The 72,089-nt window shown below is 43.2% G+C and overlaps 1 protein-coding gene and 1 long non-coding RNA gene across 4 annotated transcripts; one reads left to right on the top strand and one right to left on the bottom strand.

Moving 5' to 3' along the window:
* Positions 1–26,590: 26,590 nt before the first annotated feature.
* On the bottom strand, positions 26,591–30,556 carry LOC131326559 (uncharacterized). 3 transcript variants are annotated; one of them, XM_058359382.1, is made up of 5 exons: positions 30,150–30,556; positions 29,249–29,412; positions 27,336–28,053; positions 27,139–27,230; positions 26,591–26,951 (listed from the first exon to the last, which is right to left on the bottom strand). In XM_058359382.1, exons 1-5 carry the CDS (start codon positions 30,450–30,452, stop codon positions 26,801–26,803), a joined length of 1,428 nt encoding a protein of 475 aa, XP_058215365.1. In that variant the 5' UTR covers positions 30,453–30,556; the 3' UTR covers positions 26,591–26,800. The 3 variants fall into 3 exon arrangements, with proteins under 3 accessions (XP_058215365.1, XP_058215364.1, XP_058215363.1); XM_058359381.1 differs by having other exon boundaries at positions 27,318–28,053; positions 30,150–30,555; XM_058359380.1 differs by having other exon boundaries at positions 27,139–28,053.
* A 1,725-nt stretch (positions 30,557–32,281) lies between these two features.
* On the top strand, positions 32,282–35,669 carry LOC131326558 (uncharacterized). Its single transcript, XR_009200049.1, has 2 exons — positions 32,282–34,051; positions 34,085–35,669. It is a non-coding gene; the product is annotated as an uncharacterized LOC131326558 (long non-coding RNA).
* Positions 35,670–72,089: the final 36,420 nt, after the last annotated feature.

Here is a 72,089-nt window from a genome sequence, read left to right as displayed (position 1 = left end):
TGAAGTCAGTTTTCTCACTCTCTAGCCGAAGAGCACATTTCACGACACCAGTATAGGTGGGAAAGGCTTGAGCTACCACAGCCCTTCTAGCAGTTGTCAGTCCCCACTCAAACCTTCTCGCCTTCTTGTCCTCAGTTGCAACGGCCGTTTGGGCGTAACGAGATAATTCCTCGAATTTGGCAGCATATTGGGTAACGGTCATCGTTCCCTGTTAGATTTAAGAACTCTTGTTCCTTGGCCAGATGAAGGGGTGTGGGAAAATATTTGTCGAGGAACAGAGTCTCGAACTCGGCAAATGTCATGGTGGCTATGGCATGGGTTGCCTCCATCAGATCCCACCAATAGCGGGCTTCTCCCTTCAATTGGTACGTGGCCAAGGCCACGTGATCCCCGTCTTGGGTGATCCCTAAGGTTCTGAGGATCATTTTGACCTCATTTAGCCATGTCTCGACCACGGCGGGATTGGTGTCTTCGTGAAAAGTTGGGGTCGAGCAAGGGGTCCATCGTTATGGTTTTGGTTTTGGCGGTTGGCATTCAAGGCAGCTATGAACGCTTGCATGATTCGGGTTAGGTTAGGGTTAGCGTTACGGGGTTCTCTATTTTCGTATCCTAATCCGCTGCGTCGGTTCACCATCTACGAGGGGAAATCAAAAGGGGGTGTTTTAGTCTACTTAAAACAAATTTTCTTTCTGCAAATGGTGTTTCTTTCAAAAGTCGAAAGTAGTTTATCGAATAGTATGCAACAATACTCCTAATATAAGCAAAATTTTTATAGATAAGCAGAAAGATACAATCATAAGCATAGAGTTCTACTATAATGGCAAGTAGGGACACAAGGATAAACACGTACGTGAATAGCGACTAAGTACTAAATGTATCATACAACGACAAGTAGTAAACGAAATAAGGCTTTTATTAATAACATAGGGATAGTACAGCTTCGGAGATTCTTAAACAGACAGAAGTGATCCTAGTTTCTGACATCCTACACTCCGAAGGATTACAATTGCTCTTAGGTCGGCCTAAGGTATGCCTAATTGGCGTCCTCGGCTTTTGGGGTCTCGTCTTCTTCGAGATTCCCTTCACCTAACAGGTTTTCCTCCTTGGTCACCTCATTGGCGTCCTTATCGCCATCGACTTCTTCTTCCTTAACTCCAACCTCAAAGTCCTCCATCGGGGGTAAGGTACCAAAGAACCCATAGAAGGCATACAGGATTGGGAACATTTCAGGAAACCAAGGGTCCTCCTCCATGGGAATAGGGGTATTCTGCTGCACCCTCATGAAATCTCATTTTTCTGCGAGTATAGCAGCAATGAAGTCGGGGTCCTCCACTAGTTGAGTTGTCATAGCTTCTATGGTGTCCTTGAGTTGGCGAGCTCCAACCAACAGGTCAACTAGGTGGTTCATCTACAAGGAAGAGTTTTAATCCTCAATTAGTAACGTCTTAGGACAAAGGTTTACAATCTTCTAGAAAATTTTCGAGTTTCTAGTTCCACATTCGATTCTTGATTTAAGTCATCATCCAATTGTTCGGGAATTCCTAGCTCGGTAGTACTGCCAATTTCCACACCTTGCTTCAATCCGAGGATTGTTTTGTCAGAATTCCACCCAATTTGGGACGGTAAACTTAAACTCAATTCACGTTTGTGCAACGGCCAAACTATCTCATGGTTCTACCCCATTCTACCCATGTCCGAGGTTTTGAACCTAAAGCTTTGATACCAAGTTGTAATGCCCCCAATTTTGGGTACGTTAATAGACATTTTATTACATAAATAAAGAGAGTCTAGCTCATTATTATATCATAATTCTCACAAGAGTACATTTATTCAACAAGGGAGGGAACTAGGGTTCCTAACTACTGCTCCGCCTGCTCTTCCATCCTAGCAAGCTCTTCGGCTCCGAAGGCCTCCAATGTATACAGCTCACCATGTTCATCTATGAGGTCTGACATATTATACCGGCGTCGCCACCAATATAATATGTCAGGGTCACCAAAAGGTAACACGTGAGCTACAAAAGCTCAATAGAGTAACCCATACCCACTAACCTTTAACTTACAAACATTAAACCATAAAATCAAAGATTTTCACATAGTTCAAACATATTTGATAGACAATGACACAACCGCATTCATTATTCAACTAGCGTTGGTGTCCAAGATTATCTGGGTTTCTCCTACGTGACTCCTCGTAGACTGTGTCAATATTTTCCACATTTCATAACCATATCACATTTTCAAAAATCATTTTTAACACACCCAATCTTGGTTCCGCCGTTTCGGTCTCGCAAGTATCCTCACAATGGTTCCGCCATCTCGGGTTCCCATTAGCACACAATTGCATTGGCTCCTCTCCGCGGATAACCAAGCCATACCTCACCATGGTTCCGCCGTTTCGGGTTCCCATGGGAACGCACACAACCTCACAATGGTTCCGTTGATCCAGATTCCCATTGAAACACACACAACCTCACAATGGTTCCGCTTTTCCGGATTCCCATTGGAACACATACAACCTCACAATGGTTCCGCTTTTTTGGATTCCCATTGGAACACACACAACCTCACAATGGTTCCGCTTTTCCGGATTCCCATTGGAACACACACACAAATTCCCACAATGGGCAAGTCCGACCACATTGGGGTTTCAAAACTTTTTCTCCTTTTCAGAACACGCCTTGTCATTAACACACCCTAGGCATCATGTTTTTAACTTTCTTGATTTCTGTGTCTCGTTTTCACATATAGACTCCGCGGTAGGACCTTTTACGTATACATAAATCATTCATTGAAATCTTGAAACTCAACTAGCAAGATAATCCAATTTTATATTAGTAATCATGCTCATAACCATCCTAAAGATCAAAATACGAATACTTCTATCAACGATAAGTCTTATCTTTCGAAAGCCGTTCTTTCTTCCTTTTTGGAAAGTTCTAAACAACATATGTTTATTAAAGTAAAAGTCAATTATTCAACATGTTCATACCACCATTAGCAAAACGAGTTTGTTAACCATCATGCATTCTAAACATAATCAATGATAGATAACCTTATCTACTTAAAAATACTTCAAGTTATACTTTGAACTAAAGAGTAAAGACATCCTATTTCTCAACATATGGTTCTACACTATACTTGGGTTTAGTGGACGAAGGACTCTACCTTACTTCTTGGCGGTTGGTCGGTTTTGAGAATAGGTCGTCGGTTTTGCGAATCGGCGGCGTAACGGCTCCGAAGTGCTTCGAAAGGAAGAGAGATGGGTTTTCTCTTCCTAGAAACAACTTTACTAACTAAATTAGGCTACTTTAAAGATCTAGGGGTGGTTTTTTTTGGAGGTGGTTTGGTGGTAGCTCTCAAGAACTTCAAGAAATGTAACAGCCCTGATTTTTGGTCGGTAAAAATTTCGTGAAATATTTGAATTTTATTTGAATTACTTATTTTTACTTTCAGTAATCCGTCGTAATTAGATTCTAGTCCTTCGGGGCCAATCGAATTAGATTCCAACCGACTACTTAGAGGAACCGAGCAACCAAACTCACCTAGTTACTAGATGAACATTTTGAACCTTTTGCCTTTACCCATTGGTTAATAGATGTTAGGGTAATCTTTGTCCATTGGACAATAAGCCTCTCATTAAAATATTTTGATAGTACAAAAATATAGTATTTCAATGGTGTATATCCACATGTGCAAAGTACATATATGCATTGTTTATTGGGGATTCTCCAACCCTTCTATTATCCTTTGGTTATTAACCACTAAGAAAACTATTATCCATTGGGTAATAGCCTCAATCTTCCAACAAGGTACAAGGTTTTATTTAAATAAACAAGTATGGATTTTCCATGTGATTTTTTGCACTAAAATATTGGGATATATCTAAACCCTAGATTTTTCAAAGTACTTTATTGAATAAAATAGTACTTGTATTTTATTATTATTTTAATGGGGAGAATCCTAACCTATTATTTAATTGGGGTACTTGGTACCACATCTATATTTAAATATAGGGCATTTTGTACACATGTATCAAAACCCTAGATTTGTTTAGTGCAACATATATTTGTTTAATCAAAACATGTGCCTAATTGTAATTCTTTAATGGGGTATTTGGATTTGAAAATCTTGTACTTTTGTACCTAGCCTTTATTGTATATATATATATATATATATAGTGTACTTGAGAGAGAGAGAGAGATGCCGAGAGAGAGAGTGTGTGTAGCCGAGAGAGAGAGAGAGGGAGGGAGAGAGAGAGAGAGAGAGAGAGAGAGAGAGAGAGAGAGAGAGAGAGGAAGGAGAAAAGAAGGAGATTTGGTTGTACCTTCTATGATCTTCTTCATCCTTTCAAATCCATGGGTAAATATTCTTCCTAGCCAAAATCTACCTCCCAATTGTCCTTCTATTATTGTTTAAAGACCAAATCTTGTACAATTTATCCTTTCTCTCCATCAAATCTTCCAAAATCTTCCATAACCAAATCCTTGGTACAAATCTTAGCTATGCAGGCCTAGGGTTAGGCTTTGATCTTCCAAGATTTCATGACAAGTGTCAATTTTGAGCTATGAAGAGAGAGGGGGGGCCGGCCTTGAAGAGAGGAGAGAGAAAGCCAAGGTTTTGCCTATAAATAGCAAGCCATTCCATGCCATTCAACTCACACCTTTCTATTCTTCAACTTCTCTCTCTAGAAATCCTTTGTTCTTGCTTTGTTCTTCTTGTTCTTGAGTTCTTCTTGTTCTGGAGTTCTTCTTGTGTTCTTCAAGAAACTCATCCAAAGCCGCCACTCGACCACCCTCTCGATCCAAAAGTAGTAGTAGTAATAGCCAAGGTCAAGTTTCGAGAGAAACCTTTCTCTTTCGAAGCTACCGGAAGCTCCCGTAGGAAGTTACTCCGTTCGACCGCCGATTACCGTCCGTAAGCCGTTACTACCGCCTAGAAGAACGGTAAGGAAATCCTTACTTACTTACTTACTTATGTACTTATTCCAAGTAAAACGTATGTTGTTGATCTTCGAGAAAGAACGGTTTTCGAAAGTTAAAACGTTACTATTTGAATCGAAGTATTCGTATTTTGATATTTCAAGGAGTATGAGCTTGCATACATGAATCGATTGTGTTACTTGTGGTATATTATAGAGTTGGATGATCTTGTTAGAATGTTTCATGCTTACTTTTGTCCTACCACGGAGTCTTTGCATGTAAACGAGACACAAGAATCGAGAAAGTAGAAACACCTAGGGTGTGACTAATGAAAAGAAATGTTTTCCGAGGAAGGAAATATTTTTGAAACTACATTATGACCAGTTTTGGCGGCATAATGTGAGTTGGGTGTGTGTGTTCCAATGGGAATCCATAGCAGCGGAACCATTGTGAGGTTGTGTGTGTTCCAATGGGAATCCGGAATAACGGAACCATTGTGAGGTTGTGTGTGTTCCAATGGGAATCCGGAATAATGGAACCATTATGAGGTTGTGTGCGTTCCCATGGAAAATCGGAGCAGCGGAACCATGGTGAGGTATGGCTTGGTTATCCGCGGTACGGAGCCAATGCAAGTTTTGTGTGCCAATGGGAACCCGGTGCGGCGGAACCATTGTGAGGATACTCGGAAACCCGGAACGGCGGAACCGAGGTTGGGTGTGTTCAAAAATGATTTTGGAAATGTTGAACGGTATATGAAAATGATGACACGATCTACGATGAGTCGCGTAGGAGAAACTCAGAAGATCATGACACCAACGCTAAGTAATGAATGTGGATGTGTGATTGTTATTGTGTATTGTATATAAACTTTTGTTTGTAAGTTATGGGTTAGCGGGTATGGGATTGTTCTGCTGAGCCTTTGTAGCTCATGGTGTTACCTTTGGAGACCCGGACATATTATATCGATGGCGACGCTGGTATATTGTGTCAGGCCTTGTAGATGTTCAAGACGAATAGTTCACCGTGGAAGCTTTTGGAGCAGAGGAGCTTGCTAGGATGGAAGAGCAGGCAGAGTAGTATTAGGAACCCTAGTTTCCTTCCTTGTTGAATAAATGTACCCTTTACTATTGATGTATTTATGATGTAATAATGAGCCAGACTCTCTTTATTATGTAATAAATGCCTCATTGACGTACCCAAAATTTGGGGGCGTTACAAGAAAACTCAAGAAACTTAAACTTTGGAACAAAAGAATCTTAGAAATTCTAGAGAGAAGTTGGAGCAAAGAGTGAAGGTGTGAGTTTAAGCTTCGAATGGCTTGGTATTTATAGGCCAAGGCTCTTCCTCCCCTCTCTCATTCGAATTCTCTCTCTCTCTATATATCTTTGATTTTTCTTTCACTTGTCAAGCTTGATTGAAAGATTATGGGGTTGCTTGCACATCTTCTGCCTAGTTCTTAGGCATGCATGGCAAGATTTTGTACTTTGGATTGGATTATGGAAATATTGGTGAATGAAAGGAGGATGGTACAAGGTTTTATATTGGTAATTGTACACATAAGGACAATGAGAGATAGATTTTTGCTTGGAAGAGTATATAACCATAGATTGCAAGCAAGTCAAAGTACAACAGAAGAAATCAAGGCAAGGTACACACCAAATCTCTCTCTCTCTCTCTTTCTCTCCCTCTCCCTCTCTCGGCATTCTCTCTCTCTCTCTTTCTCCCTCTCCCTGTCTCTCGTTTTGGTGTGGGATTATTGTACCGTACCACACCAAAATAGTACAATAGCATACAAGAACATCCATATGGCACCATACCACACCAAAATGGAATAATACAGTACGAGTACATCCGTACAGTACCATACCACACCAAAAAGGTATAATACCGTACGAGTACATCTATATGGTATCATACAAACCAAAACGGTACAATACCATACCATGCCAAAATGGTACAATATCGTACGAGTACATCCATATGGTATAATACCACACCAAAACGGTATAATACCATACGAGAACATCCATATGGTACCATACTACACCAAAACGGTACAATACGGTACGAGAAGATGGATACGGTACCATACCACACAAAAAGAGTACAATACCATACGAGAAGATCCATACGGTACCATTCCACCCCAAAACGGTACAATACCATACGAATAAATCCATACGATACCATACTAAAACAAAACGGTACAATACCGTACGAGTGCATCGATACGGTACCATACTGCACCAAAACAGTACAATACCGTATGAAAAAAACCATATTGTACCATTCCATTCCAAAATGGTACAATACCATTGAGAAGATCGATACGGTACCATTCTACACAAAAATGGTACAATATCGTACAAGTACATCCATACGGTACCGTACCACACCAAAACGATACAATAGCGTACTAGAACATCCATACGGTAACATACCACACCAAAACGGTATAATACCATACGACAACATCATAGGGTACCATACCACACCAAAACTATACAATACCGTACGACAACATCCATACGGTACAATGTCACACCAAAACGGTACAATACCATTTGAGAACATCCATATGGTACTATACCACACCAAAAGGGTACAAGAAGATGGATACAGTACCATACCACGAAAAAAATAGTACAATACCATACGAGAAGATCCATACGGTACCCTTCCACCCCAAAATGGTACAATACCATACGAATACATCCATACGATACCATACTACAATAAAACGGTACAATACCGTACGAGTACATCGATACGGTACCATACTGCACCAAAATAGTAAAATATCGTACAAAAAAATTCATACTGTACCATTCCATGCCAAAATGGTACAATACTGTCGAGAATATCGATACGGAACCATTCTACACAGAAATGGTACAATATCGTACGAGTACATCCATACGGTACCGTACCACACCAAAACGGTACAATAGCATACTAGAACATCCATACGGTAATATACCACACAAAAATGGTACAATACCATACGAAAACATCCATACACTACCATACCACACCAAAACAGTCCAACACTGTACGACAACATCCATACGGTACAATACCACACCAAAACGGTACAATATCGTTCGAGAACATCCATACGGTACCATACCACACCAAAACGGTACAATACGGTACGAGAAGATGGATACGATACCATACAACACAAAACTAGTACAATACCTGAACGAGAAGATCCATATGGTACCATTCCACCCCAAAACGGCAAAATACCGTACGAATACATCCATACGATTCCATACTACAACAAAATGGTACAATACCATACGAGTACATCGATACGGTACATACCACACCAAAACAGTACAATACCGTACGAGAAAATCCATACCGTACCATTCCACGCCAAAACGGCACAATACCATACGACAAGATCGATACGGTACCATTCAACACAAAAATGATAAATATCGTACGAGTACATCCATACGTTACCGTACCACACTAAAACGGTACAACAGCGTACTAGAACATCCATACGGTAACATACCGCTCCAAAACGATACAATATCGTATGACAACATCCATACGGTACCATACCACACCAAAACAGTACAATATCGTACGAGAAGATCCATACGGTACCATTCCACCTCAAAACAATACAACACCATCCGAGAAGATTTATACGGTACCATACAACACCAAAACGGTAGAAAACAGTACAACAAGATCCATACGGTACGATACCACACAAAAATGGTACAAATACCGTAGGACAACATCCATACGGTACCATACCACACCCAAACGGTACAAATACCGTACAAGTTCATCCATACAGTACCATACCACACCCAAATGGTACAATACCGTACGAGTACATCCATACAGTACCATACAACACCAAAACGGTACTATACCGTACGAGTAAATCCATACGGAAGCATACGAAACTAAAACGGTACAATACCGTAAGAAAATATCCATACGGTACCATACCACACCAAAACGGTACAATACTATACGACAATATCGAAATGAAACCATACCACACCAAAACAGTATAATACCGTACGAGAAAATCCATACTGTACCATTCCACACCAAAAAAGTACAATACCGTACGAGTAGATTCATACGGTACCATTCCAGACTAAAACGGTACCACATCGTATGATACATCCATATGGTACAATACCACAACAAAACGGTATAATACCGTACAAGTACATTGATATGGTACCATACCACACTAAAACAGTATAATACCGCATGAGAAGATCCATACTATACCATTCCACCCTTAAACGGTGCAATACCGTATGAGAAGATTCATACGGTACCATTTCACACAAAACGGTACAATATCATACGAATACATCCATACGGTACCGTACCACGCAAAAATGGTACAATAACATACTAGAACATCCATACAGCATCATACCACTCCAAAATGGAACAATACCGTACGACAACATCCGTACGGTACCATACCAAACCAAAATAGTACAATACTGTACGAGAACATCCATACGGTACCGTACCACACCAAAACGGTACAATACTATACGAATACATTCATACGGTACCATGCCACACCAAAATTGTACAATACCGTACGAGTCCATCCATACGGTACCATACAAACAAAAACGATATAGTACCATATCACGCCAAAATGGTACAATACCGTACGAATATATCCATACGGTACAATACCATACGAGAATATCCATATGGTACCATACCACATCTAAACGGTACAATTCGGTACGAGAAGATGGATACGGTATCATACCACACAAAAATAGTACAATACCGTACGACAAGATCCATACGGCACCAATCCACCCTAAAACGGTACAATACTGTACGAATACATCCATATGAAATCATACTACAACAAAACAGTACAATACCATACGAGTACATCAATACAGTACCATACCACACCAAAATAGTACAATACTATACAAGAAAATCCATACAGTCCCATACCACACCTAAATAGTACAATACCGCACGAGAAGATCCATATGGTTCCATTCCACACCAAAATGGTACAATACCATAGGAGTACATCCATACGGTACCATAGAACACCAAAATGGTACAATACCGTAGAGTACATCCATACGGTATCGTACCACACCAAAATGAAACGGTACCGTACTACAACGTCCGTACGGTACCTACAACACCAAAATGGTACAATGCCGTACAACAATATCCATATAGTACCATACCACATCAAAACGGTGCAATACTGTACAAGAATATCCATACAGTACTAAACCACACCAGAACGGTACAATACCATACAAGAAGATGCATATGGTACCATACCACCCAAAAATGGTATAATACCGTACGAGAAGATCCACACGGTACCAAACCACATAAAAACGGTACAAAAACGTACGACAACATCCATACGGTACCATTCCACACAAAAATGGTACAATACCGTATGACAACATCCATATGGTACCATACCACACCCAAACGGTACAATACCATACGAGTACATCCATACGGTCCCATACCACACCCAAATAGAGCAATACCGTACGAGTAGATCCATATGGTACCATACAACACCGAAACGGTACAATACCGTACAAGTACATCCATAAAGAACTATACCACACCAAAATGGTACAATCCGTAAGAGAATCTCCATACGGTACCATACCATACCATAAAGGTAAAATACCGTAAGATGACAATCATAAGGTACCATACCACACCAAAATGGTACAATACTGTACGACAATAACCAAACGGTACCATACTACACCAAAATGAAACAATATCGTACGAGTACATCCATACGGTACCATACCACACCCAAGCAGTGCAATACCGTACGAGTACATCCATACGGTACCATACAACTCCAAAATGGTATAATACCGTACGACTGCATCCATAGAGTACTATACCTTCCCAAAACGGTACAATACTGTAAGAGAATATCCATACGGTACCATACCACACCATAAAGGTAAAATACCGTAAGACGACAATAATAAGGTACCATACCACACCAAAATGGTACAATATTGTACGACAACATCCAAACGTTACCATACCTCAACAAAACGATACAATAATATACAAGTACATCCATACGGTACTGTACCCCAACAAAATAGTACAATACCGTCCGAGTACGTCGATACGGTACCATACCACACCAAAATAGTAAAATACCGTACGAGAATATGCATACTATACCATTCCACACCAAAATGGTACAATACTATAACGGTACAATATCGTACTAGAACATCCATACGGTACCATCCCACACCAAAATGATACAATACCAAACGAGTACATCCATATGGTATCATACCACACTAAAATGGTACAATATCATTCGATTACATCCATACGGTACCATACCACACCAAAACAGTACAAAACCGTACGACAACATTCATACGGTACAATACCACACCAAAATGGTACAATACCATTCGAGTACATCCATCCTACCACAACATACATACGGTACCATCCCAAACCATAATGGTACAGCACCGTAGAAAGACCCCTATATGGTACCAAACCACAACGAAACGGTTCAATACTGTACGAAAATATCTATACAGTGCCATACCACACCTAAACGGCACAATACTGTACCACAACTTCCATATTGTACCATACCGTATTGCTACATCCATATGGTACAATATCGCACCAAATCGGGACAATATCGGACCACAAAATCCATACGGTACCATACCACATCAAAATGGTACAATACCGTACCACTACATCGATTCGGTACCTTACCACAGTAAAACGATAGAATACTGTACCACCACAATCATACGGTACCATAACTCTCAAAAACGACGCAAATCTTGTTGCAAAACCCCCATACGGTACCATACCACACCAAAACGTTACATTACCGTATGATAAAATCCATACGGTGCCGTACCACGCCAAAATGGTACATACCATACAACAATATCCATACCGTGCCATACCTCACCAAAACGGTACAGTACTGAACCATAATTTACATACGGTAACATACCATAACAAAACGGTATAATACCGTAACACAAAATCCATACGGCACCATACCACACCATAACCGTAGAATACCGCACAACTACATTCATACGGTACCGTACCATACCAAAACGATAAAATACTGTGCCACAACATCCAAATCGTACCATACCAAACCAAAACGGTAAAATACTGTACCACAACTACATCCATACGGTACCATATCACACTAAAACGATACAATACCATACCACAACATCCATACGGTATCATACTACACCAAAATGATATAATACTATTGCAAAACCCCCCATACGGTACAAAATCACACCTAAACGGTACAATACCGTACGAAAATATCAATACGGTGCCATACCACACCAAAATGGTAGAATATCGCACCACAACATCCGTATGGTACGATACCACACCAAAACCGAACAATACTATTTCGTTACATCCATACGGTAGCATACCACACCTAAAGGGCACAATACCGTACTTCAATATCCATACGGTACCATACCACACCAAAATGAAACAACATCGTACCACTACATCCATACGGTTACATATCACACTAAAATGGTGTAATACCGCACCACTGCATCCATACAGTACCATACTACAGCAAAATGTTAAAATACCGTACCACAACATACATACAGTACTATCTCACACCAAAATAGTACAATACGGTTGCAAAACACCTATACAGTACCAAACCACACCGAATCGGTACAATATCGTACGAAAATATCCATACGGTGCCAAACAACACCAAAACGGTACAATACCGTGTCACGATATCCATACGGTACCATACCACTCCAAAACGATACAAGACCATTCCACAACGTCCATACCGTACCATAACACCCCAAAATGGTACAATACCGTTGCAAAACCCCCATACCGTACCATACTGTACAAAAATGGTACAATACCATATGACAATATCTATACAGTGCCATACAATACCAAAAGGGAACATTACTGTACTACAATATCCATACGGTACCATACGACACCAAAACTGTACAAATACCTTACCACAAAATCCATATGGTACCACACCATACCAAAAGGGTACAATACCGAACCACAACATCCATATGGTACCATACCACATCAAAATGGTACAGTACCGTACCACTACATCCATACGGTACCATACCACAACAAAACGGTACAATACTGTACCACAACATCCATATGGTACCATATCACACCAAAACGGTACAATACTACTGCAAAACCCCCCTACAGTACCAAACCACATCGAAACGGAACAATACCGTACGAAAATATCTCTACGGTGTCATACCACACAAAAATGGTACAATACCGTTCCACAACATTCATACGGTACCATACCACATCAAAACGGTACCATACCGTGCCGCTACAACAATACAACACGATACCAGATAAAAATAATATAATACTGTCCCACAACATTCTTACGGTACCATACCACAAGAAAATGGTACATTACCATTGCAAAACCCCCATACGGTACCATACCACACCAAAACGGTGCAATACCGTACGATAATATCCCTACAGTGCAATACCACACCAAAACGGTAAAAATACCGTACGACAATATCCATACGGTGGCATACCACGTCAAAAGGGTACAATACCAAACCACATTATCCATACGGTACCATTTCTCACCAAAATGGTACAATACCGTAACACTAAATCCAAACGGTACCATACCACACCAAAGCAGTACAATACCATACCACTACATACATACGAAACCATACCACACCAAAATGGTACAATACTGTACCACAACATCCATACGATACCATATCAAAATCAAAATGGTTCAATACCATACCACTACATACATACGGTACCTTACCACAGCGAAACGGTACAATATCGTACCATAACATCCATATGGTGCCATACCACACCAAAACGGTACAATACCATTGCAAACCCACATACGGTACCAAACCACACCGAAACGGTACAAAATCATACGAAAATATCAATACGGTGACATACCAATCCAAAACGATACAATACCGTACCACAAAATCCATACGGTACCATACTACACCAAAATGGTATAATACCGAACGACAATATCCATATAGTGCCATAACAAACCAAAACGGCGCAATACCATATGACAATATCCATAAGGTGCCATACCACACTAAAAAGGTACAATACTGTACGACAATATCTGTACGGTGCCATTCCACACAAAAACGGTATAATACCGTACCACACTACACAAAAACGGTGTAACACCGTACCACTACATCCATAAGGTACCATACCACACAAAAATGATACAATACCGTCCCACAACATCCGTACAGTACCATACCACAAAAAAACGGTACAATACCATTGCAACACCCACTCGGTACCATACCGCGGCAAAACGGTGCAATACTATACGACATTATCATATGGTGCCAAACAACACCAAAACGGTACAATATCGTACGACAATATCTATACGGTGTCATACCACACCAAAACAGAACAATACCATACCACATTTATACAGTACCATAACACACCAAAACGGTACAATATTGTATGAATATATCTATATGGTGCCGTACCACATCAAAACAATACAATACCATACCATAACATCGATACGTTACCACACGACACCAAAACGGTACAATACCATTGCAAAACCCCCACACAGTACAATACCACACCTAAATGGTACAAAACCATACAACAACATTCATACGGGGCCATACCACATCGAAATGGTATAATAGTGTACGACAATATCCAATCGATGCCATACCAGACAAAAATGGTACAATACCATACCACAAAATCCACACGGTATCACACCACACCAAAATGGTACAATACCATTGCAAAACCCCCATACGGTACAATAGCCCACCAAAACGGTACGATACCAGTGCAAAACCCCCATACGGTATCATACCGCATCAAAACGGTACAATACCATACGACAATATCCATACGGTGCTATACCATACCAAAACGGTATAATACCTGACCACAACATCCATATGGTTTCATACCACATCAAAATGGTACAGTACCGTACGACTAAATCCATGTGGTACCATACCACAACAAAACGGTACAATACCATACCATAACATCCATACAGTACCATATAACACAAAAATGGTACAATACAGTTGCAACAAAATGGTTGAATACCGTACCGCAACAAAACGGTATAATACCCTGCCAAACATCCATCTGGAACCACACCACACCAAAACCGTACAATACCATACCGCTACAACCATACAGAATGATACCAGACAAAAATGTTACAATACCGTCCCACAACATCCATATGGTACCATACCACAAGAAAATGATACAATACCGTTGCAAAACCCCCACACGGTACCATACCACACCAAAACGGTGCAATACCGTACGATAATATCCGTACGCTATCATACCACACCAAAATGGTATAATACCGTACGACAATATCCATACGGTGGCATACCACACCAAAAGGCTACAATACCGAACCACATTATCGATACGGTACCATATCTCACCAAAACTGTAAAATACCATATCACAAAATCCATACGGTACCATACCACACCAAAACGGTATAATACCGTACCGCTACATCCGTACGAAACCATAACACACTAAAATGGTACAACTCCGTACCACAACATCTATACGGCACCATATCAAACCAAAAACAGGTCAATATCGTACCACTACGTCCATACGGTACCATACCACACCAAAATGGTACAATACCGTTGCAAAGCCCCCATACGGTACCAAAGCACACAGAAACGATGCAATACCACACAAAAATATCAATAAGGTGCCATACAATACTAAAACGATACAATATCGTACCACAAAATCCATACGGTATCATACCACGTCAAAACGGTGCAAAACGAACAACAATATCTATATAGTGCCATACCAAACCAAAACGGCGCAATACCGTATAACAATATCCATACGGTACCATACCACACTAAAAGGGTACAATACCGTACCATAAAATCCATACGGTACCATACCACACCAAAACGGTTCAATACCGTACCACAAAATACATACGGTATCATACCACACCGAAGCGGTACAATACCGTACGACAATATCTATACAGCGCCATACAACACCAATACCGTACCACAACTTCCATACGGTACCATACCACGCCAAAACGGTACAATACTATCCCAAAACACCCATACGGTAGCAAACCACACCGAAACAATGCAATATCGTACGAAAATATCAATACGGTGCCGTACCATACCAAAATGGAACAATACCGTACCACAACATCTATACGATAACATATCACACCAAAACGGTACAATACTGTATTGCTACTTCCATACGGTACAATACGGCCCCAAAACGGTACAATACCCAATTACAACATCCATACGGTACCATACCACACCAAAACAATACAATATCATACCACTATATCCATATGGCACCATACCAAACCAACACGGTACAATACCGTTGCAAAACCCTCAGACGGAACCAAACCACACCGATGGTACAATACTGTACGAAAATATCTACACTGTGCCATACCACACCAAAATGGTACAATACTGAACCACAACTTCCATACGGTACCATACCACACCAAAACGGTATAATACCGTACAACTACATCCATACGTACTATACCACACCAATACGGTACAATACCGTTGCAAAATGCCCAAACGGTACCATAACACACCCAAATGGTATAATACCGTTGCAAAACCCCCATACGGTACCATACCACTCCAAAATGGTACAATACCATACGACTATCCATATGGTGTCTTTCCACACCAAAATGGTATAATATCGTACCACTACTTCCGTACAGTATCATACCACACCAAAATGATACAATACCGTCCCACAACATCTATACGGTACCATACCACACCAAAATGGTACAATAGCGTTGCAATACCCCCGTACGGTACCATACCACTCAAAAACGGTATAATACCGCACAACCATATCCATATTGCGCCATTCCACACATAAACGGTATAATACTGTACCACACTACACAAAAATAGTACAACACCGTACCACAACATCCATACGATACCATACCACACCAAAATGATACAATACCGTCCCACAACATCTGTACGGTACCATATCACAAGAAAACAGTACAATACCAATGCAAAACTCCCATTCGGTATCATACCGCACCAAAATGGTGCAATACCGTACGACATTTTCTATACGGTGCCAAACGACACCAAAATGATACAATACCGTACGACAATATCCATATGGTGCCATACCACACCAAAATGATACAATACCGTACCACAACATTCATACGGTACCATACCATACCAAAACGGTATAATATCATACCACAACATCCATACGGTACCATATCACACCAAAACAGTACAATATCATATCACTACATCCATACGGCACCACGCTACACCAAAACGGTACAATACCGTGGCAAAACCACCTTACTGTACCATACTACTCCTAAACAGTACAACACCGTATGACAATATCCATACGGTGTAATATTACACCAAAGTGGTACAATACCGTACGACAATATCCATACGGTGCCATACCAGACCAAAATGACATAATACCATACCAAAATATCCATACGATACCATACCATACCAAACCGGTACAATACCATTGCAAAAATCCCATATGGTACCAAACCACACAGAAACGGTACAATACAATACGAAAACATCAATACGGTACCATACAACACGAAAATGGTACAACACTATACCATAAAATCCTTATAGTACCATACCACACAAAAACGGTTTAATACCAAACGACAATATCCATACAGTGCCATACCACACCAAAACGGTGCAATACCATATGACAATATCCATATGGTGTCATACCACACTAAAAGGGAACAATACCGTACCACAAAATCCGTACAGTGCCATAGCACACTAAAACGGTACAATACCGTACCACAAAATACATACGGTGCCATACCACCCCAAACCGGTACAATACCATACGACAATATCTATACGGTGCCATACAACACCAAAATTGTACAATACCGTACCACAACATCCACACGGTACCATAGCATGCCAAAACGGTATAATACCGTATCACAACATCCGTATGATACCATACCAACCAAAATGGTACAATACCATACTATTACAATATCGTACCACAACTTCCATACGGTACTACATCACACCAAAACACTATAATATCGTACCACTCCATCCATACGGTACCATACCAAATCAACAAGGTACAATACCATTGCAAAACCCCCAAACGGTACCAAACCACACCGAAACGGTACAATACTGTACGAAAATATCTATACAGTGCCATACCACACCAAAATGGTACAATACTGTACCACAACTTCCATATGGTACTATACCACACCAAAACGGTACAATACCGTACGACTACATCCATACGTAGCATACCACACCAAAACGTACAATACCATTGTAAAACCCCATACGGTACCATAACACACCAAAATGGTACAATACCGTTGCAAAACCCCCATACGGTACCAAACAACACCAAAACGGTACAATACTATACGACAAGATCCATACAGTGCCATACCACACCAAAACGGTACAATACCGTACCACCACATTCATATGGTACCATACCACACCAAAACGGTACAATATCTTACGAACATATTTATACGGTGCCATACCACATCCAAAACGGTACAATACCGTACCACAACTTCGATACGGTACCATACCACACCAAAACGGTACAATGCCATTGCAAAACCACCATATAGTACCATACCATACCTAAACGGTGTAATACCGTACGACAATATCCATACGGTGCCACACCCCACCAAAATGGTATAATACTGTCCGACAATATCCATACGGTGCTGTACCAGACCAAAATGGTACAATATCATAGCACAATATCCATACGGTACCATTCCACACAAAAACGTTACAATAACGTTGCAAAAACCCCATACGGTACAGTACCACACCAATATGGTACAATACCGATGCAAAACCCCCATTTGGTTTCATACCACATCAAAACGGTACAATACTATACGACAATATCATTGCGATACCATACCACACCAAAATGCTACAATACCGTACCAATACATCCATACGGTACCATACCTCACCAAAACGATATAATACCGTCCCATAACATCCATATGGTACCATACCACCCCAAAATGGTACAATACCATTGCAAAACCCCCATACGGTTCCATAACACACCAAAACGGTACAATACCGTATGACAATATCCATACGGTGCCATACAACACCAAAAGGGTACAATACCGTACCACAATATCCATACGGTACCATGCCACACCAAAATGGTACAATACTGTACCACAAAATCTATACGGTACCATACTACACCAAAACGGTAGAATACCGTATTCCAACATCCATACGGTACCATACCACACCAAAATGGTACAATTCTTTACCACTACATCCGTACTGCGATAACCCAATTTAAACCTCCAAAATTTTTCTTGCAATTTTGTCACCCTAGTCATTCTCAAAATAAATATCCTAACTTATGATAAATTTTTAATACTTCTTTAAGAACAAAGGCCAAGCAACTTAATCAATCAAGGTCTAAAATACACATTGCTAGCAAATGCATTAGTTGTCGGCGGATATTTTAAACCTTATAAATACTTGGATAAAATATTGGGAGATAGTTGGGGTATAAAAAGTCTGTGGTTTAAAATTGGCTAAAATTTAATCCATTGTCTGGAAATATATTTTCCTTGTTTGATTTTTCGGTTCTTCTCAATGATTGGTAGGAATTAGTTGGGAAATTAAAATAGTTGGGCCAGGGCTATTTGGACACATTGACTGAGTTGACTCACTGAGTTACTCTATAAATACCACTTGAGCGTCTTGTGATTCACCGAACAATCACACTGATTTTCTTAACTCTCTATCTCTCTCTCCCCGAACATCACACCCCGACACCCTCCAACTGAGCTAATATTTAGTGGGTCACTTACCGTTAAGATTTAGAGAATATATTAATTCGTGACTTAAGATTTATAAAATTAGAGTATTTTCCGATGTATCTGTCAATTTTTATAAAACTTTACAGATATCACCATAACCTTTTAAACAATATTGCGGCACGAGAATAAGGCACTAGTCACCGCGAGGCGAAAAGAATAATTCGGAAAGAATCGGATTAAATTCCCTAGATTTTGTGGATTTTATTAGATTCACTAAGATTTGATATAGATACACTTGGATTTTATTAGATTCCCTAAGATTTGATATAGATTATGTCTAGATTTTCTTCGATAATATAAGATTATGCTAGATATTAAAAGATATGAAAAGATTACATTAGATCATTCTAGATCTTGTGATATACTAGTATAAATAAGCCTCTCCTCCCCTCCACACACCACATACACCACACCTACACACACTACACACATGGCACTTAGCTAAAGGAAAAGGAAGGAAGAGAGAGAGAGAGAGAGAGAGAGAGAGAGAGAGAGAGAGAGAGAGAGAGAGAGAAGAAAGGAAGAAGAGAGAGAAAGAAGGGAAGGAGAAGAAAGAAAGGAAATAAGGGAGGAAGTGAAAAAGAATCTAAAACAAGAGGTTCCGGAATAAATATGTAGATTTTCGCATGGTAATTGTGCTTCTCGAATGAGGTGAGTTACGAATATACTGTGGCTACATATTATTTTTCTAAAACTTGTTTGTGATTGTTTTATTAAAATCTTATGTTGAATAAAAATAAATTATATAAGTATTATTCTGAAAAGAAAAAGATTTTTATAAAAAGACATGGGATTGATTTTCTTAAAAGGAAGTTTAATGGATATTGGTGTAACATCTGAGCGAAGAGCTCTGATGAGCTATGTTTGAATTGGCGCCTATGGATTGTGGAAAGGATACAGCTTGGTATCCATTGGATTGATATCAATTCCATTGTTTTGCTGGGGTCACTCCCCGAGCTACCGGATTCCCGCCCATTATGATTGTCCAGGTGAATCTATGATGGTTAAGATGATAATATGATGATTATGATGATGATCGATATCTCTCTCTTTGCCTCACTTGTGGTGATTGCAACTGGAATATGATTGTTTTATCTTTTATGATTTTGCAAGCTGATGGATTATTATGCTATGTTTTTTTTATCCTACTTAATCTCATGTTTATTATGTGGCCTTAGTATATCGTAACTTACTGAATTGGTTTTGTGTTTCATAAAACCTTTTCAGGAATTCAGGGTTAAAGAAGGCTTATCTGTTACTTGTGAAAGATATCAGTTGTCGTGGCTAAATAAGAAAATAATGTGTTAATGATTGGCGTTTGTGTGTGCGAGCCACAATTATATAATTTAAAGTTGTAATCGGTGAGCACGCTAGATAGCTCTGAATATAATATTTTATTTTTAATTTACGGTCCTGGGAGTTTTGAATAAAAAGAATAATGATAGTATTTTTTTTGCTGTGTGATATCTAGGCCTGGGGTGATTTTTAAATCACTGGCCATGTCACGAATTTCTACCTATCGGATTTGGGTCGTGACACGTACGGTACCATACCTTAGCAAAACGGTACAATACCGTACCACAACATCCATACGGTACCATACCACACCAAAACGGTACAATACCGTGGCAAAACCTCCATACGGTACGAAACCACACCAAAACGGTACAATACCGTACGAAAATATCTATACGGTGCCATACCATACCAAAACGGTACAATACCGTACCACAACATTCATACGGTACCAAACCACACAAAAACGGTACAATACCGTACCACAACATCCATACGATACCATACCATACCAAAACGGTACAATACCGTACCATTACATTCATACGGTGCCATACCACAACAAAACGATATAATACCGTCCCACAACATTTATACGGTACCATGCCACACCAAAACAGTGTCCCATCCAAATCACTGACAGCTTGTTCTGTCCAATACAACAACAGCCTGTCTTGTCCAAATCCACAATGACGGCCTGTCCTGTCAAAATCCATAATGACGGCCTGTCCTGTCCAATTCAATGACGGTGTACCCATCCAATCAATCCACAACGATGGTCTGCCTATCCAATTAATCCACAATGACCGTCTGCTTGTCCCGGTCCATATCATTCTAACTATTAGCGCATCTTCCAGCTGCCTTATTGCTCTGTCTTGGATGGTCTTTGATAAGGAGATTGGCATTGATTCCCAATAGATGGAATTTAACCTACCTGATGTGACCTACTTGTGGTTGTTGGAACTATATGCGCCATGTCTGGTTTGATCCCCAGTAACGATGGTCCATCCATCCCTATCTATTCAATCTGCAAGGACGTTTTGTCCACTCAATCAACAAGCGACAACCTGTTCTGTCCAAATTCAATCAACAAGCGGCGATTCACTCATCCAATTCTACTTTCACCCCCTGCAATGGTCCACCCGTCCAATTCAATCCACCAATCAGGTTTCTTAAGTTTACATTTCTACTTTGCTAATTTGCTTTGTTCTGGATAGCCTTGAAGGGTGTCTAGAAATCTTTGACGTTACTTGTACCAAGTTAATGGCACTCCAAGTTCTGTCAAAGAGGGACTACTGTAGACACCCCAATCTGGGTTTTCTAGATTAGTTTACTTACGGTATTTGACTTCGCAATGATGAAGTGAATCAATAACACCCCGGGAATGTTAATTTGATTGAACTTCAAGCGTTTAAATCTTTAAGCCTAGCCAATTCAAAAGCCAGAAAATCTACCCACACGCATTGGTCCGACACCAGCGCGTTGGTCCAAGAGCCACATGTTGGTCAACTGTCAACTTTGACCATTGACCAGGGCAGGGGCAGCTTGGACTGGCGCGCACAGGTCAAACCCTCGTCCCATCACCTTTTGCTAGCCTGCATTTGCCATGATCACAAGACTTTTGGGGCATTTTGGGCCCTGTTTATTCGTCTGAGAGGTGATCTCAGGGCAGAGGATGTTCCCCTACCCCCTCTCTCACACCTCCCATCAACTTTCCCTCTCATAATGAGAGAGAGACTTTCCCTCCAAGCCAACTAGCCATTGCTTGGCTGGTTACACTCCTCATAACCTCTATATATACCCCCCTTCATTGTTCTTTCAAGGGGTTGGAGGGTTACAAGTTTCCTCCTTTGAAACCCTAAGCTTCCTTGGTCATCTCTTAGATTTTCTCTTTTTTCCAAATCTACGATCCAGATATTGCGTTGATGAAAAGCCATATCTCAACTTTCTTGGCATGATAAGCTCTAAATTCCAGGACCTTTGCTCCGGATGATGTTTTCTTTGCTCAGCTTGCTCTGGATGTTTTTCGTGCAATGTCGAACCAGTTGGTTAAACTTTGTTGTGCTCTTTTGCCGTAATTAGCACGATGTTGTCTTTATGCTAGAAAAAGGGCTGCCAATTAATCAGTAGAACTCTTGTTTTTCTTTTTCCTCTCGTGTTTTATAATCAAGTTGCAAATATTATTTTATTTCCAGAGCAAATACACCCGCATGTACACCATCAAAACACTACCAAAGCTCAAGCGTAACCTAAGCAAAAATGATCTGACAAATGATACTCCAGCTAATAGCCTATTGTGCGAGCCTCCTACTCGGCCTGCTGTGCCAAAAGCGAGAGAAACACATTCCTCTCATTCTTTTTTTCACCCACACCGAGCCTAACTGTGATCTGCATAATCAGTTCAAGAAGCAGCAACGTCTGCCCTGGAAGTATTTTGTTAACAAGTTTCCATGCGTGATGTGCTCATATTGACAACTCACATAATCCCAAAACAAACTTCAATCTTACTTCAACTTTAGAGCACTGACTTGGCAATATTTGTAATGTCAGCAATCATAAATTGATTTTATTGCTATAAGTAAAGTAGGTTCATGGATGGTAATACTTCCTCACAACTTCCCAAAATTTTAGATGTGGCTCAGTGATGCCCTTCCGGCGGTGTTTAATATTACACAATGGCTACAATTTGTTCCAAGGCAGCTTCTATGATTTTGAACGTTTGAAGGGACTGGTGCAGGCCGCAGGGAAAGGAAAATTACTGAGATGATGTGTTCAAATAGACTAAAGAGTGATTCTATATAAACCGAAAAAATTCTCTCTGGTCCCAATATCTTTTTTTTTTTTTGGGTAAATCAGTCCCAATATCTTTTTACACCCACTTAAACAATTCAACATGGTACTATAATGTCCTCATCTTTCTTTTTTTTTTTTGGGTAAAATAATGTCCTCATTTTCAATGAACTCTAAATATGATTTTTATCTACCCTCCTAAATCCAAATCAACCATCGCATCCGTTCCAATTCCCAGCCTTGCCCGTCATTCCACCAGTAAACCCTCTTCCCATGAATGAAATTAGAGTGATTCAGGAAGCTTTTTGCTTCTCTTCTCAACAACTCAAGAAGCTCTATCAATGGTGAAACTTTGATAATTAAAAAAAAAAACGAGAAACACCATAAAAAATGAAACTTCGATCAAAGAAATAATGGTGAAACTGTCGATGCACTCTTTTGTCAACCTTTTTTTTTAGGGGTTAATCAGCTCGAAATTAGAAGAGGTTAATTGAATATACAGGCTATAGGGGCATACCACAGGAGGAAAAGAAAGAGAGAGAAATAAAATTTAGAGAATGCCTAGCGGCTACATAGAGTGGTGTAGACACCCCAATTTGGCCTAACGATTATTTCAAGTCCCACCTTAGAGACCATCTCGATGATGAATGGATAAATGTGATTGATAATTGACTTCTCGTAAACTTGAGGATTTTAGTGAGTACTTTTAGCCACTTAGAGGACCCAATTCAGAGCCAAACAGCCTCTCAGACTGAAATACAGTATCCTAGGAAAATACATCTATCGGCCGTAAGATCTATCTCACGGCCTCCACTTCTTTCTTTCACCCGTGGAATATGATGTTTGAAATTCTCCCAGAGAGATTGATTCCTCACCCGCGAGGTGCATTCCTCGACCGCCAGATCGCCTTTTTCCAGAATTCTAGAATGTTCTGTCATTTGTTTGATCGACGCACCAAAACCCTAGCACTCTTTTTCCGATTCTTCATGGCTACGAAATAGATTTCGAGCGGAGATTCACGCCATTTGATTGGCCGGAGTGAGTCATCTCATGCCTATATAAAGAGGCACTTAGGGTCCCGAAATTAATAATTCAATTCACCCTCTCTAGCCACGAAACTCTGCAGAAACTATCTCCTATACTCTCCCTACAAAAGCCCTAATCTTTCATAGGCAGCCACAATTCGACGAGTAAATCCCTTAAGTACAAACCCTGATCCTAGGGTTTCGAGAAGGAAGTCCATCAATCACCTCCAATCCAAAGCAATCAGGCACTGAGGGATCAAGGTGGTGAGGCCAGGGGCTTGTGGTTCATTTGTATTTATGTATTTTAATTCATAGCATTTAAGTCTTTAAATTCTATTAACTGTTCATGTCCTGGTGTGAGGAAGAACATTGGCAGAGACATCGTTCTCGCGTACATCAATCCAAAGGGATTCCACGGCCGTGACATCCATTCACCGGCCGTGGAATCTGTTTGCTGGGACAGCTTCCTGCTCTTGATTATTACGATGCATGCCATTTACTTACTGGATCACCTATTTAATTGTTTAAAGGCTAAATAACCAGTATTATTTGTGAAAATTAAATAAAGCAAACATTAAGTTTATGTTGAATGATTATGGACCGGTCTCATGACCGGGCGAAGAGGGTGCCTAACACATTCCCCTTATCGTACTTTTGGCTCCCGTACCCAGAATCTCTACTTGTTTTCTTAGTTTTTAATAAACTAAGTGGCGACTCTATTTAGTGGAAATCGTTATCGTGTGGAGATGTTCCTAGCCATTGGAATATCCACGATGGCAATATATCAAGAGGAAAACAAGTGTAGAGGATATTTGTATGGCGATGCTCCTTTTGGGAGTGGGATTTAGCAGCCTAATGTTTTCCGCCCATCTAACTAGAGTGATAGAAGACAAAAGGACAAAAATGACTAGATCTTGAGACTTGAAGCTTGAAGCTGTGGACATGTCTCCGTAAAGTGGCACTTTGGTCGCTATAAGGAAAGAACCATGAGCGAGAGGGTTTTAGTAGCAGATAGAACACAAGGACAAATGACAATTTGATGATCCCTTCAACTTCAATAGTATGTAGAGATCTTGTTATAGATGAAGAGATAAAGATGAATATAATTGATACAAAAGACCAGATCGAAGAATATTTTTTCTTAGCTGCACGTTTATCTAAGAACAGACAAAGTATTACGGTTTGGGGAGGTGGCATGGTGTTGGAGAGGAGAGGATGGATGGCAACTAGTGTGGTGCATGTTGGTGATCCTAAAAAATTAGGTTTAACATTTGTAGAAGACGAGGGCGATTTGGAGTTATATTAAATCTGTTAAATGGGTGCAAGAGGAAAATTGGGGCTACTGAGAATTGTAAGGGTTCATGCAGCATCTTTCTAAACTAAAAAGGACACTTCATTCCTCACAAGTTCCTTGCAAATTCAATATCCAAATACTGCATAAAGGCAGCATATAATCTTTCAAGCGAACCAGTATCCAACTTCACCAATCGATTGGGAATCTTCCAAATTCCAAAAAGTAGATTTATAATAGCAAACATTGCGTTAAATAACTTGGGATGATGTTCCTAGTGTTGAATGCCGTGTAGAAACAATCACAGCAACTGTATGCATATACGTAGTGGTACAAAAATCAGCATGCAGCAAAAGGATTTTGGCTCACATTGTCTCATAAAGTCGGTCCTACTTTCGCGGCTGCTTTTGGGATATCTTAATCCTCTTACTTTTGTTACCCTTGGGCCTCATATTTGCAGCCGTAATATTTTTATAATCAGAGTGAGGCATTTCACTCAGCTTTCCAAACCATTCCTCATAGAATTGCCACACTTCTGACCTGATTAATGGAAAACAACAGGAACCAAAAAATTAACGTTTATTTAACCAAAAAAAACTGGTGTAGATTATAAGGGGACCGCGGGGGGGGGGGGGGGGGGGGGAGGGGGGGGGGGGTGGGGGGTGGGGGGGGGGGGGGGGGTGGTGTGGGGTGTGGGTGGGTGTGGTGGAATGCTTGTAGATCATACCAATACGCCAAGAACTGGAATGGTGCATACTTTCCATACACCGCTTCAACATCTCCTTGAACTGATCTAATGGTGGAATCTATTGCATGAACCTGTACTAACAAAGATTGAAGAGAATCAAAGACATTTCCCAGAGGGTAAGAATGCACGAGTTCAAAAAAAAAAACCCAACAGAGGACCTGTTTTAAGTGCCTAACTGTTTCAGAATCAGTTGGAATCACATGGTAAAATCCCATGCACATGAGTACATTGGCACATGTAAAGGGGCCAAATCCGTAGATTTCATTCAGTTGATCAGCAAGCTTGCTGTAGTTTGATAAGCTTGGTTCACTACAAGCTTCTTCAAGTTCCCTAAGTTGGATTTTGCCTTCGACAATACTCTGAGCAAGTTTTAATATACGAATTGCTCTATAGCCAAGATTGCAGCGCTTTTCCAGAAACTTTTTGCCAAGACTTGCTAGTTCTCTTGGGCTTGGAAAATTTCCAATCCTAATGTCACAGGAAAGTTCTCCACAAACTACAATTGAATCAACTTTACTAATTCCAGTTGAACACTGATGGGAGTCACAACATTTATGGAACTCTTCTCCATTTGAAGAAATGCTTGGACATAGTGCCTTTGACCTTCGCAAGCAGTCTGAGGTTTCAACAGAATCCATCCTCACAACATCTTCTGCTTCAATTTGTAATTTTTCGTTCAAAAGCCTGCTACCTAGAATTGTGGAATCTCGTTTTGCTCCTACCTTCCTCTTTGATTCTTTTCCCGGGGGTGTCTTCAGAACATAGTACTTGATCTCAGCTGTAGATTTTGTATTACTATTACCAACTTTGGCAACTGGTGCACTGATTGATGAATGCTGCAGTTCCAACTGAAGCTCACAAAGTGCTCTTGCCATGCTCAGTGTCCTGGACCACCTACAGCAAAGCAAGCAGACATTTAGGGCCTACTTGGTTGACTGGACTAACAGTGAAGGGGTATAAATCCCATAAAATATGTAATCCATTGGACTAACAGTGATGGGATCTAATACAACATCAACCAAGGTGGCAAGGTATGATTTATCTGACGTTTTTTGTGGGGTTTCCTATCCAGCAGATATTTACTCTTCAATGCAAAAGTTACAAAGAAACATACGATGTGTTTTTTTTGGCCAGACCTACACATAGCATATGTGGATCCCTTGATTTATAGTCCAATCCAATGCTCAAACCAGGCAAGCAAACAGGCCATAAGTTCCAACGATTTTCTTCTTTTAACTTTAATATGTCTGCAGTTCCATATAAAAGCCATTTGCTTAAACAAAATATGACCCAAAAACAGTTTTGCTACTTCGTTTGGATCTGTTGATGTAAATTCTAATGTCGGCAAGCTATTGGGCCATATAAATATGGTCAGCCATTGCCTTTTCTCACACTTCAATAGAAATGTATATTGTACAGTTGTTATCGAAGAATCAATATTTTTGGAATGAAACATGCACCCCTTCTTTACTAGAACTTATACGTGTGTAAATCTTATCAAGCACATGCTACAAGATCCGTATGGTGCTTAAAAAGGAATAATCCATCGATTATAATGCCAAAATAGGAAATTGACATGGAAACTTGAACCTTTTAAAAGCTACGTTATTGAGGTTTCCAACCATTGAGTTGAACAGTGCACATCAAATGGCAAGCAAGGGAACTAGAGGCTTGCCCCCAAAGCTACACTGGGATCCAACAGAGCACATGAGTTTTGATTCAAACAGGTGGAAAACAAGATTCCAGAAATTACAAGTTCCTACTCTTAATTAAGAATTGCCAAAATGCTGTATGATAAGGAGTAACTGTACAATAATTGCTAATTAGTCCTTTGGAAAAGAACAGTATGCTTGCATTTTATGAACAGGAAAATGGCTTTCAATCAATGCATGCATTTATGGCATTTACAGTTCTTTCATGCATACAAAGTTACCCTTCAAACTGAAATATGATAAAGCTTCACTTATTTGTACATTGATATTGCTTGTGTACCCTGTGTTTTCAGATAGTATACAGTGTGTGAGTAATCTAGTGTTCTTTGAAACCATAATGTGTGTGTGTGTGAGGGAGAGAGAGAGAGAGAGATAACTGGCAATTGCACAGGAGGATGCACTTGACCATGTCTTCGAACAACGTTGGCGACCTAAACACTCTCCCAAAACCCCTCTCCTTCGCTTCTCCATGCATCTTCTGAAACTCCTTCACACTCGCCTCTTCCGCCGCTGACAATCTCAACATTCGCCTCACTTGATCCTATTAATCCATAAACAAACTCACAAACGCACGCACATATGTATAGAAAGAGACATAGAGGAAGGGTGCAACAAGCCGAACAGTTAGTTGTCTAGCTTGGTTTGAAATCTTAACGAGGCTCAAACCATGTTCCAGTTTAAACTTATTTATATCACAAGCCGATCTCAACCGAGCTTTAGTCGAGCCGAACCAAACCGATCTCGAGTAACTTGAATATTTTACACATCATAAACGAACGAGCCGACCATGGGCGGCTGCACTAGGTTCCGAGCGGGTTCAAGCGAAGCCCCTAGGTGCAGAAAATATACTTACATTTTTTACTTTTTTCTAAATATAATAAATTTTCAATGATATTGTCTGCACTGAATCATTCACATGTATCATTCACATGTAGTCAAAGTAAAAGGAGAATTCACTTAATTACGTGGATAAGTACATAATATATCTTAGCAAAAGGCCCAATAAATTTTGAATCAAAAGAAATATGTTTATCTTATTATACAGTTTTGTATATAAAAAATCTCTCTACGTTCTTTCACCGCTAAACTAAAATCTTGGAGCCCACTAGTAGCTAGCAGCTTGTTCAAGCTTCAAAAAATGGTTAAACTTAGATTGTTTATGCAACCCCCAATCATGAAAATGATTGAAAAAAAAATTTCAATTATAAAGACGGGACACGATCTCAAACTCAAGTAGTCTGGTTCATTTATCAGCCCTACGTGGAGGCGAAGAAATACCTTCAACTCTTGCTCGTGTCGAGGAGAGAGAGAATCGACGCCGAACACACGGAGACGGAGAGAGTGAGGAGAATCAGAGGGTTGAGAAATTCGGACGAGAACAGAACTAGAGGCGCTGCCATTACCATATTCCTCATGGGAATCAAGAAGAAGAGGGCGTTGTAGGGTTCTGGAGAGAGGGTCCCAGAAATTGGGGGCCATCATGAACAGGCCGTGGCTGCACACGTTCTTTTCTAGGTCGAAAGTCGCCGCCTCTGCCGTTTTTCCCAGCGGCAGCTCCACCACAACGCCGCCGACGCCCATTTCGTTTCGTCAATCCTCTCACCTCGTTCCGGCTAGCCAAGGGTTTCAGAAGGCGAGTGTTTCTGTGTGTGTTGTTTTGCTGTGAAAGGACAGCCGTCATCCGAGCGCCAGTGTGTTTGTTTGTGTTTTTTTTTTTTTTTTTTTTGAATAGAAGGTGATAGTATTATAAGAAAATGACATATTTAATAAAGTGCGAATAATTATTTTTTAAGAAGAGAATCTAAAATAACATTCTCGTGGTAGGGCTGCAAACGACATACAATAAGTCTATATACACTACACCAATCACTACATTTTTATGATGTCCATTTCGAATCCTACAAAAATACAGAAAAATGCTCATAAATTTTAAAATAATGTAATGAATTGTATAGTGGTTTGAAGCAGTGTATATAGTTGTAGCATCTCTCAACTACATACCCTTCATCCGAAATTAACTAGCGCCCCAATGGAATGGCTAAAATCAAATGTCTAAACGATAGTTTCTATAAAAATTGGGCCCATTCATAAACGGAAAAGTGTTACTAATTGGAGTAGTTTATTGAGTGAATGATCACTCCATGAACTTGTTAATTTTATTTACATGATGAGACCAAAAACATAGTATCGCCAATATATGTTGAATTTTAAACCGCAATAGGATTAGGAAATGGTCCACTTAGAGCATCTTCAGTCTTGACCCATTTTAAGACTCAAATTTAAAAATGGGGCAAAAATCACAAAAATTTCTCTCCAATTTTTGATCCAAACCCTTTCCCATTTTGGGTTTTACCTATTTTTTTGTCCAAATCTGAGACAACTTTTGCCTTGACCCATTTCTCCAATGGCTAGTTAGAGAAAAAGAAAGAAGGAGATGTGTAAAATTTTGGGTTCGATGGTTGGAGATGTGTCTATCCAAAATGAGTTTTTATCCAAAATTTGACTCAAATTTGAGAAAAATATGGGTGAAGGCGGGAGATGCTCTTAGAGCATCTTCACTCCATACTCAGATTTTTACCCAAATTTGAGTAAAAATTTGGATAAAAACTTGATTTGGTAATGTGTGTTCCAATGGGTAAACTTAAACCCAAGTACAAATATGCACAAATTTAAATAAAAACTTCATTAATGGTAATATTGTAAATTTAAAACTGTGAAATTTGCCTTTCAAAATTTGAGTAAGAGTTTGAGTCCCAATCAAATTTGAGTGAAACTCAAATATGGTATAGATTTAGGTAAGAAGTGGAGGAGTTGAGAGCTTTCTCTCTCTAACATGAATGCATTCCTCCTTCACTTAAAGCATCTTCAGTCTTGACCCATTTTAAGACTCAAATTTAAAAATGGGGCAAAAATCACAAAAATCTCTCTCCAATCTTTGATCCAAACCCTTTCTCATTTTGGGTTTTACCTATTTTTTTGTCCAAATCTGAGACAACTTTTGCCTTGACCCATTTCTCCAATGGCTAGTTAGAGAAAAAGAAAGAAGGAGATGTGTAAAATTTTGGGTTTGATGGTTGGAGATGTGTCTATCCAAAATGAGTTTTTATCCAAAATTTGACTCAAATTTGAGAAAAAATATGGGTGAAGGCGGGAGATGCTCTTAGAGCATCTTCACTCCATACTCAGATTTTTACCCAAATTTGAGTAAAAATTTGGATAAAAACTTGATTTGGTAATGTGTGTTCCAATGGGTAAACTTAAACCCAAGTACAAATATGCACAAATTTAAATAAAAACTTCATTAATGGTAATATTGTAAATTTAAAGGTGTAAAATTTGCCTTTCAAAATTTGAGTAAGAGTTCGAGTCCCAATCAAATATGAGTCTAAATTTGAGTGAAACTCAAATATGGTATAGATTTAGGTAAGAAGTGGAGGAGTTGAGAGCTTTCTCTCTCTAACATGAATGCATTCCTGCTTCAAAATTTCCTCTCTGAACTTACCAGATTAGAGGTATTTGTGCTCTAATTGGTAAATTATGTCTATCACGTACCTTCTCAATTTCCCCACTATCTAGAGTAGGGTTCAACATCCGTTCAAATGGAGCTGCCTTTGTTCAAGGACCAGCTCCGGTGAGTCATCTAGTTCCAACGATGGTCAACGCCCACGGTTGTCTTCTCTACTGGTCCAGAGGGTTGTGGTACACGGCGCAGGGCGATGGCTCGTTGTACGTGGATCTGGTATCGGATCCATCAAAGGGTTTTCTTATCTGATTTCTTCAATCTTCAACCTCAAATCGCACATAACCTGATGGGTTCGGCGATAGCGATGTGGGTTTTCCAAACACAACTCCATATCTGTCCCACAGGTTCAAAGAATCGTGGATCTGGATTAGAGAACAGGCAATCTATGAGGTGAGTCTGACTGACCGATCCTATGGCCATCTCCACCGCGCCGGAGGTCCTAGCCTCCGGCTATATCATCCGCCGTATCCCTATTCCTGCAATGCGATGGGGCAAGCTAGGGCGGAGCTCTCAGATTCAACCCCTGCCGGAAGCGGGTTCTCATAGTCGGTTCTTGAACCCACGCAAATGGGTCTCTCCTCAATGGGTTCTGGAGGCATTCAACCCTCCTCGATTCATATATCACTGAACCTGTGCTCAACTGAGGCCGGCAGTCTCAGCAACCGGCGGCGGGTCATCCAGATGTAGATTCAATTTGGGTGCTGTAAACTTTCGAATACCCTGTCTGTCGGCAACAATTACATCGATTCACAGAGATCTGGTTCAAAGCAGAAACCAATTCTAGCGATTGCAATATCTGGCTGTACAGGGTCACTGACCGAATTGCCAAGGCTGAAGGTAATGGACTCTAGATCTTGTATTCCAGATGAGAACCCATTCAGTAATTAAGGAAGTTTTGTGGTTTTTGGCATTGAACATTAACTAGTTGTGGTTTTGCAAGCCGTGAGCTAGTTAGATTATCTGTTTAATGTCAAATTTGTTGCTGGACTATTGGGCCAGTGTTTTGTTAGTATTTGTGGAACCATCTTTTGGTTTCATTGTTCAAGCTTTGTTAAGCTTCTTTAAATTCCTAGATTCTTTGCTTCATTAGCCCGGTGGTCATGCATAGTATGGTTGTGACCATGGCTATCATTGATTAGATTGGGGTCTTGTGCTGATTGAAAAGGGTAGCTTCGCGGCTGCCATTGACTAGATCGGTGGTTGGGCTCTTATTGAAAAAGGTAGCTTCCGGGGCTATCTTTGATTAGATTGGTGGTCGTGCACTGATTGAAAGGGCTTCACTGGCTGTCATTGATTAGATTGGTGTTAATGCGTTGATCGAAAGGGGCAGCTTGGTTCACCTGCGGTTTGAGTGGCCACATTTTGTGGCTCCTCTTTATGTCTCTCTTTTAGATTTTAGCAAGCCTAGGGGATTTGGTTGAGAGATTAGTAGTTTGGATGGAATGGGCGTGGTGTGCAGGGTACTTGGGAGGGTAGCCTTGTCGGATGCCGTCATCTCTAGTTCGAGCCTCTTCTCGGTTCCTTGTCCCTCTGTAGTAGTTGTTCTTTAGAAGTGGGTTTGTTGCTTGTTCTCTGGGTTGGTTAGAGTATTTGTATCTTGGTTTGCTTATCCCATCTTTGGATTCTATGGTGATTGGTTGTTGGCTGAGAGTTGCTTGTTTCTGGAGAGCCTTAGGCTTGGATGATGGAGTATTAGGCCAAATGGATTGGGCGTGGTGTGCAAGGTGGGGCCCTCTGCTGGATGCCATCATCTCTGGTTCGAGCCTCTTCTTGGTGCCATGTTCCTCTATAGTAGCTATTCAGCTTCCCTTGATGTCGTTTTGCTATGTTGCTGCTAGTCCTTAGTTTTGGTTATCATTTGGTCATCTCTGGCCGTGACTATTATTTTATTTCCTAGCTTGGCGAGATGTGCCAGGCAGTAGTTCAAATTCATGTTATTATTACTCGTATCACTTCATACTATACTCCGTTGTACTATCCTTCCGCTTAAATGGATAGTGCAACGGGGTATGATCTCAACACACATGACACTTTGTTATTCTATTTACTCTACCCTACTCTCCATGCGAGTTGTGCATGAGTTGTCGCAAATTTTTTTCAATCTTCTTTTTTTTGTTCCTTTTCTTTTCCTCCTGGGGTATGTCCCTTGTAGACTGTACATTCGATTAATCTTTTTTAATTTCAAGCTAATTTATCCAAAACAAAAAAAAAAAAAAACAAAAAACAAAAAAAAAAAAGAAGTGGAGAAGGGTTTTGGATGATTTTTACTCAAATTTGAATTTGAGTCAAGATTTGAGTAAAGAGTGGAGATGCTCTTACTCTATCTATTAAAGAGCTTCAATTTAGCAAAATCTACATCATTTCAGCCCAAGCAGGAAATTTCAATCCCTCATTTTGAAAAATTCCTCCCAGCAATAACCTTGTTTCCAGGTAGAGAAGGAAGCAACTTTTGTTGCAACGGCAACATTTTCAAAACCTCTCATTTTATCCCAAAAAATCAAAACAACAATTTTTAATTTAAAAATTGGGTCCACAAAATTTTAAGAGTGCATAAATACGTGGCGAAATCTATAGGGTGAGTTATTGAGTGATAAGCTTATAGACCAATTTATCTAGTCCATTGGAGTTAAATTTTGCACATTCACTAGCCAAAATTTTGGTCATTCATCCTATTTAGTGATTTATATGGTCCATTGGAGATGCTCTAACCTTCTAGGGATGCAAACCGAATACCCACCGAGTCGAGCTGAGCTTCGAAGTGTTCGTGCTTGGCTCATTCAAAACAATCCTTAGGTGATAAACGAGTGGAGTAGTTAATTGTTCAAACTTTATTTGAAAACTTAACAAGAATCAAACATGTTAAAGTTTAGCTTAACTGTGAGACGAGCTAATCTCGAGTAGCTTGATTTTTTATGCATGTCATAAGCCGAATGAGCCAAGTAGTAACTTGTTTGAGCTTGATGGGAACATTTATCGAGTTTGGAAAAAATGTTCAAGCTTAATTTGTTTATGTAATAACAAACTGATGTTCAACAAGCTTCTAACAAACGAATACAAGATCGAAATCGAATAGCTTGGTTCATTTATCAGCTCTAACTATCATAGCTCAACTTAAGCCGAAATAACCAAGCTCGAGCTCAGCTCGTTTATGTTGTTGCGTTCGAGCTTCACTCGTTTACTAAATGAGCTTAATACTAGAGCTTGTCGATTACCAATGAACCGAACTACTTGCGAATAACTAGTTCATTTGCCGACTCAATTCTAGCGTGACGAAAGTAGAATGGCGATATATTTGGCTTCAGTGGCAACGTCTGTTCTGACATGATAGGGGGGTTGAATAGGAGTTTTAGAATGACTTGGGGTGAGAAGTAGGATTACACTAGATTATTGAGGCCATCGGGAAATTAGTGTAAAAAGCAGGGTCCATTTTTGGGCTGGGGTTGGGGACGGAAGCGGGTGCTTCCTCGGCCTTTTTAAAAGGGCAGCTCCAATGATAGGACACATTTCTAAGGAGACTTCCAGGTCAGTCTTAGAGTTAGACTAAGAGTTAGCAGGTCAACCGGTGCGTATCATTACACCACTTTCCTTCTAACCTGGTTTCCTTAAAAGAAAAATGAAAAAGGTGAAAACGCGTTTGAGTATGGGAGAGACGAAAGGGAGGCTACGTCGCCGACTATCTCCTTTGACTCCGGCCATCCTCGACGACTCCAAATTAGACGCCGACGGGTCCATACTCTGTCTGTTCTTGATAGATCTCGTTGCATCCAATTCCAATGCTTGATCCCTACACCAAACGCATACTTCTCTCTCCACCTTTTCGGGCTGAACAAATGGGTCGCCGAGATTCTCCTCAGGTTCCTCTAGTACTCCTCTTACGGTGTGAAACCCATTACTCTGTCGAACAAGAGCTTGTAGGCTGACTCTTTTACGGGCTGGTTCGATTCGCGAGAATGGGGCTGTTTAAAATCTCCTTGGCCGTGTCCACATTGCAGAGATGATGAATCAAGGAATGCGACAGAGAAAGCAATTAGTTTACTAGCTTTGCATGTTTCGTCGAGCTTTGATAGGACTCGGTGAGTCAGAGAGGAAGTGAAGGGGAAGACAAGGTCAAGGATGGGGAACCGGTGGGCCCGGAGATGGAGGAGTCGGGTCGTGTTGGTACTGCCGGACTGGGAGAGAGAGATAAAGAGTAGCATTCCCATATTCCAACGACATTTGTCGTCGCCGACGGGAAGTCTTTGGTTTGCTACTTTACTTCTTCTTCTTCTTTTTTCTCTTTTTCCTTTAAAACCTGCTAGGAGGGAAAGTGGACCCCACAGAGATGATTTGTCCAGTCGCATAGGTTGGTTTGGTTGGTTCTGTAAGTATGAGTAGTTATTCAAAAGTTCGGGAGAACCATCACATGGTACTCCGGACCACTTTATAACCTCACATTCTTGTGGGGTTCATACACTTCATGGTAGATCCTATCAAAATGTGTAGTTGTGAAGTGGTCCGGAGTATCACATGATGGTACTCTCAAACTTTTGTATAATTTCCCTTGTGAGAATTTGGTGTGCCTATATGCATTTTTTGAATCTTTACATGTGAAGATTGGTTGAGTTAAAGTCAAAGAACGCCACTTCATGTGAGAATAGTGCCACCTCAGCAATTTTGGTTAGAAAATTGACAGAATCTAACCATCGGGTGCCCAAATTAGGGGAAGTTGTAAATTACAGGTGTTTAATTGAATAAAATGAAGTATAAGTGTTTATGAGATATTTGGGTGAAAGTTCAAGTGTCATTTTGGAATATTCTCTAAACTTGTTGCAATGTGATTTACTACGAGTGTAGGGGTTCGATTTGACGGGACCTTGCCCCAGGCCTGGATTCCCTTTCTCTTGCTCTGCTCCTGGACCTGCAGCAAGTCACTAGGGCTTGAGTAGCCCAATGACTGTAGGGAGGTATTCCCGAGCAGATACATTTAGTTACCAAACACGTGATGTTTGGGAACACGAGGTAAATACGACTGGACTTATCGCCGGGCAGTTCGGTGAACAGCGATATGGACCAGTGATATGAGAAGTCATGGCTATAAATAGACTGTTCGGTTATGATACAGCCGAACAGATGATGTAAAGAACCTAGCATGTGATACGAGTAATCACGGGTTGAAAGCAATGCAATCGATATCTGAATAAATGGTACGTGGGACCATAGTTTGAATATAGACAGGACAGTCATCATGCTAAACAAGTGTTCGGCAATATGGACCAGTGACATGAGAAGTCAATAGTCCAGGGAGGTTGTACGGGCTCAAGGACCAGTTACATGTGAGTTAACTGGTCCAAGCCGTCTGTTCGGCTATGAGACGGCCGAACAAAGATGGAACTCCAATCGAGAGTAGGAGCAGAGAGAATACTCTGGAAGATTCCAGAATAGTCATGTCTCATATAGGGATAAAGATCCCAAGAATATAGGATCTGAGAAAGATACCCAACGAGTATGGGATGTTCGGCTCTTAAAGGAAAAGAATCCTAAAAGGACTCTTTTCCATAAACTGATAAAGGAAACGAGACTCCTTGATATCCTGGGTTTCCTATACGAGTTAGGAATCCTATGGCAATAAGGATGCTTGGACAGCAAGCATCCATAAATCTATAAATATGAGGAAAACCTAGAGGTAAAAGGTACGCAATACGTTGCATTATTATTGCTTTCCTACTGATAATTAGGGTTTAACTGCTAGTACGTGATACTAACAAAGGCATCGGAGGGCCTTTGCCACGAGAGGCAAAGGTGCACTCACCCCCTGTCTATTTTGCAGATTAGGGTTCAGACGTCGAGCTAGGGTTCCGGTGAAGAGGCACGAATAAGCCGTTGCAATCCAGTTGATCCGAAGCGTCAATTGTTTTCATCCCCCTACAATTGGCGCCGTCTGTGGGAAACGAAAGAATTCCCTTTTGAAATACGACCATGGTGGAAGTAACTCCAGCAACGCCGCATGAACCAAAAGATGTGTTAGACGAGGGAAGGGACAAATCACCACCCGGGGCTCCGAGAAAGCCCCAGGGTGGGCACAGAAGGAACACGAGTAAGGACCGCCCCCTTACCGTGCATCATAACTCCAAAAATAGAGGAGATGGAGAGACGGCTTCAAGATCCACGAGAAGGAGTAAATCCCATCAAAGGGATGAATTAATCGCGCACTCCAGGAGTGTGCACCATAGTGACGACGTTCTTGATAGGAAGAGGCAAGAAGTCGAGGAGTATGCTCGTCTGATTAAAAAACGAGAGCATGAGATCAGAGAATTGGAAAGAATTAGGGAGCATCCGGAGGATTCTGGCCTGTCTCGAGGAAATTCTAGAGGCAGTAGGTATGCTATGGTACAATACAGAAAAGATCCTTCACGAGGAAGAAGGAGCAGAAGTCCTGTTAGAGGGCGTCACGAAGCTTCTCCACGAAAAAGGGGAAGAACAAGTAGAAGCCGAACACCGGAGAGAAAGACTTCTTCACGAAAAAAGAGGAGCAGAGACCGGAGTTCTACCCCCGAGGAAGAGGACACAAGAAAGCATCATCGAGACAGGTACGAGAGACCTGATGCTGATTGGGTCAAGGCTACGGCCCACAAGTCAAAGGAGGAAGAGGATGGGACAGTGACTGCACGAGAAGCAGCACGCAAGGCCCTGAGTAATATTGCAGCCTCTCCCTTTACAAAGAGGCTACAAGAAGCAAGGTTGCCGAGCAGAGTGAAGCACGGTGCATTCGTACTTTACGAGACAAATACGGATCCCGTAGCTCACATACAGCATTACCAACAGGCCATGTTTATGCATGAGGGGGATGATTCAATCTTGTGCAAGATGTTTCCCTCCAGTCTTGGCAAGGTGGCTTTATCCTGGTTTCATAAGTTGGCCCCACGATCCATACGAGGATGGAGGCAGTTGGCAGAGGAATTCACTGCTCGGTTCTTAACGAGCAGAAAGGCCCCAAAGACTTTTGAGAGTCTTTCCACCATGAAGCAGGAGGAGAACGAGCAGATCAGGGATTATGCAAAGAAGTACTGGGAAACTTTCAACGAGATTGAAAGTTGCAGTGAAGAGTATGCAATTGCTACGTTCAAAACTGGTTTGCCTGTTCGGGGGGAGCTGCGCCGTTCATTGAATAAACATCCAGTAGCCACCTTGGCTAAATTGATGGAACGGATAGAGCAACACGCCAGAATGGAGGATGACATACTCCGTGAGGATGGCAGGACGGTTGCCGAACAGCAGAAGGCACCTGCCAAAAAGGTGGATAAGCCAGAACCCAAGTCTTACAAAGACAGAAGGGAGTACGGGCAGGCTAAGAAGGAGGCATACAAGGACAAGCAAGCTCCTGACCCCAAGTCCTTCTTTTCTATCACTACGGTTTGGAAAGAACCAATATACAGGATTCTTTATCGAATAAAGAATCAGCCATATTTTAAATGGCCCCCAAGTCTAGGTGGAGACAAAGATGCAAAACGTGCTACGAATCAGCACTGCAGTTATCACAAAGATTGGGGCCATATGACCGAGGATTGTGAGGTATACAAGAGGCACCTTGATGATTTGGTCTCTCGGGGCTATCTCAAAGAGTTTATCCAGGAGGACCCTAAAGAGAAAGGGAAGGCCATAGAACTGGGTTACGAGCAACACCCTAAAGGCGTGATCCATATGATACATGGGTTGGCTGCACCTTATACGAGGAGTGAGGTGAGGCTGTTGCAAAGACAGGTCAAGCATGATCAGCACGTGATGCGGTTGGGAAACAAGAGAGGGCGAGAGACTAATGCATGCAACGAGAGCATGGCATTTAGTGACGATGATTTAGCGGAGGTCCAAATACCCCACAATGATGCATTGGTCGTAACCCTACGAGTTGGGGAATACGACATCGAAAGAATTCTAGTGGACTCGGGGAGCTGTACAGAGGTGTTGTACTATGATGCATTCAAGAAGCTGGGCCTGGCCCAACCAGACTTAGAACAATCAACAACACCTCTAATTGGGTTCGGTGCAGGAGCAGTCTGGCCCCTAGGAAAGGTAACGTTACCTGTTCGGGCCGGATCAGTGGTGTTAAGAACGGACTTTTTGGTGGTCGATGTCCCATCTTCCTATAACGCGATTATAGGGAGGATTTGGTTGCACAAAATGAGAGCAGTCTCCTCGACTTATCACCAGATGGTGAAGTTCCCAGGATCAAATGGGATTGAAATCCTTAAAGGAAACCAGAAAGTGGCACAGCAATGCTTGATTTCCATCATTAAAACTGCCCTGAAGGTCCACCATGTTCACACATTAGAAGTACCAGACCAACCAACCATCGAGGATGTTGGAAGAAGCCCGGCTGAAAAAGTGCTTGAGGGCCTGGAGAGGATTCAGATCAACGAGACTGATCCTGAAAGATATTTTTTGATTGGGGAATCATTACCAGCAAACGAAAAGGCTGAGTCGATACGATTTCTGAAAGAGTATATTGATGTCTTTGCATGGGTACCTGAGGAAATGCCTGGGGTGGATGCAGATGTGATCTGTCACCATTTAAACATTGATCCTCTGCATAAGCCGATCATTCAGAAGAAACGAAGGGCAGCCGTACAGCATGTAAATGCTGTGATCGAAGAGGTCGATCGTTTATTGGAGGCCAAGGCAATACGTGAAGTCTATTACCCAGAATGGTTATCCAACACTGTTGTGGTAAAGAAGAAGAACGGAAAGTGGCGTGTCTGCGTGGACTTCACAGACCTGAACAAGGCATGTCCTAAGGACAGTTTTCCTTTGCCTAGGATTGACCAATTGGTTGATGCAACCTCTGGCTACGAGCGAATGAGTTTTCTCGATGCATATCGAGGATATCATCAGATTGCTATGTTTGAACCTGATCAAGAGAAGACTTCGTTCATCACACCACGAGGGTTATACTGTTACAGTGTTATGCCCTTTGGACTAAGGAATGCTGGGGCTACATACCAAAGACTTGCAACCATTATGTTCAAGAAGCTCATCGGGAAGACTTTGGAAGTTTACATAGATGATATGGTGGTAAAGAGTCGAGAAAAGGGAGGGCATATTTCTGATCTAAGGGAAGTGTTCGAAATCCTGAGGAAGTATAAGCTGAAACTCAACGCCTCGAAGTGTGCATTTGGAGTTGGTTCAGGAAAATTCCTGGGCCATTTGGTAACTTTGAGAGGGATAGAGGCAAATCCCGATCAGATTGATGCCTTACAAAGACTACAGAGTCCCAAAACTACCAAGGAAGTCCAAAGGCTGACTGGAATGGCAGCAGCACTTAACAGATTCATCAGCAGGTCAAGCGATAAATGCAGACCCTTTTTTCAGCTATTGAAAAAGAGGGAGGGATTTGAATGGGGAGCAGAATGTGAACAAGCTTTCCAGAACCTGAAGAAGTACCTGGCCGAGCCCCCACTGTTGTCAACTCCACAGCCTGGTGAGTCTTTAATTCTGTACTTAGCTGTTTCCGAGCATGCAGTAAGTGCAGTCTTGTTGAGGGATTTGGGGACCGAGCAAATCCCCATTTATTATGTTAGCAAGACATTGTTGGACGCAGAGACGAGATATCTGCCTTTAGAAAAACTTGTCCTGACACTTAGGACAGCAACCAGGAAATTGCCACACTACTTCCAAAGCCATAAGGTTGTGGTTTATACTGAGTATCCGTTAAAGTCACTGCTTCGAAAGGCAGATTTTTCGGGAAGGATCTCGACGTGGTCCGTGGAGTTAAGTCAGTATGATCTCGAGTATCAGCCACGCATAGCAATTAAAGGCCAGGTGTTGGCTGATTTTGTGGCAGAGTTTTCCCCCACTGTTGCTCCCTTGCCTCCTACGAGAAAGGAACAGGCAGTTAAGACATCATCCTTGAAGGATCAACCCGTAGCCGAACAGGATCCAAAAGAATGGAAGTTATTCGTTGATGGGTCAGCGTGTAGTACTGGTTCTGGAATTGGAGTTGTCCTCTTTCCTCCTCAAGGAGTTCTGATTGAACTCTCTGTTCGGCTTGGATTCAGTGCATCGAATAATGTGGCTGAATATGAAGCACTCTTGGCAGGATTGAGAAGTGCGAAGACCCTTAAAGCAGAACGGGTCAGGGTGTATTGTGATTCCCAGCTTGTTGTGAATCAACTGTCCGGCGAGTACGAGACTCGGAATGAAAAGATGGTAGCCTACGTGCAGGCAGCAAAAGACTTGCTTGATACTTTCGAGAGGGTATATATTGAGCAAATAAGTTCTGGACAGAATGCTCATGCAGATTCTTTAGCTTGGTTGGCTGCAGCAGTACCAACAGAGTTTAAAAGAAGGGTGGCAGTAGAATACCTCAATGAGCCGAGCATTGGGAGGAGTGTAGACTTGGTCTTGGACGTGAACCAAGGACCAAGTTGGATGGACCCAATAATGGAGTTCTTACGAGACGAGATACTCCCTTCTGATAAAAAGGAGGCCCACAAGATAAGAGTCAAATCTGCTAGGTTTTGGCTGTCCCCAGAGGGTAAGTTGTATAGGAAATCCTTTACAGGTCCCTATTTGCTATGCGTACATCCTGAGATGGTACAGAAGTTCCTTCATGAAATCCACGAGGGAACATGTGGGAGCCATGTTGGGGGCAGATCTATTGCCCACCGAGCAATTACTCAAGGCTACTGGTGGCCACACATGCAAGAAGATGCAAAGGTGTATGTAAAGATTTGTGAGAAGTGTCAAAAGTTCTCACCAATGATTCGAACACCCGCCGAAGATCTGGTGCCATTAACAAGTCCCTGGCCTTTTGCTCAATGGGGGATGGATATCGTGGGTCCATTGCACAAAGCAACTGGGAATCGAAAATTCCTGCTTGTTGCAACTGACTATTTTACAAAGTGGATTGAGGCAGAACCACTGGCCAAAATCACTGAGCCTATGATAGAAAGGTTCGTGTGGAAAAACATCATCACTCGTTTTGGGGTCCCTTATTCATTGATTACAGACAATGGATCCCAATTCCAGAAGAAATTCAAGGCTTTTTGTGCCCAATTTGGAATAAGAAATTTTTATTCCACCCCAGCCTACCCTCAGAGTAATGGGCAAGCAGAGGCGTCTAATAAAACTATCCTAAATGGGATAAAGAAGAGGCTAGACAAAGCAAAGGGAAAATGGCCTGATGAGTTACCATTAGTTTTGTGGGCTCACCGCACAACGCCTAGGAGGTCTACGGGAGAGACCCCCTATTCGTTGGCATTTGGAACAGAGGCTGTCATACCTCTGGAAGTGGGTCTGCCGACCAACAGGACAGCTTTGGTTGAAAGTGGAGGCAATGACAGGGCCCTTGAAATCGAGCTTGATTTTGCCGAGGAGAAGAGAGAAAAGGCCTTGGTACATCTTGCTTCATACCAAGAACAGCTGATGAAAAGCTACAACAAACATGTTCATCCTAGAGAATTTGGTGTTGGGGACCTTGTGCTACGAAAAGTACTCGGCAACACCAAGGTTGCCAATGAAGGCAAGCTGGGGGCCAACTGGGAGGGCCCATATAGAGTAACTGAGATTATAGGCATAGGAGCCTATCGATTGGCAGATTTGGATGGTGATCCAATTCCAAGGCCTTGGAATGTTCATAATTTACGAAAGTTCTTTGTTTAGAAGTATTAAATCCTGTTTTGGATTTACACTACGTGATTGTGTGAGAATTACGAATATAATTTCTTTGTTCTAGTTTTGATTGTTTTTGCAAAGGGTACGAGTAACGCCCTCTTGAGTTTTGCAGATTATGAATACAATCGCTTCTTAGTATAACTGTTGTGGTATTTGTTTTTAATACGAACTGCGAGTTTAGTTTCCCTCATTCGTATTGGGGAGCAGGGTCTACAGTTATACAGTTCAGTACGTGAAACTGAAGTACAAGTATGAAACACTTGTAAACTTGTAAGATTTTACAAGAGATTTTACAAGTATGAAACACTTGTAAGATTTTTAAACCTTTAAGTACGTGATACTTAGGCGTTTTTGTGTGAGTACGTGATACTTAACAAGTATGAAACACTTGTATGGACGTTCAAAGTACGAGATACTTATATGGTGTTTTAAGTACGTGATACTTGAGAACCTATATTGGCTTGACTTAAATGTAAGCCACATTTAGTTCAGTACGTGAAACTGAAACACAAGTACGAGACACTTGTGTGATGTTCTAAATACGTGATACTTAACAAGTATGAATACACTTGTAAAGTACTTAAAACAGTACGAGACACTGGGAAACAAATGTTTTGAAGTACGTGACACTTAAACAAATTTAAGTATGTGAAACTTGACAGGCGTGAAAGATTTGCTAAAAAGTACGAAATACTTATGCAAACAAATGATACGACATACTTAGATTGAAACATTGCAGCTGCAACAACAAAGGATGCCGAGCAAAACATAAGGTTATGCCACGAAGGGCCAAATACCTGTGTTAACAAAGTATTCAAACTGAACAGGTGCCTCACAGGGCCAAAGTATGCTTATGGTCACGCAGGACCAGCAACCAAAACAATTCTTATACTTACCAAATCAATCCACATTCTGGACCTCAGGAGTGTTAGTGTTGATGTCAGTATTGGCACCATCTTCGACTACATTTTCTTCCAGGTTAATGGGCTCAACAGGTACATCCCGAGCAGGAGCTTCAGTAGGGACCACATCCGTGGGGATATCTTCCTCAGCATTAGCAAATTCTTCAATTTGCTGTTCAAAGTCTTCCTCTGGATGTTCTGTTGGCTCTGGAATATCCTCGATGTTCTGAACACGGGTGCTAGGCAGCTCGTTCTCAACCCAGAAGGGTGAATCCTCAGCAACCCCTAGTTTTGTAAGACAGGTTTCCCAGCTGGCAATCCAGACCTGGTCCTGTAAAGCTGGCATCTGTTCCACGTAACTGGCGGTTGTGGCATCATAACCCTTCTGGTAGCCATCTTCAAATGAAGCCTTCTTGGTGCTGTCTATTTCAGACAAAGCTTGATTTAGGCTCTCTTCGGCAACTTGCAGCTTGCCTTTAGCACCATTAAAATCTGCCTTGGCTTTGTCTCTTTCTCTTTCAAGCCGAGCAACTGTCCGAAGAAGTCGAGTGTTGTCATTTAGCAACCTGATTTGTTCGGCCTCAGCTTCTTGGTACTTTTGCCCCATGGTTACCATTTTTTGAATAAACTGGCAAAACCAGCGAGTGGTGAGTGACAAGTGTAGCAGTATATGATATATGGTATACGAAATATACATGAAGACTTATATGAAAAGATTGAGTCACATTACCTTAATTCCATTAACAAGACCAGTAGACACCAGCCGATCAGGAGACGACAGAGACTCCTTTTGCGAATCAACAGGGAGCATCAAACCTTGGGCCAAGGCTAGAGCAGTCTCAGATGAACTAGCACTATCCCCAACATGGACAAGACGGTCTCCCCTAGTAAAAGAAGGAGTCCATGTCTGGGGGAGTACTTGAGCAGTTGGTGACACAGGGAGATGGGTTTCTGTATCAGCCTGTGGGACAGAATCAGCTGGGTCATCAGACCTCGGCCGTTTGTCCCGATGTGCGTTAGCAGCATCAAGGGAACCTTCCTCCCCCCGAGGAGAAGATGATGATCTTGCTGATCCCCCCCTATTGCGACGAGGTTGTGGGGGCGGAGCGCCAGATGATGCTACCCTGTTGGTAGCACCTCGTCCTCGTGCGGGCACAGTAAGTAAGGAGCTGAGATTAAGAGGTTGACGGGTCATTGTACCTGGGTTACAAGGGGATCGAGAATAACCAGAAGAAGAAGACTGGCTGGTATCACGATATGCAATCAGCTGCTCGGATTGTTGTTGATTAGAGACTGATCCACGAGAAGATCTTCTGAGTCTCAAACGAGGAAGTGGCACGCCTTCTGAAATGGGAACTTCACCAGGTAGGCCAGCAACAGTAACCCCAGTTTGAAGTCTTGAGATACGTTCTTGAGGGGCAGTTGAGGTGGATGCAGCACTGGTACTAGGATGAGCAAGTCTTCTATCAATGACCCCTCTGTACGAAGGATCGTATCCCAGCAGTATATCAGCGTCTCGACCCCGACCAGCTGTTCGGGTTCCTGGTTCTCCTGTATACTTTAGTATCCTGTTAATGTCCCCTGCTCGGATGTAGCTCGGCTCACGTCTAGGACGTTTGTTAACGTTTTCAGCTGCAAGTTTCAAATTGAAAAACCAATTTAGTTCATGAGAAAGCTACGAGAAAGCAGTAAATGAAGAAATTGCAAAAGATAAAAAGCAAGAGCATACGTGGATAACCCCATATGTGGGGGCAATGGAGCCCTATCACCTGGCCATCTTCCCCTAAGGGCTCGAATGCTCCAGTCACATAGAGGAAGTCGATCTCGTGGTCACGAGCAGAATCTGGCAGATTGAGCACGAAGCGCTTTTCTGCCCTTCTAACTTTGAAATAGTAGGTATTATAGTCAGGGTTTAGTACAATACTGTACCACCACTGAATATCCCAAATTCCTAACTGGGTCCCCAGAATCCTATTCAAAGCTATTACACCCATTATCAACCTAAAGACGTTTGTTGATACTTGCATGGGGGTGAGACGATACCAGTTTAGGATCTGACGGAGTAGTGGGTGAAGAGGAAATCGAACTCCACCTTCGACGATGGCAACAATGGGGATACACATTCGATCCCAGGAACCTCCGTCTCTATCTGCGCCCAGGGGGGCGAGTTCGAGACCAACGTTCTCTGGAACGTTATATTCCCTCCTAAATGCCGCCATGGCAGTAGGGGTCTCACATAATTTCCTAAATTTACTGGGTCTCAAAGGATTCTCACCATCGTCAGCCATGGGTATACCCAGGAAAGAAGAAAGACTGAAAAAGGGTGTAATTGAAACCCTAGAAAAACGACCCACGAATCTGAGAGTGAGATCTCAGAGGGAAGCCTAAGAAGACGAAATGGAGTAAGAACGAGAATCTTACAAGAATAAATGTGACGATTCCCTTGAATGCAATTGAATTTGCAGGTGGCGGCAATGGCGGATAGCGGGATGCTTTCGCCTGATTTCTAGAAAGAGAAGGAGTGCGTGTAAATCTTTGGTAAAAACCCAAAGAGAGCTCTTTCAGGGGTTAAGGGGTGAGAGACGGAGACGAAACGTCTCCTCTCACACCGTTACAGGAAAAAGTAACGGAAAGCAGAAACCGTTCTGACGCCGTTTCATAGAACGTCAGTTCGAAGTTAATGCTAGGCACACGAAAACGTGCCACGTGGAGTCATTTACCCCGAAATGGTATAATGACATAGGCGCCAAAAGGCATCAATGAAGTATTGAAATCATGACTGCACGGGATCAAAAGAGTTTGGTCTAGATAGAATTCTGTTTCTAAGCGTCATATATTACCCCCGAACAGTGGTAAATACATGAAGCTGGGGAGCAATTGTAGGGAGGTATTCCCGAGCAGATACATTTAGTTACCAAACACGTGATGTTTGGGAACACGAGGTAAATACGACTGGACTTATCGCCGGGCAGTTCGGTGAACAGCGATATGGACCAGTGATATGAGAAGTCATGGCTATAAATAGACTGTTCGGTTATGATACAGCCGAACAGATGATGTAAAGAACCTAGCATGTGATACGAGTAATCACGGGTTGAAAGCAATGCAATCGATATCTGAATAAATGGTACGTGGGACCATAGTTTGAATATAGACAGGACAGTCATCATGCTAAACAAGTGTTCGGCAATATGGACCAGTGACATGAGAAGTCAATAGTCCAGGGAGGTTGTACAGGCTCAAGGACCAGTTACATGTGAGTTAACTGGTCCAAGCCGTCTGTTCGGCTATGAGACGGCCGAACAAAGATGGAACTCCAATCGAGAGTAGGAGCAGAGAGAATACTCTGGAAGATTCCAGAATAGTCATGTCTCATATAGGGATAAAGATCCCAAGAATATAGGATCTGAGAAAGATACCCAACGAGTATGGGATGTTCGGCTCTTAAAGGAAAAGAATCCTAAAAGGACTCTTTTCCATAAACTGATAAAGGAAACGAGACTCCTTGATATCCTGGGTTTCCTATACGAGTTAGGAATCCTATGGCAATAAGGATGCTTGGACAGCAAGCATCCATAAATCTATAAATATGAGGAAAACCTAGAGGTAAAAGGTACGCAATACGTTGCATTATTATTGCTTTCCTACTGATAATTAGGGTTTAACTGCTAGTACGTGATACTAACAAAGGCATCGGAGGGCCTTTGCCACGAGAGGCAAAGGTGCACTCACCCCCTGTCTATTTTGCAGATTAGGGTTCAGACGTCGAGCTAGGGTTCCGGTGAAGAGGCACGAATAAGCCGTTGCAATCCAGTTGATCCGAAGCGTCAATTGTTTTCATCCCCCTACAATGACCATCCGACGATCAAGTTAGATCTCAGGGGAAAGAATAGATCTAGAATTTAGGGGAGGAAGGCGTACCTCTCATAGCTGAGTATCCCTTTATATTTATAGACCTAGGTTTACTTGCCCTCCAAGCTAACGCGTGAAGGATACGCTCGGGTAACCGCTTCGAGTGACGTCATATGTGACGACAGGAGTGAAACGGTTACGGAGCACATGGCCAGACCCGGCCTTAATGATTCCATCTGTCACAGAACCACTCTTGGTCCCTTCCTGTTATGTCACATTCTTCTAAGAGACTTCGGCGAAATGCATATCGTTGGCGATTCACTGAAGTATTAACAGGAGGTTTAATCCCGAGCGAATAATCAAAGGATACGTGCCATGGCCCACCTGTATTAGCCTGCGGATTGTACCTCCATGAGACCTCGGTTAACGGTGCTCTGGCTAGGTTACCGATCCTATAACCGAAGCCTCTACAATAGCCCCTTAACTCACTGGAGCATTGGCCCTTTGCTTTGGGGAGTTAACCCTTTCCGTGAACCATCATGCTTTGACTTCCAACGCTCAGGTTGTCGAGGAGACGAACGACATCGGGGATTACCAGAATGCTAGCCCCAGTATTAGGCGCCACATGTCGATCATCGCCGAGGATATTGATGTTACGAACTGTCTTGGTTCAGGCCATGTCAGTTGATTGGTATGGGCCGTCCTTTCAGGGACACGTGTCCGAGACTCAATGGCTCAGTGATTCGGCGCTCTGACCTTGTTACAGAACTTTCATTTTTGTTCGTCAAATGGAGCCACGCGTCAACAATCCAACGACTCAGTGCGCGACGCTTCTTTTCCCGCGCGACCCCTCAAACCGTTCAGGTATAAAAGAGGGAGAGAGAGAAAGAACGGGAAACCTCCTCTGCTTTGAAGACGAACCACCGCCGCCGTTGTTTCCTACTTTTCGATCAAGATTTCAAGCGCCTGGACAGTGGATCTTTATTCGAAACTCAGGTATGGTGTTCCACGGACAACAACCTTCGTGTTTTGAGTATTTTCTTCACGTTTTTCGTCGATTCTGGTATGCACTTGGGCGGAACCACCGCTCACCGCGCTCTAGTTAACAGCGGCGCTAGGCTTATCTAATGCTGTTCATACTTCCCCCGAGGCCTACATTCTTCCCGAGGCCTAAACTCATCCTGATATCATAGAAATAATTACAACCCAGGGGTTCTTCCCGAGGAGGAGTCTCCCGACAAGAATCGAGGTCTTAGAGATTCCGAGGAGTGACGACCATTCTGTCCCGAGCGTTAGATCCTCTTTGCTTTTTCCCGAGGCACATAGCTAACGGGTTTTTGCACATTTCCTTCTTTGCTAGGTAGGGGCGAATGGTCATTGAGCTCTCCTCGGACAGCTCCAGTAGTTCAGGCTCCTCTCCTGTCTAGATTCCCGAAGACATCCGTCAAGTACTTATGATCCGAGCGTTCTTCCGAATCCCGGTTGATCGTATTGAGCCTCCTGACCCTTCTGCAGCTCTTCAGGAAATAACATCATTTGACCCCCGTGAGATGGAGGTTACTAGTACTTCGGACCAAGGGCCGGGACCATATGCAGAGGCTCCCGAGGAGGTCCAGAGTCGGAGAAGACCAATGAGACCATGCCCTTATAGGAACCAATACTTCGACGGCACCTCGGCTGCCTATGCCGAATTCAAGAGGGTTTACAGCATCCCTCAGGACGTTGAGGTTCGGCTACTACCGAACAACAATCCCAAGGACCTCCCTCATCAACAGGGGAGATTAATTTTCCCTCTAATGGTGATTACCAAGGGGGGCATCAGATTTTCCCTTCATTTGTTTGTCCGACGGGTGCTCCGAACCCTTTCCCTTACCTCCTCTCAGCTCACGGTGAATTCTTATCGGATCATAACTAGCATCGTAGAGCTGAGGAGGCAATACAACCTTACTTTTGGGCTTGAAGAGCTCTTCGACGTGTATCTATTAGGGGTCAACCGAGAGAGCGACCGTCACTACCTCTCCTGCAGGATTGGTTATGATACGTTCCTAATTGATCACCTCCCCAGTTTCGAAGAATGGGCGAATATCTATGTCTCGGTTACCAGGAACTTTATGTTTTGGCCCGGGGAGAGCGTGGATACCGCTACCACGGTTCAATTTGAGGCCGGAGCTCCTGGTCGGTAGAACTTCTTCCTTGGTACGCACATTGCATATCTTTCCTGACTTGCATGTAATGGTTTCTCTTGATGCTTTCTTGCAGCCGAGGGTGTTGTAGCGGGGCTTCAGGAGAGAGCTGTCCGGGCGCGGATAACAGCTGCCTATGCTATTCCTGTCACGAGCCGGTATGCCCCTGAACTGCTCGGGTATACCCCATCTTATACCAGTTACCTGAAGAAGAGGCCGAGGCAGCAGGGTGTTCCACGGGCAGGCTGAGGACGAGGAAGAGGGAGGCAGGAAGAAAGGGGAGACAGGGAAGTTGAGACCCCAGAGACCGAAGGGAGTGATTCCGGACCTTTGGGCACAATTCGAGAAGAGATCAGTCGGGAGACCCCAGAAAGAACAGGACTTAGCGGGGAAATGGCTGGCTCGGGAACTCGGAAGGTGCTGAACCTTAGGCGTCAGAGGCCGGGGGGTCGAGGCTGAGGGTCTGTCCCTGGTACGACCGGCGCCAGAAGTTCAAAGGCAGTCCCCGTTTCTCCGGAAGAGCCTCCAGAGAAGAGGGCTCGGCATGAGGAGGAGGGAGGTGGCCGAGGAGGAAGAGGAGAGACAATCGTGATCGAGGAGAGAGAGGAACAAGGAGGCGGGACCGGCGGAGAGGAGACCGAAGTTGGTACTCGAGTTCCGGCGAGGGAGGTCCCCTGGGCCCCCAAGGTTCGGCATTATGCAGGTAGGTTGATTCATCATGGCGACAGTGCTTCTTCCAACATTGGGACGGCGTACGGGCTGCTCCGGTCTTCTATTCTCCCCAAGGATGCCAGAGCCGTGAAAGGTTGCACCGAACATCTGACCGGGGAGATAGCACAGGCACTTTTGAGTGTGAGTAACAATTTCTCAAACTCTCTTTTGGTTGAGCGTTTATCTTGGTTGACATTTTCTTTTGCCTTCTGTTGACAGGCCGATGCGCGAGCTCTTGCCATCAATGACAGGTACAAGGGGCAAGAGCGGGAGATTGAAGAGCTGAAGCAGGCCCTGCTGACGAAAGAAGATGATCTAAGGATAGCTCGGGAGTCGTGCGACCTCTACTTGGCAGATTTCCAGAGATGTGACAGGGAGATGGTGCTTGCCGAGGGCCGTGCTACGAAGGCCGAAGAGGATGCGGCCACTCTGAGGGCGACACGAGCTCGCGAAGTTGAAGCTGCGAGAGATAAGGGCTATGATGATGGTTGGAACGCGGCCGGGGTGGAGTACAAGAAGTAGGTCCGGGAGATCGAAGCCGAGCTCCACAGGGATCGATTCTTGGACGGACTTCGGTATTGTCATGAAACCCTGGTGAGCAAGCTTAATTTACCGGAAGACTCCGTACTCCGAGTTGTACCTCAACCGCCTCCCAAAGAGCTCGTGCTACCCAAGGAAGGGGATGAACTGGTGCCGAACCCAGAGGAGTTTTAAGTGCCCGATGAACCAACCAATCCTAAAGCCCTTGCTCCTGCTGACACAAAGGAAGGCTCCATACCTTTCCTTTCTTTTGAGCTTTTCTCCTCTTTTTTTTTTATTATTTGGCTGGACGGCTCCGGACATTTGGAGTTTGCCATTCCAGGGTTTGTAAATATTTGATATTGTGAAAAGAGCCGGACAGTTGGCCGAAGCTTTATCGCTGTCTTTATGGTTTGGCGCTGCAATTTATTTCACTTGCAAATGAATGCTTTCTTAAAATGCTTTGTACGAATTTATGCTTAGTTGCATGGGTGATGATCCCCTGCTTCGGTTATGCTTCTGGAGAGATTTGTAGCGAGGAATTATCCAAAGTATTATCCGAAGCAAATTTGAATCCGGAGAAAAGGGGGGACGAAAATCGAAGCCCCGGTCTTTTAGCAAGACCCAGGAGGGCTGGGAGACCTAGTCCGAAGCATGTGAGGAACAATTTTGAACAGTCCACACCCCTGCGTCGGACTTAGGGCGCTTTGGCGAGTTGCCAATGAAAATAGGCCTAGCGAGGGGTAGACACGTGGGGCGGTGGTACTACTAGGGGACATAGGCTGAAGTCACGAAGGGATATGGCTTCGGCCACAAGTTCGGGACGCAGCAAGTCCGAGCAGAGAGACTTTGGTGGTTCGGTATAAGGGGCTCGGGAGGAAGCCGAGTATCCTTAAAGTGAGTGACTAGAAGTCCAAACGACCGAAGAGGTCGGGGGGACTTGGTGGGAATTTTGTCCAAGGGTGTCACCTATGAGAGAACAATATCCCTAAAGTCAGTGTAAAACGGTCCGGGCGAGGACGAACCGAGTGTGATTAATTAAACAGCATAACCAAAGAATACAAGTGGTGTTTGTAGGGAGGTATTCCCGAGCAGATACATTTAGTTACCGAACACGTGATGTTTGGGAACACGTGGTAAATACGACTGGACTTATCGCCGGGCAGTATGAAGAACAGCGATATGGAACAAAGACATGTGAAGTCCTTGGTCTATGCAAGCTGTTCGGCTGAATAAAGGTCAATGACACGACAAGTCACTGGAGTAAACTATCTGTTCGGCAGATAGGAGATATTCTGTTTACATTTGAACCAAGTTACATGTGAAGACCCTGGTCCAGGAAGTCTGTTCGGCTATGAGACAGCCGAACAAGGAAGGAGCTCTAAATCGAGAGTAGGAGCAGAGGGAATACTCTGGAAGATTCCAGAGTAGTCATGTCCCATAAAGGGATAAAGATCCCAAGAATATAGGATCTGAGAGAGATACCCAACGAATATGGGATGATCGGCTCTTAAAGGAAAAGAATCCTAAAAGGACTCTTTTCCATAAACTGATAAAGGAAACGAGACTCCTTGATATCCTGGGTTTCCTATACGAGTTAGGAATCCTATAGTAACATGGATGCTTGGACAGCAAGCATCCATAAATCTATAAATATGAGATAAACCTAGAGGTGAAAGGTACGCATTACATTGCATTATTATTGCTTTCCTACTGATAATTAGGGTTGAGTTTTCTAGTACGTGATACTAACAAAGGCATCGGAGGGCCTTTGCCACGAGAGGCAAAGGTGCGCTCACCCCCTGTCTATTTTGCAGATTAGGGTTCAGACGTCGAGCTAGGGTTCCGGTGGAAAGGTACGAATAAGCCGTTGCAATCCAGTTGATCCGAAGCACCAATTGTTTTCATCCCCCTACAATTGGCGCCGTCTGTGGGAAACGAAGGAATTCCCTTTTGAAATACGACCATGGTGGAAGTAACTCCAGCAACACCGCATGAACCAAAAGATGTGTTAGATGAGGGAAGGGACAAATCCCCACCTGGGGCTCCGAGAAAGCCCCAGGGTGGGCACAAGAGGAACACGAGTAAGGACCGCCCCCTTACCGTGCATCATAACTCCAAAAATAGATGAGATAGAGAGACGGCCTCAAGATCCACGAGAAGGAGTAAATCCCATCAAAGGGATGAATCGATCGCGCACTCCAGGAGTGTGCACCATAGCGACGACGTTCTTGATAGGAAGAGGCAAGAAGTCGAGGAGTATGCACGTCTGATTAAAAAACGAGAGCATGAGATCAGAGAATTGGAAAGAATTAGGGAGCATCCGGAGGATTCTGGACTGTCTCGAAGAAATTCTAGAGGCAGTAGGTATGCTGTGGTACAATACAGAAAAGCTCCTTCACGAAGAAGAAGGAGCAGAAGCAGGAGCAGAAGTCCTGTTATAGGGCATCGTGAGGCTTCTCCACGAAAAAAGGGAAGAAAAAGTAGAAGCCAAACACCAGAGAGAAGGACTTCTTCACGAAAAAGGAGGAGCAGAGACCGAAGTTCTACCCCCGAGGAAGAGGATACGAGAAAGCATCATCGAGACAGGTACGAGAGGCCTGATGCTGATTGGGTCAAGGCTTCGGCCCACAAGTCAAAGGAGCAAGAGGATGGGACAGTGACTGCACGAGAAGCAGCACGCAAGGCCCTGAGTAATATTGCAGTCTCCCCCTTTACAAGGAGGCTACAAGAAGCAAGGTTGCCGAGCAGAGTGAAGCACGGTGCATTCGTACTTTACGAGACAAATACGGATCCCGTAGCTCACATACAACATTATCAACAGGCCATGTTTATGCATGAGGGGGATGATTCCATCTTGTGCAAGATGTTCCCCTCCAGTCTTGGCAAGGTGGCTTTATCCTGGTTTCATAAGTTGGCCCCACGATCCATACGAGGATGGAGGCAGTTGGCGGAGGAATTCACTGCTCGGTTTTTAACAAGCAGAAAGGCCCCAAAGACTTTTGAAAGTCTTTCCACCATGAAGCAGGAGGAGAACGAGCAGATCAGGGATTATGCAAAGAAGTACTGGGAAACTTTCAACGAGATTGAAAGTTGCAGTGAAGAGTATGCAATTGCTACGTTCAAAACTGGCTTGCCTGTTCGGGGAGAGCTACGCCGTTCGATGAATAAACATCCAGTAGCCACCTTGGCTAAATTAATGGAACGGATAGAGCAACACGCCAGAATGGAGGATGACATACTCCGTGAAGATGGCAGGGCGGTTGCCGAACAGCCGAAGGCACCTGCCAAAAAAGTGGATAAGCCAGAACCCAAGTCTTACAAAGATAGAAGGGAGTACGGGCAGGCTAAGAAAGAGCCATACAAGGACAAGCAAGCTCCTGACCCCAAGTCCTTCTTCTCTATCACCACGGTTTGGAAGGAGCCAATATACAGGATTCTTTATCGAATAAAGAATCAGCCATATTTTAAATGGCCCCCAAGTCTAGGCGGAGACAAAGATGCAAAACGTGCGACGAATCAGCATTGCAGTTACCATAAGGATTGGGGCCATATGACCGAGGATTGTGAGGTATACAAAAGGCACCTTGATGATTTGGTCTCTCGGGGCTATCTCAAGGAGTTTATCCAGGAGGATCCAAAAGAGAAAGCTAAGGCCATGGAACTGGGTTACGAGCAACACCCTAAAGGCGTGATCCATATGATACATGGGTTGGCTGCACCTTATACAAGGAGTGAGGTGAGGCTGTTGCAGAGACAGATCAAGCATGATCAGCACGTGATGCGGTTGGGAAACAAGAGAGGGCGAGAGACTGATGTGTGCAAAGAGAGCATGGCATTCAGTGATGATGATTTGGGGGAGGTCCAAATACCCCACAATGATGCATTGGTCGTAACTCTGCGAGTTGGGGAATACGACATCGAAAGAATTCTAGTGGACTCGGGCAGTTGTACAGAGGTATTGTACTATGATGCATTCAAAAAGATGGGGCTGGCCCAATCAGACTTAGAACAGTCTACAACACCTCTAATTGGGTTTGGTGCAGGAGCGGTCTGGCCCCTCGGAAAGGTAACGTTACCTGTTCGGGCCGGATCAGTGGTGTTAAGAACGGACTTTTTGGTGGTCGATGTCCCATCTTCCTATAACGCGATTATAGGGAGGACTTGGTTGCACAAAATGAGAGCAGTCTCCTCGACTTATCACCAGATGGTGAAGTTCCCAGGATCAAATGGGATTGAAGTCCTTAAAGGAAACCAGAAGGTGGCACAGCAATGCTTGATTTCCATCATTAAAACAGCCCCGAAGGTCCACCATGTTCACACATTAGAAGTACCAGACCAACCAACCATCGAGGATGTTGGAAGAAGCCCGGCTGAAAAAGTGCTTGAGGGCCTGGAGAAGATTCAGATCAACGAGACTGATCCTGAAAGATATTTTTTGATTGGGGAATCATTACCAGCAAACGAAAAGGCTGAGTCCATACGATTTCTGAAACAATATATTGATGTTTTTGCATGGGTACCTGAGGAAATGCCTGGGGTGGATGCAGATGTGATCTGTCACCATTTAAACATTGATCCTCTGCATAAGCCGATCATTCAGAAGAAACGAAGGGCAGCCGTACAGCATGTAAATGCTGTGATCGAAGAGGTCGATCGTTTATTGGAGGCCAAGGCAATACGTGAAGTCTATTACCCAGAATGGTTATCCAACACTGTTGTGGTAAAGAAGAAGAATGGGAAGTGGCGTGTCTGTGTGGACTTCACAGACCTGAACAAAGCATGTCCTAAGGACAGTTTTCCTTTGCCTAGGATTGACCAATTGGTTGATGCAACCTCTGGTTATGAGCGAATGAGTTTTCTCGATGCATATCGAGGATATCATCAGATTGCAATGTTTGAACCTGATCAAGAGAAAACTTCGTTCATCACACCACGAGGGTTATACTGTTACAGTGTTATGCCCTTTGGACTAAGGAATGCTGGGACTACATACCAGAGACTTGCAACCATTATGTTCAAGAGGCTCATCGGGAAGACTTTGGAAGTTTACATAGATGATATGGTGGTAAAGAGTCGAGAAAAAGGAGGGCATATTTCTGATCTGAAGGAAGTGTTCGAAATCCTGAGGAAGTATAAACTGAAACTCAACGCCTCGAAGTGTGCGTTTGGAGTTGGTTCAGGAAAATTCTTGGGTCATTTGGTAACTTTGAGAGGGATAGAGGCAAATCCCGATCAGATTGATGCCTTACAAAGATTACAGAGTCCCAAAATTACCAAGGAAGTCCAGAGGCTGACTAAAATGGCAGCAGCACTTAACAGATTCATCAGCAGGTCAAGCGACAAATGCAGACCCTTCTTTCAGTTATTGAAAAAAAGGGAGGGATTTGAATGGGGAGCAGAATGTGAACAAGCTTTCCAGGACCTGAAGAAGTACCTGGCCGAGCCCCCACTGTTGTCAACTCCACAGCCTGGTGAGTCTTTAATTCTGTACTTAGCTGTTTCCGAGCATGCAGTAAGTGCAGTCTTGTTGAGGGATTTGGGGATCGAACAAATTCCCATTTATTATGTTAGCAAGACATTGTTGGATGCAGAGACGAGATATCTGCCTTTAGAAAAACTTGTCCTGGCACTTAGGACAGCAACCAGGAAATTGCCACACTATTTCCAAAGCCATAAGGTTGTGGTTTATACTAAGTATCCATTAAAATCACTGCTTCGAAAGGCAGATTTCTCGGGAAGGATCTCGACGTGGTCCGTAGAGTTAAGTCAGTATGATCTCGAGTATCGGCTACGCACAGCAATTAAAGGCCAGGTGTTGGCTGATTTTGTGGCAGAGTTTTCCCCCATTGTTGCTCCCTTGCCTCCTACGAGAAAGGAACAGGCAGCTAAAACATCATCCTTAAAGGATCAATCCGTAGCCGAACAGGATCCCAAAGAATGGAAGTTATTCGTTGATGGATCAGCATGTAACACTGGTTCTGGAATTGGAGTTGTCCTCTTTCCTCCTCAAGGAGTTCTGATTGAACTCTCTGTTCGGCTTGGATTCAGTGCATCGAATAGTGTGGCTGAATATGAAGCACTCTTGGCAGGATTAAGAAGTGCAAAAACCCTTAAAGCAGAACGGGTCAGGGTGTATTGTGATTCCCAGCTCGTTGTGAATCAACTGTCCGGCGAGTACGAGACTCGGAATGAAAAGATGGTAGCCTACGTGCAGGCAGCAAAAGATTTGCTCGATACCTTCGAGAGGGTATATATTGAGCAAATAAGTTCTGGACAGAATGCTCATGCAGATTCTTTAGCATGGTTGGCTGCAGCAGTACCAACAGAGTTCAAAAGAAGGGTGGCAGTAGAATACCTAAATGAGCCGAGCATTGGGAGGAGTGTAGACCTGGTCTTGGACGTGAACCAAGGACCAAGTTGGATGGACCCAATTATGGAGTTCTTACGAGACGAGATACTCCCTTCTGATAAAAAGGAGGCCCACAAAATAAGAATCAAATCTGCTAGGTTTTGGCTCTCCCCAGAGGGTAAGTTGTATAGGAAATCCTTTACAGGTCCCTATTTGCTATGCGTACATCCTGAGATGGTACACAAGTTCCTTCATGAGATCCACGAGGGAACATGTGGGAGCCATGCTGGAGGGAGATCCATTGCCCACCGAGCAATTACTCAAGGCTACTGGTGGCCACATTTGCAAGAAGATGCAAAAGTGTATGTAAAGATTTGTGAGAAGTGTCAAAAATTCTCACCAATGATTCGAACACCCGCCGAAGATCTGGTGCCTTTGACAAGTCCCTGGCCTTTTGCTCAATGGGGGATGGATATCGTGGGTCCATTGCACAAAGCAACTGGGAATCGAAAATTCCTGCTTGTTGCAACTGACTATTTTACAAAGTGGATTGAGGCAGAACCACTGGCCAAAATCACTGAGCCTATGATAGAAAGGTTCGTGTGGAAAAGCATCATCACTCGTTTTGGGGTCCTTTATTCATTGATCACAGACAATGGATCCCAATTCCAAAAGAAATTCAAGGCTTTTTGTGCCCAATATGGAATAAGAAATTTTAATTCCACCCCAGCCTACCCACAGAGTAATGGGCAAGCAGAGGCATCTAATAAAACTATCCTAGATGGGATAAAGAAGAAGTTGGACAAAGCAAAGGGAAAATGGCCTGATGAGTTACCATTAGTTTTGTGAGCTCACCGAACAACGCCCAGGAGGTCTACGGGAGAGACCCCCTATTCGTTGGCATTTGGAACAGAGGCTGTCATACCTCTGGAAGTGGGTCTGCCGACCAACAGGACAGCTTTGGTTGAAAGTGGAGGCAATGATAGGGCCCTTGAAATCGAGCTTGATCTTGCCGAGGAGAAGAGAGAAAAGGCCTTGGTACATCTTGCTTCTTACCAAGAACAGCTGATGAAAAGCTACAACAAACATGTTCATCCTAGAGAATTTGGTGTTGGGGACCTTGTGCTACGAAAAGTGCTCGGCAACACCAAGGTGCAAATGAAGGCAAGCTGGGGGCCAACTGGGAAGGCCCGTATAGAGTAACTGAGATTGTGGGCATTGGAGCCTATAGACTGGCAGATCTGGATGGTGATCCAATTCCGAGGCCTTGGAATGTTCATAATTTACGAAAGTTCTTCGTTTAGAAGTATTAAATTCTGTTTTGGATTTACACTACGTGATTGTGTGTGAATTACGAATATAATTCCTTTGTTCTAGTTTTGATTGTTTTTGCAAAGGGTACGAGTAACGCCCTCTTGCATTTTACAGATTATGAATACAATCACTTCTTTCGAATAACTGTTGTGGTATTTAAATACGAACTACGAGTTTGGTTCTCCTTATTCGTATTGGGGAGCAGGGTATACCTTTTGAGTATGTGAAACCTTTTGAGTATGTGAAACTTAAAAGTTTTATACATTTGAACGCAAGTATGAAGACACTTGTATGTATTTTCTTAAAAGTACGTGATACTTAGCAAGTATGAAAATACTTGTATATTTTTCTTTTAAAAAAAATACAAGTGCGAAATACTTGTATGGCGGTTCAAAAGCACGAGATACTTATATGGTATTTTAAGTACGTGATGCTTGAGAACCTATATTGGCTTGACTTAAATGTAAGTGAAACTGAAACACAAGTATACTTGTAAAATTTTCAAGTATGAAACACTTGTAGAATTTTCAAAACATGAAGTACGAGATACTTATAGGTTTTTGTGTGATGTTCTAAGTACGTGATACTTATAGGTTTTTGTGTGAGTACGTGATACTTAACAAGTATGAATACACTTGTAAAGTACTAAACTTAAAACAGTACGAGACACTGGGAAACAAACGTTTTTAAGTACGTGAAACTTAGACTCAGTACAAAATAAATCATGTTTATAGGATTTGCTTAAAGTACGAATACTTATGCACATAAACGATGCTTAAACAGTACGAAATACTTAGATTGAAATTACATACGGGCAGATGCAGCAAACGTGGAAGCTGAGCAAAACAAAAAAGTTATGCCACGAAGGGCCGAATACCTGTTTTAAAATAAAGTATTAATAGTACTGGTACCACGCAGGGTAAAGAAGGCTATGGTCATGCAAGACCAGCCGGATGATTTATCTTAATCTAGGTTCTGAACCTCAGGAGGGACGGCAGCCTCAGCAGCAGCAGCAGCAGTTTGTACCTCTGGGATAACTATCTCAGTGGTCATTTCCTGAACAGATGGTTGCACGTCATTTTGTGATTCAACTTGTATTTCTTCATCAACATCCGCAAAATTGTCAATCTGTTGATCAACATCATCTGCTTGAGCTGCAACTTGGCGACTTGGTAGATCATTCTCAACCCATAGGGGAGAATCCTCAGCGACTCCTGCCTTTGTAAGGCACGCTTCCCAGCAAGCAACCCAGATTTGATCTTGAATATCAGGCATCTGCTCGACGTAACTTGATGTTGTGGCGTCGAAACCCTTCTGATAACCGTCTTCAAAGGATGCCTTTTTGGTGCTGTCCATCTCAGCCAAAACTTGATGAAGGCTCTCCTCTGTGGTCTCAAGCTTGCCCTTTGTTTCAGACAAATCAGCTTTAGCTTTATCTCTCTCCCTCTCTAATCTCGTAACTGTTCGGATCAGCCTAGTGTTGTCATTTAAAAGCCTGATCCTCTCGGCTTCAGCTTCCTGGAATTTTTGGCCCAGTACGACCATTTTTTGGATAAACTAAAGCAAATAACAAAACGTGAGTAACCTTTCTCTTAAATATTACAACATTGGAGCTTTTAAAGGAGAAGTTTATGTTACCTTGATTCCACTGACGAGACCAGTGGATACAAGCCGATCAGGGGGAGACGAAGACTCTTTCTGTAAGTCAACAGGGAGTAACAATCCTTGGGCCAGAGCAAGTGCTGTTTCCGACGAACTAGCACTGTCCCCGACGTGAACGGGACGGTCTCCTCTAGTGAATAGAGGAGTCCATGTTTGAGGAAGTACTTGGGTAGTTGGTGAAACGGGGTGATGTGTTTCGGTATCTGCTTGAGATGCAGTACCAGTAGGGTCTTCTGATCTAGGCCGTTTGTCTCTGTGAGCATCACTGGCCTCTATGGTAGTCTCCACTTCACGAGATGAAGTGGAGCGGTTCGAACCTCCTCTATTGCGACGGGGTGCAGGGGGGGCGTTCCCTGTGGAAGCTACCCGACCAGATCCCCGTCCCCGAGAAGAGACGGTAAGGAGGGAGCTGAGGTTTAAAGGCTGACGTGTCATGGTGCTTGAGTTAGGAGAAAATTGAGAATAACCTGAAGAGGATGATTGACTAGTGTCAAGATTCAATACTGGCTGTTCGGGTTGGAGAGGAATGACCTGTCTGGATCTTTGAACTCTAACTCGAGGTAATGGAACACCTTCGGAAATAGGGATTTCACCCAATTGACCAGCTACAGTTACTCCTGCGTTAGCTCTTGTGCTCCTAGGCTGAGGAGCAGTCGATGTAGAGGCAGCGCTGGTGCTAGGATGAGCAAGCCTCCTGTCGATGACACCTCTGTACGCAGGATCGTATCCCAGAAGCACGTCAGGGTCACGACCCCGACCAGCTGTTCGGGTACCAGGCACGCCTTTATATTTCAGAACTTTGTTAATGTCCTCTGTTCGGATGTTGCTTGGTGTACGTCTGGGACGATGATTAACGTTTTCAGCTACAAAATTCAAGTTGAAAAACCAAATTTAGTCCATGAGAACAGCTACGAGAAAGCAGTAAATGAAGAATTGTAAAAGAGGAAAATCAAGAGCATACGTGGATAGCCCCATATGTGGGGGCAATGGAGCCCCAGCACTTGGCCATCTTCCCCTAAAGGCTCGAATGCTCCAGTCACATAGAGGAAGTCGATCTCATGGTCACGAGCAGAATCTGGCAGATTGAGCACGAAGCGCTTCTCTGCCCTCCTAACTTTGAAGTAGTAAGTATTGTACTCAGGGTTTAGTACTATACTATACCACCACTGGATGTCCCAGATTCCTAAATTGGTTTCTAGAATCTCATTTAGGGCTATAGTCCCCATTATCAGTCTAAAAACGTTCGTAGAAACTTGCATGGGTGTAAGACGGTACCAGCTTAAAATCTGGCGGAGTAATGGATGAAGGGGGAAACGGACCCCGCCTTCGACTATGGACACGATTGGGATACACATTCTATCCCACGATCCAGCATCCCTATCCGCTCCTAATGGGGCGAGTTCAAGCCCTACGTTTTCAGGGATATTGTATTTTTCTCTAAATGCCGCCATGGCAGCAGGGGTATCACAGAGCTTCCTAAACTTACTGGGTCTAGGAGGGTTGTCATCCGCCATGAGTATATTCAGAAAAGATGGAAATGGGTGCGAATTGAAACCCTAGAAACGACCCACAAAATCTGAGAATGAAATCTCAGATAGAAACCTAAGAAGAAGAAGGGGAATAAGAGCAAGAATCTTACGAGAATATTGTGTCGATTCCCTGGAGTGCAATCGAGTTTGCAGGCGGCGGCAATGGCGGAAAGTTTTAAAAGAGAAAAACTGAAAGTTTGGACGTTTTGGATTAAAAAACCAAAGAGAGCCCTTTCAGGGGTTTAAGGGTAGGAGACGGAGACGAAACGTCTCCTCTCACGCCGTTACAGGTAAAAGTAACGGAAAGCGGAAATCGTTCTGACGCCGTTTCATAGAACGTCAGTTCAAAATTAATGCTAGGCATATGAAACGTGCCACGTGGAGTCACTTGCCCCGAAATGGTATAATGACAAAGGCGCCAAAAGGCATCAATGAAATATTGAAATTATAACTGCACGGAATCAAAAGAGTTTGGTCTAGATAGAATTCTGTTTCTAAGCATCATATATTGCCCCCGAACATTGGTAAATACATGAAGCTGGGGAGCAATTGTAGGGAGGTATTCCCGAGCAGATACATTTAGTTACCGAACACGTGATGTTTGGGAACACGTGGTAAATACGACTGGACTTATCGCCGGGCAGTACGAAGAACAGCGATATGGAACAAAGACATGTGAAGTCCTTGGTCTATGCAAGCTGTTCGGCTGAATAAAGGTCAATGACACGACAAGTCACTGGAGTAAACTATCTGTTCGGCAGATAGGAGATATTCTGTTTACATTTGAACCAAGTTACATGTGAAGACCCTGGTCCAGGAAGTCTGTTCGGCTATGAGACAGCCGAACAAGGAAGGAGCTCTAAATCGAGAGTAGGAGCAGAGGGAATACTCTGGAAGATTCCAGAGTAGTCATATCCCATAAAGGGATAAAGATCCCAAGAATATAGGATCTGAGAGAGATACCCAACGAATATGGGATGATCGGCTCTTAAAGGAAAAGAATCCTAAAAGGACTCTTTTCCATAAACTGATAAAGGAAACGAGACTCCTTGATATCCTGGGTTTCCTATACGAGTTAGGAATCCTATAGTAACATGGATGCTTGGACAGCAAGCATCCATAAATCTATAAATATGAGATAAACCTAGAGGTGAAGGTACGCATTACATTGCATTATTATTGCTTTCCTACTGATAATTAGGGTTGAGTTTTCTAGTACGTGATACTAACAAAGGCATCAGAGGGCCTTTGCCACGAGAGGCAAAGGTGCGCTCACCCCCTGTCTATTTTGCAGATTAGGGTTCAGACGTCGAGCTAGGGTTCCGGTGGAAAGGTACGAATAAGCCGTTGCAATCCAGTTGATCCGAAGCACCAATTGTTTTCATCCCCCTACAGTGTTAAGAAAGGGAAATTCTCATTCATAGTTGTTGGGGTGCTGTCATTACATAAGCAGGTTGCCGGTGAAACTTAAGAGGAAATACAACATATTTAAAGAAGTGAATTGGGCTCTGGTAACCCAGTACTATTCATAGAACTTCTTCAAGTTGTTTGCGTTCCATGTTTTGGCAATGGGAGAACCATCCAGCTTCTCCAATTTGTAGTTTCCTGAGCCGAGGTGCTTGAGGACTCGGTAGGGGCCCTCCCAGTTGGGCATTAGCTTATTCCTTTTTGATTTTTCCACGACTTTCTTCCAGACAAGATCGTCGGGCTTGAATGACTGAAGGCGGACGCTTCGGTTGTAGCCCTTTGCAACCTCCTGCTGGTATGATGCGAGCTTTATCCTTGCATTTTCACGCTCCTCTTCGGCCAAATCGAGGTCTGAAGCAATACTGTCGCTGTTGATTGACTCATCGAAGTTTTCAGTACGGATGGTAGGGAGCCCGACCTGAATGGGGATGACGGCCTCCATTCCAAATGCCAAGGAGAAAGGAGTACGACCGATGGATCGCCGGGGCGTGGAACGGTAGCCCCAGAGCACCCTAGGTAGCTCCTCGGCCCATCTGCCCCAGCGAGATTCGAGTCTGCGCTTGAGTCCGGATGATATTGCCTTGTTTGCAGTTTCGGCTTGCCCGTTGCCCTGGGGGTAAGCCGAAGTGGAGGTGTCCCATTTGATACCATATTCGTCCAACATGGCCTGGTATTTCTGCCCTATAAACTGCCTTCCGTTGTTGGTGATAATTGCAAATGGAACGCCGAAGCGCGAGATAATATTTCGCCAAACGAAACGGATGATGTCTGTTTCTTCAATAATGATCAAGGGCTCGGCTTCGACCCATTTTGAGAAATAGTCGGTTGCAGTTAGGAGGAACTTGAACCCGCCAGGGGCAACGGGGAGCTTGCCAACGATAGCCATTCCCCACTGGGAGAAAGGCCATGGACTGGTGAGGGGACTAAGGTCCCGAGCCGGTAGGTGGATAATGGGGGCAAACATTTGGCATTTCCTGTAATGCTTGACAAATTCTTCAGAGTCCTTCTTCATTGGTTGCCACCAGTACCCCTGGGAGATGGCTCAGTGAGCGAGGGATTGCCCACCGGAGTGACAGCCGCTGTCGCCGGAGTGGAGCTCTTTAATGATGCCTTGTACTTGGTGTGGATGTGCAACTAGTAGATATGGGCCGGTGAAGGACCTCCGGTAGAGCTTCCCGTTCGGATTGAGCCAGAAGAGAGCGGCCTTGTTGCGGAGTCGGTGAGCGTCCTTCTTGTCGGTGGGGAGGATGTCATCTCGCAGGTAACCAACGACGTCATCCATCCAGCTCGGTCCAAGCTCTATGTTGAGTACCTCTTGGTTCAATGCTTCGAGCTCAAAACTGGGCTTGTTAATGGTATTGAAGGAAATAGAACGGTGCCCTGTGGACGAGCAGGCCGAGGCAAGCCTGGCAAGGGCATCGACATGGGAATTCTGTTCCCTGGAGATGTGTTCGACTCGGATAGCTTTGAAATTTTTGATGAGCTGGATGGCGGTGTTGAGGTAGGTATGCATTCGATCATCTCGAGCTTCGTATTCCTCGGAGAGTTGGTTGACCACTAATTGGGAGTCGCTGTAGACCACGAGTTCTTCGATACCCAGAGCTTCAGCGGTCTTGAGTCCTGAGATCAGTGCTTCATATTCGGCCTCATTATGTGAGGCTGGGAAGTTGATGGAGAGTGAGCTTTCATGCAGAATACCGGAGGGGGAGAGGAGGACGACTCCTGCACCTGCTCCTCGGCTGTTGGAGGCGCCATCGACATACATTTTCCAGACGTCTCTGTGAAAAAGTTGCCAGGCTGTGCTAAGGTTAGCTTGGAGTACTGCCACGGTGTTTGGAGCGGGAGCCGAAGCGAAAATATTGGGCGGAGTAAGTTCGGCGATAAAGTCGGCGAGCACCTGAGCTTTTATTGCTGTCCGAGGCTGAAAATGAATTTCAAAGTTGGCAAGTTCCACGGCTCACTGAGAGATTCGGTTAGAAAGATCCGCCTTTCGGAGGAGAGACTTGAGTGGGTACTCGGTTAGGACGGTGATGCGATGTGACTGAAAGTAAGGGGCGAGCTTCCTGGAGGCTGACACGAGGGCAAGAACGAGCTTTTCCAATGGTAGATAGCGTGTCTCGGCGGGGGTCATCGTCTTACTCGAGTAGTAAATTGGTTGGTGTTCCCGTCCTTCCTGTCGGATGAGAACCGAGCTTATAGCGTGCGGGGAAACGGCTAGGTACAGGAACAAGTCCTCCTGACCCCGAGGCGTGACGAGGAGCGGAGCTGTAGATAGGTAGGTTTTCAACTGCTAGAGGGCTCGATCACAGTCTTCTGTCCAATTGAAGCTCCGTCGGCTGCCCTTCAAGAGGGTGAAAAATGGCTGACATTTGTCAGAAGAGCGACTGATGAATCGGTTTAAAGCGGTAGCCATGCCTGTTAATCGTTGAACATCTTTCTTGTTGCGAGGGGCCGAGAGTTGTTCAATGGCAAGTAGCTAAGCGGGGTCAGCTTCGATACCGCGTCGGGAAACGATGTGGCCAAGAAATTTACCGGAGCTGACACCAAAGGTGCATTTCTCGGTATTGAGGCGGAGCTTGTGCTTTTTGAGAATCTCGAAGGTTTCAGTGAGGTGAGTTAGGTGATCGGTTGCGACCACGCTTTTGACTACCATGTCGTCAATATAAGCCATCATAGTGTCACCAAGCAGGCGCTCGAACATCTTGGTTATCATTCGCTGAAATGTGGCTTCGGCGTTTTTCAAACCGAAGGGCATAACGAGGTATCCAAAGATCTCGTGAGGCATGATGAAGGCCGTATTTTCGACGTCGCCTTCGCTCATGTCAATCTGGTGGTAGCCACGGTTGGCATCCAAGAAACTAAGTCGAACGTGGCCAGTTGTGGCGTCGACGAGCTGGTCAATCTGAGGAAGGGGGAAGAAATCCTTCGGGCAGGCGTTATTGAGGTTGGAGTAGTCAACACAGACACGCCATTTACCGCTCTTCTTTTTAACCACTACGGTGTTGGCCAATCATTTTGGGTATTGCACTTCTCGGATGGCCTTTGCATTTAGGAGCCGGTTGACTTCATCTATGACAGCCTCGGAATGGATCGGGGAGGACCGCCGCGCTTTTTGCACAATGGGACACGTAGCCTGGTCGATGTTGAGCTCATGGCAGATAAACGAAGGGTCGATCCCAGGCATTACGTACGGGGTCCATGCGAATGCTTCGATGTTCCTTTTAAGGAAATCGAACGTCTCGTTCTGGTCAGCTTCGCTAAGTGAAGAGCCGATGAGAAAGAAACGGGAGCCGTCTTTGGTAATCGGGAAGGTGACAAGTTCTTCTTCGGCTTTTTCGTCAGCCGGCCTACCGATGTCTTCCAGAACTGGGGCCTCGGGGACTTCGATGAGGTTGACCCTTGAGGCCTTGCTACTGCTTCAGACCGCGTTGATGTAACATCTTTTGGCCGTGGTTTGGTCTCCGTATACGTCTACCTAGCGCCTATTGGTGCCGATGAAACGGACGACCTGGTGGTAAGTGGAGGCGATGGCCCTTAGCTTATGTAGCCAGGTACGTCTGACAATGGCACTATAGGGGCTAGGAACGTCGACCACAACAAACTCCATGTCTAGAACAACCGATCCGGCACGGACGGGAAGAGTGACCGTGCCGATGGGCCAGACCGGGGCTCCATTGAATCCGATAAGAGGAATTTCGGAGGGACGGAGGTCGGTGTCGGGAATCTTCAGGTCTTTGAACAAAGAATAGTACATGACCTCAGCCGAGCTGCCCTGGTCCACGAGGACGCGTCGAACATTGAAAGTTTCGATGCGTAGTGTGACCACGAGAGCGTCATTGTGCGGAAAATGGACACGGTCGAGGTTCTTCTCGGTGAATGTTATCGCCCACTTGGAGCCGTCGTCGATTCTGGGACGCTTTGGTTCCGGACCGACCAACATGACCTGCTTGGAAGAGGAAGCCGTGCTCAATTCATCACGGATAATGCGAACGGCCTCGGAGTTTAGAGGACCGTGTATGACATGGATCATTTGAACTTCTTCCTCCCTGTTGTTTTTGGAGCGTTGTGCCCGAGCCCTTGTCTTCTCCTGATCAATTAGGTTACCGAGGTGGCCATCTGCAACAAGCTGCTCCAAGTAGGCTTTGAAGGGCTTGCAGGCTGTGGTAAAATGACCCTATTCGTTGTGGTAACTGCGCTCCAGAAGGTAACCGCCTTCGCAGCTGCGAGGTGGGGTATGGTAGCTTCTCCTTCCGCCACGGCTCCTGGTGGATTGAGATGGAGAGATCTGGACGAGATGCTTGATCTCGGCTAACTCGTGTCGGACGTGCTTGTCTCGTTCCATGAACGTTGTTAGGTCATCGATTTTCTGTTCGAGGTGGCGGATATAGGTGTGGAGCTCGGAGGATGGTCCTGCGTTTAGAGCTAAGGCTCCGGCACCAACTCCGATGGATACATGGGTCTTCCCTAGGGCGGTTGCTCCGCCGGAAGCCAGGCTGTGGTCCAGGAGAGAACCGAGTCCGTGGGCGGTACCACCGTGGTGCACGTCATCGATCTCAACCATGTTTGATTCAGGGATGCTGAACGGAGCTTTTGAGGAAGGGGGATATGGACGTTGAAAGGATGGCTAGTTTCTCCAGCAGAGTCGCCAATTGTAGGGGTTCGATTTGATGGGACCTTGCCCCAGGCCTGGATTCCCCCTCTCTTGCTCCGCTCCTGGACCTGCAGCAAGTCACTAGAGCTTGAGTAGCCCAGTGACCCTCTGACGATCAAGTTAGATCTCAGGGGAAAGAATAGATCTAGAATTTACGGGAGGAAGGCGTACCTCTCATAGCTGAGTATCCCTTTATATTTATAGACCTAGGTTTACTTGCCCTCCAAGCTAACGCGTGAAGGATACACTCGGGTAACCGCCTTGAGTGACGTCATATGTGACGACAGGAGTGAAACGGTTACGGAGCACATGGCCAGACCCGGCCTTAATGATTCCATCTGCCACGTAACCACTCTTGGTCCCCTCTTGTTATGTCACATTCTTCTAAGAGACTTCGGCGAAATGCATATCGTTGGCGATTCACTGAAGTATTAATAGGAGATTTGATCCCGAGCGAATAACCGAAGGATACGTGCCATGGCCCACCTGTATTAGCCTGCGGATTGTACCTCCATGAAACCTCGGTTAACGGTGCTCGGGCTAGGTTACCGATCCCATAACCGAAGCCTCTACACCGAGTATTGCGTGAACAAGGCCACCTGATATTTCTAGAGTATTAAATAATAACCCATGTTGTGCATATATTATGTTTGTAGAGTCAGATTCTTAAGGTACAATATTCCAGGGACGGTTGGTGGATTAGTATAGATTTATTTTTAAGGGTTGTTTTATATGAGGGCAATTCAAATTATTCAATACATTACTTATTTATTAAGTGGATGCATGTATAAATAGGGAAGGCGAAGAAATATATCGAATATAAATACAATCCTTCCTTGCCTATTTGACCCATCACAATTGTAAGGGAAATACTCATGGAAATTTCATAACTCAAACACCCCACTTAATGGTAGCTCATACAAGGATAAGTGATTAATTAGTCAAAAAGAAAAGAATGAGCACACATACATGGGGTACATACCCCGCATATATACTGTTGGGAAACGATTCCCAGAATCCAGTAATGATGCTTACAGATTAGACAACAAAAAACTACAAAATCCTACAAGGTAGAATTAGGATTTTACCACAACTACTGCGTCACGAACACTGATTAAACTTGTTACAATACACATTGCAATACGCCACGAATACTGCTAGACTATACCTTACAATCTTCTACCGTATTCCTCGCACGTCCAGAACATGAACCGAGTGTGGACTCTATCGTGATCTGTTTGCTCTCTCTAGGCCTGTCTCTGTTTCGTGAATAATAGAAAAACGTGTATCTGACTTAGAGAGCATAACGTGTATATATAGGGTTACGATAGGGACCTAAGGAGTAATAAGTATGGGCTTCTAGTGTAAATCAGAAAACCTAATCCCACCATGATTCTATTTCTTATTTCACTAATTATAATTCACCCCACTACAGAATTATAATTGCACTTCCGTCCTTATCTCAATTATATTACAAGCTTCATGATATTAAATACTTATTAATCTCCCCATATTAAGATTACAGATACCTGTTGATTAAAATAAATTACTAGAGCTTTGTTTGGTTGGTAATTTAGTTTAATTTAGTTTTGATAGTGGGTGGAGAGAGAAATAGGGTAATGATTGAAGAGAGGGGTAATGATTGGAGAGAGATAGAGAAAGATGAGAAAGTAATAATTGAAAAAATAGGATAATGATTGGAGAAAGAAGTAGGGTAATGATTGAAAACTAAACTAAAATGGGTACTGAACAAAGCCTAACAATCTCTCACTTAATCAACATCTTATCTTGAGACTATCCGCTTAACTTATTCGATATGTCGGATACAAAATCCACCTGCAGGGTTTGACACATTCGAAACTTATAAGCTTACTCATGGGGATTCCATTAATAATTAATAGATGTCATATACATAATGTTGCGACCCAACTCACCGAGACTATTGACCGTATAATGATCTCACTCTGTAATGAATCAAAGTCAACAACATTAAATATATACCTCTAATAATTATCTTTGGATTAAGAGCATAAACATTCATAATAACCATGAGGTTTCAATTTTCTTATAAAGTCAGGACAAAGACCATTACCTTAATGCGGTCCCGTTCAATACACACAAAGTATGTAACGACCCTGAATTTTGGTTTGTAAAAATTTCGTTAAATATTTGAATTTTATTTGAATTACTTATTTTCTCTTGAGTGTTATATGATTTCTTGTTGATATTTTTCGTAATTAAATTTTGGTCCTTGGTTAAACTCGTGACTAGAAAAACCTACGTGACCAATTTTGGTTAATTTCCAACCGACTACTTGGAGGAACCGAGCAACCAACTTACCTAGTTACTAGTTGGACCTTTTGAAACCCTTGGACCTTTTGAACCTTTGCCTTTACCCTTTGGTCCATAATGGTTAGGGTAATTTTTATCCATTGGACAATAGGCTTTCCTTTAAAATATTTTGATAAGTACAAAGATATAATATTTTAATGGTTTGTAAAAACATGTGCTAGTACTTATATGCATTGTTTATTGGGGATTTTCCCACCCCTCCATTATCCATTGGTTAATAACCACAAGGGTAATTTTTGTCCATTGGATAATAAACTTTTTATTATAAAAGTACATGTAGTCTTTTCAAAGACTTAAATTATGATTTAAAGTACTCGTACCTTATTATCCATTGGACGATAACCGTTAGGGTATTTATTATCCATTGGGTAATAGAGTTATTCTTTCACCAAGTACATGGGCTTATTAAACTAGTCTTTTTTCTTAAAACCCATAGAGAGAGGGGGAGAGCCAAGGTTTTGCCTATAAATAGCACCCCATGTTTCTCATTCAACTCACACCTTCAAGCTTTGCTCTTCCTTCTCTCTAGAATTCTTTGTTTCTTTCTTTGTTCTT

The sequence above is a fragment of the Rhododendron vialii genome, chromosome 5a (assembly GCF_030253575.1).
Source record: "Rhododendron vialii isolate Sample 1 chromosome 5a, ASM3025357v1".
NCBI lineage: Eukaryota > Viridiplantae > Streptophyta > Magnoliopsida > Ericales > Ericaceae > Rhododendron > Rhododendron vialii.
The sequence above is the reverse complement of the archived record's forward strand: the minus strand, read 5'-3'. Positions and strand labels throughout refer to the sequence as shown.

What these genes read in the sequence shown, in the direction of transcription:
- LOC131326559 (XM_058359380.1), bottom strand. Translation starts at nt 30,452, where the DNA reads ATGGGCGTCGGCGGCGTTGTGGTGGAGCTGCCGCTGGGAAAAACGGCA. An exon ending in GACACGAGCAAGAGTTGAAG is followed by an intron (nt 29,413 to 30,149) that starts GTATTTCTTCGC and finishes ATGGATTAATAG; the next exon opens with GATCAAGTGAGGCGAATGTT. An exon ending in TTCCAGTTCTTGGCGTATTG is followed by an intron (nt 26,952 to 27,138) that starts GTATGATCTACA and finishes TCCATTAATCAG; the next exon opens with GTCAGAAGTGTGGCAATTCT.